At 43.8% G+C, this 72,089-nt stretch overlaps 1 protein-coding gene, 2 long non-coding RNA genes and 2 pseudogenes across 4 annotated transcripts; 2 read left to right on the forward strand and 3 right to left on the reverse strand.

Annotated features, from left to right (window-relative positions):
* Positions 1-7,319: 7,319 nt before the first annotated feature.
* Positions 7,320-10,352, reverse strand: LOC100588514 (annotated as a pseudogene).
* A 13,880-nt stretch (positions 10,353-24,232) lies between these two features.
* LOC101177098 lies at positions 24,233-53,637 on the forward strand. 2 transcript variants are annotated; one of them, XR_004033009.1, is made up of 3 exons: positions 24,233-24,417; positions 35,696-35,778; positions 52,872-53,637. It is a non-coding gene; the product is annotated as a putative uncharacterized protein C20orf78 (long non-coding RNA). The 2 variants fall into 2 exon arrangements; XR_004033010.1 differs by having other exon boundaries at positions 24,233-24,393.
* SCP2D1 (SCP2 sterol binding domain containing 1) lies at positions 48,621-49,281 on the reverse strand. The gene has a single exon (XM_003268232.3). It carries the CDS (start codon positions 49,195-49,197, stop codon positions 48,727-48,729), a length of 471 nt encoding a protein of 156 aa, XP_003268280.1. The 5' UTR covers positions 49,198-49,281; the 3' UTR covers positions 48,621-48,726.
* A 5,636-nt stretch (positions 53,638-59,273) lies between the features above and the next one.
* Positions 59,274-62,518, reverse strand: LOC115837942. The gene is made up of 2 exons (XR_004032967.1): positions 61,229-62,518; positions 59,274-60,803 (listed from the first exon to the last, which is right to left on the reverse strand). It is a non-coding gene; the product is annotated as an uncharacterized LOC115837942 (long non-coding RNA).
* A 9,183-nt stretch (positions 62,519-71,701) lies between these two features.
* Positions 71,702-72,089, forward strand: part of LOC100604122 — a 1,167-nt pseudogene continuing 779 nt past the window's right edge.

Below are 72,089 nucleotides of genomic sequence, written 5' to 3' on the forward strand. Positions count from 1 at the left end.
AACTTCCACAGACTTAAATGTCCCTGTCTGACTGACAGCTTTGAAGAGAGTAGTGGTTCTCCCAGCATGCAGCTGGAGATCTGAGAACAGTCAGACTGCCTCCTAAAGTGGGTCCCTCACCCCTGAGCAGCCTAACTGGGAGGCACCCCCCCAGTAGGGACAGACTGACACCTCATTCAACCCGGTACTTCTCTGAGACAAAACTTTCAGAGGAACTATCAGACAGCTGAATTTGTGGTCTCACGAAAATCCGCTGTTCTGCAGCCACCGCTGCTGACACCCAGCCAAACAGGGTCTGGAGTGCACCTCTAGTAAACTCCAACAGACCTGCAGCTGAGGGTCCTGTCTGGTAGAAGGAAAACTAACAAACAGAAAGGACATCCACACCAAAAACCCATCTGTACATCACCATCATCAAAGACAAAAAGTAGATAAAACCACAAAGATGGGGAAAAAACAGACCAAAAAAACTGGAAACTCTAAAAAACAGAGCACCTCTCCTCCTCCAAAGGAACGCAGTTCCTCACCAGCAACGGAACAAAGCTGGATGGAGGATGACTTTGATGAGTGAGAGAAGAAGGCTTCAGACGATCAAACTACTCTGAGCTACGAGAGGAAATTCAAAACAACAGGCAAAGAAGTTAAAAACTTTGAAAAAAAATTAGAAGAATGGATAACTAGAATAACCAATGGAGAGAAGGGCTTCAAGGAGCGATGGAGCTGAAAGCAAGTTTCGAGAACTACGCGAAGATTGCAGAAGCCTCAGTAGCAGATGCGATCAACTGGAAGAAAGGGTATCGCTGATGGAAGATGAAATGAATGAAATGAAGAGAGAAGGGAAGTTTAGAGAAAAAAGGATAAAAAGAAATGAACAAAGCCTCCAAGAAATTTGGGACTATGTGAAAAGACCAAACCTACGTCTGATTGGTGTACCTGAAAATGATGGGGAGAATGGAACCAAGTTGGAAAACACTCTGCAAGATATTATCCAGGAGAACTTCCCCAATCTAACGAGGCAGGCCAGCATTCAGATTCAGGAAATACAGAGAACGCCACAAAGATACTCCTCGAGAAGGGCAACTCCAAGACACATTATTGTCAGATTCACCAAAGTTGAAATGAAGGAAAAAATGTTAAGGGCAGCCAGAGAGAAAGGTCGGGTTACCCACAAAGGGAAGCCCATCAGACTAACAGCTGATCTCTCAGCAGAAACTCTACAAGCCAGAAGAGAGTGGGGGCCGATATTCAACATTCTTAAAGAAAAGAATTTTCAACCCAGAATCTCCTATCCCGCCAAACTAAGCTTCATAAGTGAAGGAGAAATAAAACACTTTACAGACAAGCAAACGCTGAGTGATTTTGTCACCACCAGGCCTGCCCTAAAAGAGCTCCTGAAGGAAGCACTAAACATGGAAAGGAACAACCGGTACCAGCCACTGCAAAAACATGCCAAATTGTAAAGACCATCGAGACTAGGAAGAAACTATAGCAACTAACGAGCAAAATAACCAACTAACATCATAATGACAGGATCAGATTCACACATAACAATATTAACGTTAAATGTAAATGGGCTAAATGCTCCAATCAAAAGACACAGACTGGCAAACTGGATAAGGAGTCAGGACCCATCAGTGTGCTGTATTCAGGAAACCCATCTCACGTGCAGAGACACACATAGACTCAAAATAAAGGGATGGAGGAAGATCTATCAAGCAACTGGAAAACAAAAAAAGGCAGGGGTTGCAATCCTAGTCTCTGATAAAATAGACTTTAAACCAACAAAGATCAAAAGAGACAAAGAAGGCCATTACATAATGGTAAAGGGATCAATTCATCAAGAAGAGCTAACTATCCTAAATATATATGCACCCAACACAGGAGCACCCAGATTCATAAAGCAAGTCCTGAGTGACCTACTAAGGGACTTAAACTCCCACACAATAATAATGGGAGATTTTAACACCCCACTGTCAGCATTAGACAGATCAACGAGACAGAAAGTTAACAAGGATATCCAGGAATTGAACTCAGCTCTACATAAAGTGGACCTAATAGACATCTACAGAACTCTCCACCCCAAGTCAACAGAATATACATTTTTTTCAGCACCACACCACACCTATTCCAAAATTGACCACATAGTTGGAAGTAAAGCTCTCCTCAGCAAATGTAAAAGAACAGAAATTATAACAAACTGTCTCTCAGACCACAGTGCAATCAAACTAGAACTCAGGATTAAGAAACTCACTCAAAACCGCTCTACTACATGGAAACTGAACAACCTGCTCCTGAATGACTATTGGGTACATAATGAAATGAAGGCAGAAATAAAGATGTTCTTTGAAACCAACGAGAACAAAGACACAACATACCAGAATCTCTGGGACACATTCAAAGCAGTGTGTAGAGGGAAATTTATAGCACTAAATGCCCACAAGAGAAAGCAGGAAAGATCCAAAATTGACTCCCTAACATCACAATTAAAAGAACTAGAAAAGCAAGAGCAAACACATTCAAAAGCTAGCAGAAGGCTAGAAATAACTAAAATCAGAGCAGAACTGAAGGAAATAGAGACACAAAAAACCCTTCAAAAAATTAATGAATCCAGGAGCTGGTTTTTTGAAAAGATCAACAAAATTGATGGACCGCTAGCAAGACTAATAAAGAAGAAAAGAGAGAAGAATCAAATAGATGCAATAAAAAACGAAAAAGGGGATATCACCACCGACCCCACAGAAATACAATCTACCATCAGAGAATACTACAAACACCTCTATGCAAATAAACTAGAAAATCTAGAAGAAATGGATAAATTCCTCGACAAATACACCCTCCCAAGACTAAACCAGGAAGAAGTTGAATCTCTGAATAGACCAATAACAGGTTCTGAAATTGTGGCAATAATCAATAGCTTACCAACCAAAAAGAGTCCAGGACCTGATGGATTCACAGCGAATTCTACCAGAGGTACAAGGAGGAACTGGTACCATTCCTTCTGAAACTATTCCAATCGATAGAAAAAGAGGGAATCCTCCCTAACACATTTTATGAAGCCAGCATCGTCCTGATACCAAAACCTGGCAGAGACATAACCAAAAAAGAGAATTTCCGACCAATATCCTTGATGAACATTGATGCAAAAATCCTCAATAAAATACTGGCAAACCGAATCCAGCAACACATCAAAAAGCTTATCCACCATGATCAAGTGGGCTTCATCCCTGGGATGCAAGGCTGGTTCAACATACGCAAATCAATAAATGTAATCCAACCTATAAACAGAACCAAAGACAAAAACCACATGATTATCTCAATAGATGCAGAAAAGGCCTTTGACAAAATTCAACAACCCTTCATGCTAAAAACTCTCAATAAATTAGGTATTGATGGGACATATCTCAAAATAATAAGAGCTATCTACGACAAACCCACAGCCAATATCATACTGAATGGGCAAAAACTGGAAGCATTCCCTCTGAAAACTGGCACAAGACAGGGATGCCCTCTCTCACCGCTCCTGTTCAACATAGTGCTGGAAGTTCTGGCCAGAGCAATCAGGCAGGAGAAGGAAATAAAAGGTATTCAATTAGGAAAAGAGGAAGTCAAATTGTCCCTGTTTGCAGATGACATGATTGTATATCTAGAAAACCCCATTGTCTCAGCCCAAAATCTCCTTAAGCTGATTAGCAACTTCAGCGAAGTCTCAGGATACAAAATTAATGTACAAAAATCACAAGCATTCTTGTACACCAATCACAGACAAACAGAGAGCCAAATCATGAGTGAACTCCCATTCACAATTGCTTCAAAGAGAATAAAATACCTAGGAATCCAACTTACAAGGGATGTGAAGGACCTCTTCAAGGAGAACTACAAACCACTGCTCAATGAAATAAAAGAGGATACAAACAAATGGAAGAACATTCCATGCTCATGGGTTGGAAGAATCAATATCGTGAAAATGGCCATACTGCCCAAGGTAATTTATAGATTCAATGCCATCCCCATCAAGCTACCAATGACTTTCTTCACAGAATTGGAAAAAACTACTTTAAAGTTCATATGGAACCAAAAAAGAGCCCGCATCGCCAAGTCAATCCTAAGCCAAAAGAACAAAGCTGGAGGCATCACGCTACCTGACTTTAAACTATACTACAAGGCTACAGTAACCAAAACAGCATGGTACTGGTACCACAACAGAGACATAGATCAATGGAACAGAACAGAGCCCTCAGAAATGATGCCGCATAGCTACAACTATCTGATCTTTGACAAACCTGACAAAAACAAGAAATGGGGAAAGGATTCCCTATTTAATAAATGGTGCTGGGAAAACTGGCTAGCCATATGTAGAAAGCTGCAACTGGATCCCTTCCTTACACCTTATACAAAAATTAATTCAAGATGGATTAAAGACTTATATGTTAGACCTAAAACCATTAAAATCCTACAAGAAAACCTAGGCAATACCATTCAGGACATAGGCGTGGGCAAGGACTTCATGTCTAAAACACCAAAAGCAATGGCAACAAAAGCCAAAATCGACAAATGGGATCTCATTAAACTAAAGAGCTTCTGCACAGCAAAAGAAACTATCATCAGAATGAACAGGCAACCTACAGAATGGGAGAAAATTTTTGCAACCTACTCATCTGACAAAGGGCTAATATCCAGAATCTATAATGAACTCAAACAAATTTACAAGAAAAAACAAACAACCCCATCAAAAAGTGGGCAGAGGACATGAACAGACACTTCTCAAAAGAAGACATTTATGCAGCCAAAAAACACATGAAGAAATGCTCATCATCACTGGCCATCAGAGAAATGCAAATCAAAACCACAGTGAGATACCATCTCACACCAGTTAGAATGGCCATCATTAAAAAATCAGGAAACAACAGGTGCTGGAGAGGATGTGGAGAAATAGGAACACTTTTACACTGTTGGTGGGACTGTAAACTAGTTCAACCATTGTGGAAGTCAGTGTGGCGATTCCTCAGGGATCTCGAACTAGAAATACCATTTGACCCAGCCATCCCATTACTGGGTATATACCCAAAGGACTATAAATCATGCTGCTATAAAGACACATGCACACGTATGTTTATTGTAGCACTATTCACAATAGCAAAGAGTTGGAACCAACCCAAATGTCCAACAACGATAGACTGGATTAAGAAAATGTGGCACATATACACCATGGAATACTATGCAGCCATAAAAAATGATGAGTTCGTGTCCTTTGTAGGGACATGGATGAAACTGGAAACCATCATTCTCAGTAAACTATCACAAGGACAAAAAACCAAACACCGCATGTTCTCACTCATAGGTGGGAATTGAACAATGAGAACTCATGGACACAGGAAGGGGAACATCACACTCCGGGGACTGTTGTGGGGTGGGGGGAGGGGGGAGGGACAGCATTAGGAGATACACCTAATGCTAAATGACAAAAAAAAAAAAAAAAAAAAAAAAAAAAAAAGAAAAGATGCTAAAACATCCCAGCAAATATTTATAAATGTTTTTAGCTCAACTCTCCATAAATCAGTGTGCTTTCTCATGTTTCTCATAAGATTTACACCTGAACAATTTTCAAGAGATGAGCTCACTGTGATTAAATAGTTAATTCAGTATGGGTACTTAACAGCTTGCTATTCCTGAGGTATAATGACCCTAACATGCTAAGCACAGGATCAAAGATGCTATTACTAAACTAAGAAAAAACAATAAAGTCATAGATTAGGAGAAAAAAATATAAAATCAAACCAAACCAAAACAAACAAAAAACTACAGGCAAGTGGAAAGTCACAGTTTGTAAAAAAGACAACCCTAGAAGAGTGTAAAAAGCCACAGACGGATCCTTTGAAGAGTTGTATAAAATATTTCATCCAATTATTTTTGAGACTTTTGAGGTACAGCTTTAGTGTTATAATTCTTTTTTTATAAAATATAGACTGTTTTATCAAAAATATTTATACATTCTGTTACAACATATTGCTTTTGCCCTCAATAACTGCCAATATAAAATCCGGATCCAGTGGCCTAAAATGTACAAATGCACTTAAGGTAAATGCTGGAGTTTGAGGTGTCTGCTTGGCCACTGTACAAAAGTGATGAAGTGGTAAAATTAAATATTAAGCCTACAACATAGAATACATTAAAATTTGCACATATACATGTTTACAGCATGTATACAATGATAATCCCTATGGTTTAACCAAGTTATAGTTCCCTTCTACAGTAGACACAAAACCAAGGTGAACTAGGTTGGCAGATGTAGAGTGAATATCAAAAAAGGGGCAATCGGTTCACTGATTCTGGAAGATACGACTGAACATACTGAGCATCTAGACTTTGGGAATGCATACAGGTAACAATATCTTGGTTCAGCTGATTAAAAGTCCTCATTCTTAACATCTTAAGTAAATGCTGATCTTGTTTGTTTCAGCACTGTTTAATAAACAAAAAAATTGTTTGGCAAGCAGTGCTGTTGGAAAGCTATAAGCCTCTATTACATGGTTGATAAAAAAAGGCAATATAAAGTTTTCTCCTAATAAATACAGAACATTTATAAAATAAGACATCAATTCATTCTGTTTTTTAAAAAAAATCAAGCCCCAAATTGTATACAAACTGCCATGTTTTTTGATATTATGGTAATGTCTTTTAAAAAAAAAAAAAGGAGCATTTGCCTTATTCAAACAGAATCGTACTTTATGTGAACAGTAATAGCATTCCAAGCCCTTTTTTTCTTTTTGTAAAACATAGTTAAGTGATTAATTTTCCTTCCAGTTAATGCGGGCATATGGCAAAGCTAGGGACTATAAAAAAGTGGGTTTTTTTCTTTCTTTTTTAAAATAGACTATTGATCCAAAAGTATTTGTGATGGATTTTCATGGCCAATGTTCACTCAACTTAAACTCCATGAAACTGTTTCCAGTGCTCATATTTACGCTGAAGTACAATGAGAAGCCACTTTTGAAGAAGTATTAGAATGGTACTTTTAAACAAATCTTCACGTGTTTCAATTAAAAAAAAAAAACTCAGAAGCTATTGGTGGCACAGAGAGCAAATTAAGGGTTGCTTTTTTTTTTTTTTTTTTTTTGAGATGGAGTCTCGCTCTGTCGCCCAGGCTGGAGTGCAGTGGCGCGATCTCGGCTCACTGCAAGCTCTGCCTCCCGGGTTCACACCATTCTCCTGCCTCAGCCTCTCCAAGTAGCTAGGACTACAGGTGCCCGCCACCACGCCTGGCTAATTTTTTTGTATTTTTAGTAGAGATGGGGTTTCACCGTGGTCTCGATCTCCTGACCTCGTGATCCGCCCGCCGCGGCCTCCCAAAGTGCTAGGATTACAAGCGTGAGCCACCGCGCCCGGCCGAAGGGTTGCTATTTTTAAGAGGTCTTCTTGTGAGTCAGTCAGCTTGGTTTCGCAGTGTCTAGCAGCTTAACACCAATCAGCAATGTAGTCAAAATCTCTGAACATTTCCTGCTCCTCTTCCGAAAGTATCCTTTGTTCTCGAGGTGGAGTCAGAATATGTGCTTCTGAGGTAAATTCATCATCGAAATTACTAACATCTTCTTGTCCTCTTATGGTAGGTATAAATGGTGGCTTTACTTTTTTGTCTATCAGAGCGCTCCAATCAATTAGCCAGAAAAATGGGTGCTTTTTTACATCCTCTGCATCTTTCTCGCTAGCCCCAAGGTGCCACTCAGGATTTCTTCTTAACAGCCTTCTCATTATAGAAATGGCTTTTGTAGATAAGAACCTTGGATACCTTACTTCATCATTTACAATACTGTCAAAAACTTCGTCTTCATCATCACCAGGAAAGGGACACTCACCAACAAGCATTACATATATAAGCATGCCAAGGCCCCACCAATCTACAGCCCTTGTATAAGAAGTTTCTGTTCATACTTCTGGGGCAAGAAAATCAGGATTGCCACAAAATGTGCTTGTTCTATCTCCATATCCCATTCCTTCTTTGCAAAGACCAAAATCAGCAATTTTCACAAAGCCCTCTGTATCTAGCAATGTTATCCAATTTCAAATCTCTATGAACAATTTTGTGTTCATGTAAATACCGCAACCCAAGAACTACAAAAGCAGCATAAAATACAGCTCTTGGTTCAGAAAAGACATCAGTATGAGTGTGCATCATTAGGACCCCACCGGCAGCATATTCCATTACAAAGCAAACATGCTCTTTGGTTTGGAAACATGCAAAAAGTTTCACCAAAAAGGGATGCCTTACACTATTCACAGTTTCAGAAATTCTTTTTTCACACATCAGTCTGTCTACTTCATCTTGAGCCACAATATCCCCTTTCTTTAAGGCTTTTATAGCAAACATCTCATTTGTATGTTGATATTCAGATAAAAGCACCTTTCCAAAATGTCCTCTTCCCAAGACAGCACAACACCTGAAATCTTGCAGATTAAACTGAAACCTTTGCTGAGATCTTCTATCCTCAAGTTCTTGAATACCACTATATTCTAGGCCTGACTGAGGAGTATCAGGCTTGTATTCAGATTGAGATTTTGGAAGTATACTCTTTCTGTCATTCTCAATATCAAAAGCAGTCTCTGAATCCTGTCCTGGTGTATCCAAAACTCTTAATTCAGAAGATTCATCTATTTCTCCAAGGGAAGAAGCTCGTGATGGGGCTGGGGAGGTTCAGGCTCAAGATCAAAGTCCAATTTGGTTACTGTAGAATCACTAGCTGGAGGTGCTAGTTCAGGAATGCGTACATCAACCACTGGCACTGTAGTAGGCACAGGAGCTTGAGGGCTGAAGGTGCCAGAATGATTTACTGTAGGAATAGCTCTTCTTACTAGCCTTCCCCAAGTGGCAATATTAATATTCATTTGAGGAGCTCTGAGAAATGTTTTGCCTTGTTGCTTTGAAAAAAATTTTCTTTTGTCTTTGAAGTTTTGGTCTTCTTTCAATAACTGGATTAAAAAAGGTAACCTCTGCAAATAAAGTACCCTGTGGTTCCAGATAGAGACACATGCCATGCCATTGGTTGTCTAAAAAATCTTCTAACCTCAGAAATTTTACAGCACACGGAGACCGCCAATCACGCCAATAAACTGAAATTTCCAGTTCACATGACCTGTCCAGTTCCAGTGTAAACTTCTGGTCCCATGACTGATTGGAAATGGGTTTCCAGTTAGTTTGGCCAACCACAGTATTATCGAGCTTCAAAACAGCACAGACGTCATTTTTACTCCTTCTGCTCATGAAAGATGATCTGGTTTCACTTGGACTCCAACCAGGCAGTGCAACTGATGTTGCTTTTGACCGTCCAGGGACATTCTTTAGGATATCTTGGCAGCCCATGAGATGCACTTCCAAAGTCCCTGTTAATGCTGCTGGTTTGGATAGTGTACTATATTGATTTTGTGTAGATATCATACTTTGACGTGGACCTGGTGATGCAGCAACAAGTGAAAGGTCTTCAATAATAATACTGCTTTTGGGATGATTCTTGGGGAGTTCATTTAATCTTTGCTCTAATGAATACTTTAAAAGGTCCAACTTCTGACTTGTTTCATTAAATCTTGCTTGAGCTTCTGAAAGTGCTTTTCTGTCTGTTACTTTTCCTGAGCCAAGGAATTTCATTACATTCTTTGCACCTTCTGCTACTGCAAATTCTATCCTAAAATGATGCCTTAATTCTTCCATCCGACGTTCAAGAGGACTTATCACAGGTTTTGCATTATCAAAAGCCAATTCATTAAGTCTGGACTGCCTGAAGAATCTGCATTCGTATGACTTCTATTTTTGTCTTGCTGTCCTGGAGCAATTGCTGAGCTGTACCATGGAGTTTCCGATCCTTTGAAGATCCATTTGAATAAATCTGTATGATATTCTCTGCACCTTGTTTTACTTTAAGTTCTATGTCCAATTGTTTTTGTAGAGCCTTCAATCTATTGTTGCTAGTAGAACAATGAGGGTCACTATTTGGAGTATCTGGAGTCCTTGGGTAATCTGTAATATCTTTTGGTTCTGATACAACAATATGTGCATTTAATTCCTGCAGCTTGTGATATAGTTCTTCTAATTTTTTATTTGATTTTTTCAAAATGTTGTCTATATAAGCCAAACTTTTTTTATCTGTTGTGAGTTTCCTCAGATTTTCAGCTCCTTCTTTGATTTTCAGTTCTTTCCTTATTTCTCTCTTAATCCGATCCTTGATATCATGCAATTTCTGCTGCACCATTGTATCTGAAAAGTCTAATTTTTGAACAGCACTCACATTCTCAGAAAACGGAAGACTTCGGGAATCCCCCTGCAGTTCTATGAGCAGAATCTGCCCCCGTTCGGGGTTGGATGCCATTGCGCTCCAGTATGGAGGGTCCGCACCTGGACGCGGCTGCCACTGGCGAAGAGAGTAGGTGGGACGGGGCTCAGAGTGGGTGTGAGGAGAGGGGAGAGAAAGAAAAACAAAAACAACTAGGGGTTCATGGAGGCGCAGCCCCTGCTGGAGGCGCGGCTTATTCTGTCAGGTTCATCGAGAGCCGCGGGGAGCGAGGGCACTCGTAGCAGGCTTCCTCTCACCGCCCGCCGGCTGCCACCACCGCCCACACCGGAATGTTGGTCTAGTCGCTCCCTGGGCAACGCCAGAATCCGTCTCAAGCTTCTACGTTCTGGGCGCTGCGGCGGCGGCTGCAGCTCCTCCTGTAGCACCATTTGGCTCTAGAATTCATTTTCTGAAAGGCGTCTGAAGTGACCCTGTGGTAGGCTGAATAATGAACTCCCAGTATGTCCATATTTTAATCCCTGGAACCTGTGAATGTTACCTTCCATGGGAAAGGGACTTCGCAGGTATGATTAAGTTAAGGACCCTGAGATGGTGATGTGGTTTGGATGTTGTCCCCTCTAAGTCTCATGTTGAATTGTAATCCCCAATGTTGGAAGTGGGACCTGGTAGGAGGAGTTTGGGTCATGGGGGCAGATCCCTCATGGTTCAGTGCTGTCTCGTGATAATGAGTTCTCATGAGGTCTGTTGTTTAAAGAGTGCAGCACCTCCTCCACTCTCTCTTTTGCTCTTACTGTCCCCATGTGACATGCCTACCCCACTTTGCCTTCTGCCATTATTGAAAGTTCCCTGAGGCCTCCCCAGAAGCTGAACAGATGCCAGTGCCATCCTTCCTGTACAGCCTGCAGAACTATGAGCCAATTAAACCTCTTTTCTTTACAAATTACCCCGTCTCAAGTACTTCTTTATAACAACACAAGAATGAACTAACACAGATGGGGAGATTATCTTGGGTTATCTGGGTGGATTCAGATGTAATCATAGGGTCTGTAAAGGAAGTCTATAAGGTGTTGCTTTTAGCCACTAAGGCTGTGATGATTTGCCAGAGAAAGGTGTCTTTTAACTATCTCATGATGAAGTGATTTGCTTTCAAAGCAGGAACCTGTTCCCAGGGCATGATTCTGTTTTCATTTATACCCCAGTCATGGTGATAAGTTATCACCACCCCTTTTCCCCCTCATGAAGTAATGGGGACACCGTGACACATCCAAGCAATTGGTAGCAAACTTTCTGCAGAGCAAGTCAAACAGGCATGTTGCTCCTCAGGCCTGCAGGCCAGCAACAAACTATGATATTGCTTGAATTTCCTTCAATAGCCAATCCAATATCTATGCTTGTGGCTGCTGTGCTCTGGCACTGAAAAGCGAAGAAAGGAGAGACAGGAAGATCTTTGTGACTATCATATCTCTTTAGAAAACCATTCAGACCATCCTTTTCCTAGAAAATGAAGTCATTCTTGTTCCAGGAAATTAATTACTGTTCTCAGAACTAGCAGAGATCCATGGATATGCAAATTGTCCATTGAAATTCCCATCAATCTCCTATGTAACTGATGCCCAATCAGCATCTCTTCCAAAGGTAACATGTTTTCAGCCCCTCTTTCTCTCAGGAATAATGCACATCCTAATGGAAACATGTTGATTTATCTTCACTTCTCTCCTGTTCCTGTTTCCTCTCTGGAAAGAGATATACTATTTGGCCAAGGATCTAGCTAGTCAACTTTTGCTCACCCAGAAGCTGGTCTCTAGTATTATGAGCTGCCAAGAGGCAACTTTCACTGCACAGAGAGATGTCAATCCTCAGTCCTTAGAGGAGGGAGAGTCAGTCTTCCGTAGGGTGGGATAACAAAATATTCCAGCTGGCCTGGGGAAAACCCCAGTTTATGCCTATAGCCCTTGTGTAATTATAAATGATGTCCTTTTCACTCTCAAAAGTGTCCTGGCTGGATGATAAATGTATGATCATCCTGCCTGGAGCTTTTCCTGAGGTCTTTGTCTGGGGAAATGGTCTGGGAAGGCAGCATGTTGTCAGTTAATAGCTGGATATCCACCCGGCCCCTAGCCCAGGGGATGCTCTGCCTCCATGCTGCACAGAGTTTAATTTCATTCAAGATGCCAGCCGTGCATGGGGACAAACTTTTCCTGATGTCTACCCAGGAGGTTTGGAACTGTGGCCCCATCAAGGCATCTAAATACCATTTTCTAAAAATAAGTTAGGTCTGTACCTTAGAGTGAACCCCAAAATAAATTTTGGATGCCTGAATGAGTTAGTCATAAGAGATAAAATGACAACAGAATTAGCAGAGACCCATATAATCTGGGTTGGAGAAGCATTTCCTATGCACTAAAAGGAGGAAACTTTGAAAGAAAAGATTGATCTCATTACAACAAATTTGTTTTCTGAATGGCAAAAACACACCTATCCACTCAAACTTAAAAGTAAAATTCAATCTAGAAAAAAAAGTGTGCCACATAGGAAAGACAATTGCTTGATAAACTTAATAATTAGGTGGAATTCACCTAACCAGAGTTTCCTATTATATTGGACTAGGAAATGTGGCAATGCCAATTAGATGTAGCCTGAAGTATAAAAATAATAGCTCATACATATTGAACTTCCAAAAATCAATTTTTAAAACTTCAAAAGAAAAAAACAAATAATTTAAGCAATTTACAAAAGAAATACAAATATCAAATTAAGCATATTTATTCTCTCTCTCTCTCTCTGGTAATAAAGCAACACAAATCAATATGGCATATTTTTTACCTACCATTTCCATGACAACTCCTGGTGCTGATGAAGAGATGGGTCAATGAGCACTCTCACACACGCCTCAATGTCAAGTCAACCTTTCTGGAGAACAGTTTGAGTATACATCAAAAGCCTTATGTATTTACAAACCCCTTGATTGCTCATTTGAGTCATGAGAGCAAAGTCAGATGGTCATCCCAAAGTCAATCAGACAAACCTCCAGGTTTCCAGGCCTCCCCTCAAAGTTACCATTAGCATATCAGTAATTGCCTCTTGGGAATCTAATTCTGTCTTTGAAAAGTCATTCAATTCAGGACTCCCCAAATACAGAAGCTCACCAAAAAGATAATTCCTCACAGTCTGGCTTCCAATTCCAGTGTTTTCTGGCTGTAGACACCCCTCTTCCTCTCTTGGGGTTAACCTTAAACTGCTAGTCACCAGTTTAATAGACAATAAGGGCTGAGAAACACTAACCTAAGTTATTCCCCTGCCCTTGAATTCACACTAAGAATACCCTGTAGAGGCCAGGAGCAGTGGTTCACACCTGTAATCCCAGCACTTAGGGAGGCCGAGGTGGGTGGATCACGAGGTCAGAAGCTGGAGACCAGCCTGGCCAATATGGTGAAACCCCATCTCTGCTAAAAATATAAAAATTAGCTGGGCATGGTGGCAGGCACCTGTAATCCCAGCTGCTCGGGAGGGTGAGGCAGGAGAATTGCTTGAACCTGGGAGGCAGGGGTTGCAGTGAGCCGAGATCGTGCCACTGCACTCCAGCCTGGGTGACAGAGCAAGACTCCGTCTCAAAAAAAAAAATAAAAAAAGTACCCTGTAGATCCAGGACATGGAATCCAAGAGCAGTCAAGTCCGCAGGAAAGGAGGTGAGGCCTGCATTTGCGCTATCTTTTTATTGAGAAACACATGAGTCTGGGTACCCCAGCCTGCAGGGCACAGATGTGCTCACCCCACCCTGTGGCTGGGGACATGATGCAAGGACGCCAATGGCAAGCAAAATCAGCTTCCAGGCTGGAGGAGAGGAATGGAGTGGGAAGGAATGTGAGACAGGGCTCTGGGTGCCGCCAGGGCGTTCTCATTTCCCTCCATTCATCACCCGCCATTGTTCCTGATTACAGTTTTTGCTCCCGTCCATCTTACATCCTTACATTAATCCTTCCAATTCGGGGCAATTTTACCATATTGTGTTTGCTAATTTCCCATTTAGAGCAACATGCAGGCAGGTTCCCACTGCTTCCTGAATGGCTCAGAAGCCAGCTGAACAGTCAAGACACGAGAATTCTTTGCTCTGGAGTCTGCCTTTGTGAAACAGGATTAGCTTCGAAACACAGACATACCAAAAGCAGGGGAGCAGCTGCTTCCATAGAAAAACAAGGGAGTCAGGACAGGGAAAGCGGAGTAGTAGGTGGCAAACCACTAATTTCAGCTCTCAGCTCAGAGATTGACACTGAAGGCAGAAGTAACTGCTTTGCTTCTTTTCTCTTTCCCTCATCAGGCTCAGTAACAAAGGAGTTTTTCTTTGTTCCCTCCCTGGATAAATGAAGTTAGCGATAGGGGAGTGTGAACAGCCTGGCATTACCAAAATGCCCACCCACCCACATGCCCTTGGAAGATATCTCTGAGTCACCAGGAAATGGGGGTTATAGCCTAGGCCACCCAACAGACAGAATAATAATTGTGTATAGCTCTGTAACACGTTTGTCTAAAACAATTTCTTTAGCTTGCAATTTTGTGAATCAGAACTTTAGGCTGGGCTCAGCTGGCGATTCTACTGGTCTCAGCTGGCTGCCCCCATATATATGCAGCTGCAAATTGGCTTTGTTGGTCTTGTCTGGGCTTTCTCACATGTATGGGCCTCAACTGGGACTAGTTGGCTCTGGAGCATTAGCTCCCTGGTCCCCCAGCAGGTTACTCTGGATTATTTTCATAGTAGAGGCAGGGGTTCAAAGAAAACAAGCAGAAACATGCAAGCCCTCTTGAAGCACAGTCCCAGAATTGGCCTGCCTTCTCTTCTACTACATTCTACTAGTTAAAGCCAGGAAAAAAGCCAGATTCAGGGGGCATACAAATAGACTCCCTTCTCAACGGGAGGAGCTACAAAGTCACATTGCAAGACAGATGCATACAGCAAGGAAAGAACAAGTGTGGCCATTTTTGCAACCTTCTGCAGCCAGCCACAGGGATTCTTTGCCCAGTCATCTACTGTCCCTTAGCTATGAAGACAGACCGACTCAAAAGATCTTTTATAATGCAATTTTGCTCAAAGAACACCCAAGGTCTATCCCCTCCAAAATTCAAGGAACTCCTTCATCATGACACGTCAATCTCAACACCAACAACTGCAGAAGCAGCAACATTACAAAACCCAAGTCTTGGCAGAGAAGGATTCTAGGGGTTCAGCAAAAACAGAAAATGACCTTGGGTAGTTTTAGAAAGAAATTTATTAAAATGGAAAGTATTGTCAGTCACAGTGGCTCGCACCTGTAAGTCTCAGCATTTTGGGAGGATGAAGTGGGAGGATCACTTGAACCTAGGTGTTCAAACTAGCCTGGGCAGCATAGTGAGACGCCATCACTACAAAAATAAACAAAATTAGCCAGGCATGGTGGTGTGCACCTGCAGTCCCAGCTGCTTGGGAGGCCTAGGTGGGAGGATCACTTGAGCCCAGGAGATCAAGGCTGCATTGAGCAGAGATCACACCACCACACTCCAACCTGGACAACAAAGTGAGACCCTGTCTCAAAAATAATAATAATAAAATGGAAAGGATTAAAAGATCAAAAAGAGAGGATGCTGATGCACCCAAAGACTAGAAATGGCCAATCATGAGATCTTTAAATTTGGAAAATCTTTCTTTCTTTCTTTTTCTTTTGAGACGAAATCCTGCTCTGTCACCCAGGCTGGAGTGCAGTGGTGTGATCATAGATCACTAGAGCCTTAAATCCTGGGCTCAAGTGATTATCCTGCCTTATAAAGGGTTATAGCCTGTGAGGTGGCCATCCTGACAGGTTGGGAAGCATAGCCTCCCATAAAGACCTTTAGCAGGCACTTTGAAGGAGGAAGGGGTAAGATAGGAATTTTTACTGAGCGGGTTGGCCAAGTATAAATATTCAACAGGTTATAGGATGCTCCATGAATATTCATGACAGGGGAATCTTAACACATGCATACTGAATAAACATGCACGTTACATATGACCCGTGTTCACCTTGGGGTGGAGACTTAACATGAACCGTATTGCAATTAGGCCCTATACGTCAAAAGGTGAAGCAGGGATACAAAGGCACTTAAGTGTGCAGCCTCTGTAAAACCAGCCACAGCCGGTCCGTTAATCAGGAGTTAAGTTATAGAAATCAGTCTCTTGTTCAATCAAAGCTATAGAGATGACTTGTGGAACAGTAGATGGAGGTCAGCATCTGGTGGCAGGTGAGCTGCAACTGTTTCAATATTGCTTATCTCAAGACCAGTACTTGTTTAGCTGATAGAGAAAAAGATAAGCCTTGTGGCAGGTAGAACACAGTTTATTCTTTGAGTGTAGTTCTTTACTTGCATGACTTAACCCTTGCCTGGCACAGCCTTAGGTCCTATTTTGGTATCTTATTGCCACAGAGAGCCTGTACTATCAGTGGTATGGTCTCTATTTTAACATTAATGCTGCTAGTTCTGTCTAAACTGCAAAAGGGCGGGGGTAATAAGGTGTGTATGACCTCCCATCCTGTCATGGCCAGCAACTCAGTTTTTTAGGTTTCTCTGGGGTCCCCTTAGTCAAGAGGGAGTCCATTCAGTCGGTTGCAGGGCTTAGGATTTTATTTTTAATCCTCAGAATTCATTAACATACCTAGGTCTGAGCTGGAATCCAGTGAGTGCTAGAGCCTTGAGGGGTCAAGTGGGGGGTGGAGGGCAGGGACCAGACAGGAGCTACAGTCCTGGAAAGACACAGCCACTTCCATTTTCGCAGTTGGTAACTGAAACCATGGATAAGGAGAACTACCATATTGAGTGTTGTATGCCCAGACCTATTTAAGTTGTTGCCTAACCATATTAAGCTTTCACAACAACCCTATGTAATGGACCCTATCACTACTTCCCTTTCACAGATGAGAAACTGAGGCTCAGAGACGTTAGGCAACTCACCCATGGTCATAAAGCTGGTGAATGGCAGAGCCAGGATTTGAACCCAGGCAGTACATAAACTCCTGCCCAAAATGCTTTACTGCCAATGGCAAAGCGTGGTCCCAGCAGATTTCCTGGGACTCTGCAGGATTCCAAAGTGTCTTACATGTCACTCTATTTGCTTCAATTACATTTACCTGATGATAATCTGTTTTGAAAACTGGTCATTGATGTGTGCTAAAAACAAAAAAATAGCCAGATTCTTGTCCAGATTTTTATCAGACAAGGTTTGTTATTTACAATCTAGATTACCACCTGTGTAGAATTTTAACATTCACCACATTTCTTAAGCACTTACCCTCTGGGTGCTGAGATAAAGACCTTGTATGTATCATCTCTATGAATCTTCATGATAACATAAGGAGGTACCTGTAGATCATCACCATCGCCATCATTAACATCATCCCATTTTATAGAAGAAGCTCACAAGAACCTTTCAAGTGCATTATTTTGTGCTCTATAGCCAAAGTACATGGGAGCAGCCCACGGAGGCCCTCTGAGGCCTTAACCAATCTCTATCAGCTGTAGCTTTCTCCCCACTTCCACATCTTCCTGCCATCCTGGTTGCTGCTGTCTCATTGCTTCTCTCTTCTCAATCTTTCTCTCTCTCTCACTTCCCTGTCCTGCTCTCTCCTTTGTCCACATCACGGACCACTCAGCTGCTTCCCAGACATTGTTAGCCCTAAGGGTGATATCTACGATCTCATTTCCAAGGGAACAGTTCCTACCAGGAGCACCCCAAACGTTCCTCAACACCAGCGACAGGTACAAGAAATGTTTCCTTTTGGGAAATATCCATCTTGAACATTCGATAAATTCAGACATAGGGACATGGAGAAGCTATAATACTTATTTCAAACCATTAACAGAATCAGGAATCACATTTAAGTTATCTTTAATTATCTAAGCTGACAGAGGCAAAAATCAGCATGTACAATCCAAATACATAGGCAAAGGAGAGAGATTGTGGCTGGGCATGATATTCAAATGCTATGTTGTGGCCATTCTGACAAGCACATTTTGTTCATATTTCATCAGCCTGAAATCAAGGCTATTATTAATGGTGTCTTCATAATTGCTGTTGGATGGGCAGCAACAGCACTACAGTTATCTTTGCCATCATCTCAGTCATGGTGCATTATGTCATCGCTTCAGTTGTGCGTTGCAGGTGCTGTGGCTGTTGGGTTTAATTTCCATTTAAAATACAAACCAAGGCACATAAAAGGGCAATTTAGCCTTGTCCCTTTACTCCATCAGGGTCTTTCCAGACTAATCTGGTTTAGAGAGTAAAGCCTGTGGTGTGTGGCTCATGAATGTTCTTAATCATGGAACACCTACTGGACACTTCCTTGGACTGTGGCAATGATTGTTTCCAAAGACAAGGCCAAATTTTGACTTTGTGCATGTTTTCACAAATTTGTTAAAGGGAAGTCAGAAAGAGGAATATAAGAAAGGGCTACTCCACAGTCGTGTAACACCAGGAGGCTCCCAGTCTACAAATTGCTGCTGTTAAAGTTCACATTCTTTGCAAGCCTACTTGGCCATGGGGTTACAGAGTGAATAAATCCAAGTGCTGACCTAGTGTCTTTTCTAGAGATGACTAGGGCACCTCTGATCAGACCTCCCTCCCTCACAGAATCAAACCTCAGAGCATCACTCCATAAACAAGCCTATGACATGGCTTTTAACATTTTGTTCAAAAAAGAATACTAGCAAACTTTTTGACAGTAACTACTGAAGTGGACCACAGATGGACTCCAAGGCACAGCAATTCCAATTCTAGGTACATGCCCAATAGAAACATGTACTGACATTTACCAGAAGACATGTACTAGAATCTTTGACTTTTATTAATAGCCCCAACTAGAAACAAATGATGATTGTCAGTAGCACAATGAATATATAAATTGTATTTTATTCATATAATCACATACTATAAAGCAAAAAGAATAAACAGTCTATGACTACATGCAACAACATGGAGACTCTCACAGACATAACGTGGAATGTCAGGAAAGTATACCTACTGGATGACACCATTTGTATAAAGTATACTCTAGCTATCCCTTGCTGTGCAACAAATGACCCGAAAAGTTAGTGGCTTTAAACAGCAGCAACATTTTTTTATAAGTCTGCATTTGGGCAAGGCTTGGTAGACGACAACTCATCTCTACTCCACTCTGAGGTACCTGGGAAGATGGGAATGCAGGGGGGTGGAATCATCTGAAAGCTTCTCCTCCTATAGGTAGTAGCCAATGCTGGCTGTCAGCTGAGACCTCAACTGGAGCTGTGGTTGGAACACATCAACTTGGCCTTGCATGTGGCTGGATTCCAAGGGTGATCACCCCAAAAGGATCAGGGAGTCATTGTCTTTTATAACTAAGCCCCAGAAGTCACATGCTATTACTTCTGCTATAGTCCCAGGACCACACATACTCAAAGAGAGGAAACAGAGATGGAAGAATGTCGGCAGCACATTCTCAGGAAAGGAACGACGGAATACATTAGTGCAGAGGTCTTTGGAAAATACACCTGCCATAATGTACACAGCAGGCAACACTAATCTGTGGTTTTAAAAGGCGAGGTAATGGTTACCCTTAGGAAGAGAGTAGTGATTAGAAGGGAGCGTGAGAGGGGCTCGGGGGTGTTCATAATATTCTGTTTTTTGACCCAGTGCTAGTTCACTTTGTGAAAATTCATCAAGATGCACATTATGACTTGTGCACTCTATTTATGTATGCTATAACCCAATAAAGACTTTTTAAAGAATGGTAGCAATGATATTTTGGCAAAGCTTGGTGGATTCAGTAGGCCCAATAGAAAATTTTCTCAACAATAGCCACAAGTCACGTCCTCTGGGACATGATTTGAGTTGGATGCTAGCTCTCTCCTTGGTAACTGATAACTTGCTGATATGGAGCCAATGGGTTTCTTTTTGTAGAACTAGAGAAAGATTAAAGCCAACTGTGATGGTTAGTTTCATGTGTCAAATTGGCTGGGCCACAGTGCCCAGATACATGCTCAAACATTTTGATGTTTCTGTGAGGGTGGTTTTGAATGAGACGAACATTTAAATTGGTGAACTAAAGCATCATCCTGCATAATGTGAGCCTCATCCAGTCAGTTGAAGACTTGAAATAGAACAAAATACTGACCTCCCTTGAGCAAGAAGCAATCAGCCATGAGAAGGCCTTCAGACTGGTTCTACAGCATTGGCTCTTCCTGGCTCCATGGCAGACTACCTTCAGGCTCAAACTGCAACAAGGACTCTTCCCTGGGTCTCCAGCTTGCCAGCCCACCCTGCAGAATTTGGACTTGTCAGCCTCCATAATCATTTGAGCCAATTCTTTTAAAACATAAATAAAATATATATATATATACATATGCATAAATACACACACACACAAATCCTATTGGTTTTGTTTCTCTGGAAAACTTTGACTAATGGACCTGAATTCTTGGTGTCTGTCTTGTATCTTTTCTTATTTAAGCTGAATATCCACTGAATGGTCTATGGCTCTCAGAGAGCCAGTAAAACTTAGCCCAGCCCCAATTTCCATGGTCTTATGAGGCTCTAAAGCTGTCCCTACAGCCTCTCTCCATCTGGAACTTTCTTCCAAACGCTTCCTACTCCTTCAATACGGCCTTACAATTCACACACAATCCCTCACTGGTTCCCATTTTTAAAACATCGTTTATCCCAAGCATTTCATGATTTATTGACTTTATTAATGATTTGAGAGAATAAGAAAGAGTTCTGTATTAGTCAGCTATTGCCACAATGTGCTGCATAACAAATAATCCCAAAGCACAGTATTACACAACAATGAGAATTTATTCTCTGACCACATATCTGTGGGTTGGCTGGGGTTTGGCTAATAGTCTGGACTTGGGTGGACTTTGCACAAGCTGTGGGTTGGGCTTAGGTCTGTTCCATGTGTTTCTTCTTGCCCCTGGTCCTACAAATAGCCAAGGCATGTTCTTGCTATGGTAAAAGTCAGGAGTGCAACAGAGCAAAATCCCCACCCAAGAGCCTTTCAAGCCTCTACCCATGTGATATCTGCTAACACCCCACTGACCAAAACAAGTCACACAGCCAAAGCTAAAGTCAGAGGAAAACACCTCATCACCTTCTCCCACGTCTGGGGCCATGGCAGGGGTGTGGGAGAATTAAGATTAATGATCTGAGCTCCCACAGTGGGGTCTCTTGCCAGTCCCCAGCCTCCCTCTCCCTTCTCTCTTCCGCTTTGCCTCTCTCCAGAACATCAAGAAAAGCATTCCCTGGCCTCTGCAGAACGGTGTCTCTTTCATCAGGCCTGAAGCATTGTTTTATTCTACAAAGCTCAGGGCATCTTCTCAATGAAAGTGAGTCTCTCCCCAGGAAGCTGGCTGAGAAAAGTAATCTGTTCAAAACCTCATGTAGAACAGACAGAGTCCCCTCACAGAGTCTGTGGCCATTATCATGCTGAACCAAAAGAAAAGTAAGCCATCCCCTTTAAGCCCCCAAATCCTTTCTCGGCAAGCTCTGAAGTGGAAGAAGATTAATATTGCATCTCCAGGCTCCTGAGCCACTAAAAATAGAGAATGAACCTCCTCTGGGGAGTTGCCTGGGCCTTTTTCTGAATGCACCTCTGGCCAAAAAACAAATAAAACAAACTCTTTCTAGGGATCTCAGGGACAGCACTTTAATGGAGGAGCAACGAAGAACAAAGCCTCCCATCTGCCAGCACTAAAGATGATCCCCGGGCAAACTGGGGAAAACAGAGCAGAAAATTAAGCCTTTGCTTGGTCTCCTCTCCCAGGCTCAGTTCTCACCAGTCCAGACCTGCAGCACACCCTGCAAAGAGGTAAGTGTGATGGAGATCAGGAGCAGAAGCAGAAGAGAGCCTGGACATTAACCCTCCCCAGGGCTGCTTTGATGCTGAGCCATTTTATGCCTAGATAATGAACATAACCCATAGCACTCCTGGGTCTGAATGCTGATATCACTCTCCTCTTGCTCCAGAAAAGCCAATGAATTGTGTTACTTGGTTCAGTTTGGAGGGAAGTGGGGAGTAGAGCAATGTAATCAGTTTACATACAGTCTTTCCAGAAAGATGAAGATAAATCGAGTGTTCAGACACAGGTTACGACTCACGACGAGGCTGCAGGCTTCTGGGAGGCCGTGATTCTGGGGGATGGCGCAGCTGACCAGCAGGCAGGGATGGGGCTGTGATTTTTGCATTGATTCTAGCTTATACTTTTTTCTGTATCTTAGCAGTTCTGAAGTTGGAATGCGTCTTAGTATATATCAAAGCTTCCTTACAATCACTTCCTCTAAGAAGTAGTCATGCCATATAGTTGCCCTTGCCTGTTACATGCATGAATATCAAAAGCACCAGCCTCAAACCCAGCAGAGTGGTATCCGCCATGTGCATGGAAATCCTGGAGCCTCTCCTAATTGGTCTGGGGGTGAGAAGGGAAACTATGCCTTCAGGAGCCCTCCGCAAAGCAGGAATCAGAAGCAGGCTGCAAAACCAGCTTCAGAACCCAGGGCCAATGCTTTTAGTTCGTACATGGATGATAAAAGGCAAACTCATAGAAGGAGAGAGTAGGATGGTGTTTATCAAAGGCTCAGGGATGGGGATGGATGGAGAAAAGAGAGATGTTGATTAAAAAGTACAACATTCAGCCAGGCAGAGGGTCAAAGCTTTAGTGATCTATTGTATAGCATGATGAGTATAATTAATCATAGCATTGTATATTTCAAAATTGCTTAAAGATTGGGTTTTAAATATTCTTATCACAAAAATTGATAAATACATGAGGTGACAGATATGTTAATTTACTTGATTTTATCATTCTACAATGTAAACACATACCAAAACATCACATTATACCCCATAAATATATGCAATCATTATTTGTTAAAGATAAAATTAAAGAACAGAATTACCGTATTACCAAGACTCTTCATGGCACTCGGGATGACATTGCCAGCGGAGTGGAGAGACCACAGGCAACAACAATTTGGGAGTCAAAAGTGAATCAGAAAAATCAGGTCAATGTTAAGAAATTTAGAATATATTAACCAATTTTATTTTGCTTATATTTTTCTTTTTATATTCACCCAAGTACTATATTATAAAAATTTTTACCTAATTAAATGTAAAGCCCATTCAAATAAGTTGAAAATAAAATTCTAAAGAAAGCAGGACGCCATAGTTTTCCATTGCAATGCTAGTTCTTCCTTAGTGAGACATAAAATAAAGGTGCATTTGGGATTAGGCTGAGTTAAAGGTCCCAAATCTAATCTCCTGCTTCAATCCCAGTGCCCGATAAAAGGAGCCAGCGACAGGCAGAATGCGGAGCCCCACTGAGTTTGTAGTCAAAGTCCCCACCTTGCTTTGGGGCACGTTCCTTTTCCTCCCCTTTTCAATGAAAAACCACTTCCCTCAAACATCAAGTGCTGCTGCATTCCTGGCCCAGATCAGTTATCAAGAAGTCTTGTTCTTTTCTTCTCTTTAGGGACAAGTGACATAGGAGGCTCACTTTGGAGAACATGCCTTCTGGGTGGAGGGGGGTGTTGTATTTTCTTTCTTTCTTTTTTATTTTTTTTGAGACGGAGTCTCGCTCTTTCGCCCAGGCTGGAGTGCAGTGGCACGATCTCGGCTCACTGCAAGCTCCGCCTCCCGGGTTCACGCCATTCTCCTGCCTCAGCCTCCGGAGTAGCTGAGACTACAGGCGCCCGCCACCGCGCCCGGCTAATTTTTTGTGTTTTTAGTAGAGACAGGGTTTCACCGTGTTAGCCAGGATGGTCTCGATCTCCTGACCTCGTGATCCGCCCGCCTCAGCCTCCCAAAGTGCTGGGATTACAGGCATGAGCCACCGCGTCTGGCCGGGGTGTTGTATTTTAACAGTGGGAAAGGAAGGGCCCTCCCGAGGTGAGATTTCAGGCACTGGCCGTTGGAACAGACAAAAGAGAGGGTTCTCACCCTCCACTCCTTGAAGTCTGGCCATTTGGATGGGAGAGGCTGGAGCAGCCAGTGAGGACACTCAGCACAGTGTGGGCAACCGGATAGGATGGATTTGAATTTATAAAGAACCTGCCTTCCTTCCTTCATGTTCCAAGCAAATGTTCCAGGTATTTAAGCCACATGCTGGGGAGGTAAGTTAGATAAGCTTCATGCTGGAGAGACAGTAGATGGGACACAAATCTGGAAACTACCCATCAACAGTAGAACAGATAAATAAATTGTGGTATATTCATAAAATAAAATATGATACAACTAAGAGGATGAATGAGCCAAAAGATGTGCAACAAATGCATGAGTGTTACAGAGACAGTGTGTAGCCAAGGAACTCAGACACAAAATCAGAGTGCATGATTTTATGGGAACAGCAAAAACTGGGGAAACTAAACAATGTTATTTTTAAGGCAGAATTGTGGTTCCCCTAGGTTGGGGGACTAAGTAGGGACAAGAAAGAGGAGAAGGGACATCTGGGGTGCTGGAAGGGATTCTGTTTCTGGATCTGGAAGTTGGTTTATGAAAATACGGCTACCTGTATTTTATGAAACTTCATCAAGATGAACACAGGATGCGTGCACCTTCTGCATTATGGGTGTTATTTGTCAAGAAGTTTGTTAAAAGGAAGATCCTTCCTGTGGATCATATGTGGCAATAAAAGGAAGATCCTTCCCTTCAGGTTGCAGAGATGGGGAAGAAACCCAAACAGGCTGGCTACAGGATCTGAGGGAGGAAACTACATTAATTTTTTAGCTTCCACTTTTATCAGCCTGCTCAAAGCAATGCCCCAAACAAATTATATATTCTATGTCCCTGCAACTTCATGAAATAGGGATCTGCACACAAAAAAAGTGTTCCCCTGAGAGCTCCAGGAAATGGGTTTCACACACATCGATCAAGACTGCAAAAGTGAGCCGAGATTGCGCCACTGCACTCCAGCCTGGGTGACAGAGCGAGACTCCGTCTCAAAAAAAAAAAAAAAAAAAAGACTGCAAAAGGGGCTAGGCATGGTGGCTCATGCCTGTAATCCCAGCACTTTGGGAGGCCAAAGCAGGTGGATCACCTGAGGCCAGGAGCTCCAGACCAGCCTGGCCAACATGGTGAAACCCCGTCTCTACTAAAAATACAAAAATTAGCCAGGTGTGATGGCGGGTACCTGTAATCCCAACTCGGGAGACTGAGGCAGGAGAATTGCTTGAACCTGGGAGGCGGAGGTGGCAGTGAGCCAAGATCGTGCCATTGCACTCCAGCCTGGGCAACAGGGCAAAAAAAAAAAAAAAAAAGGTCTCCACTTCCTTATTAAAGGAAGATTTGAAAGCATGCACACACACACACACACACACACACAAACACACACCACACACAAACAGCCTCTAAAGGCCATAATTTGTAGCCTAGGCTGAACCACAGCACTGTGTCAATCATCCCATCTGCCCATTTTTTGGCCTCTGAGCTCTACTCAGCCAGAATTCACCCTATGAGCCCCATTGAGCAGTAAGCGGTTATTTACTCCATCAGTATTGATGAGCACCTGCCACCATCCAGGCCCTGTGCTAGGTGTTTAATCTGGCAGCAATCATAGGAGGCAGGGAACACGATCCCCATTTTTACAGATGAAAAAGCTGAGATTCAGGGACATCGGAGCACTTATCCAAGGTCACAACCGGGTGGCAAGTGGGGGAGCTGCAATTCACCCCTATGCACCATTCCTTGCTAGAAATTGTAGCCTTGATTTTCCAGTTATCTAATACTGCATAATGAGCCACCCCAAAACAGTGGCATAAAACCGGAACAATGATTTGCTCATGGATCTGGGGGTTAACTGGGCTCCATTGGGCAGTTCTTTCTCAGGGATTCCCATGTGCTTGCAGAGACATGCAGTGTCTGTGGCCCTCTCCAGAGATTCCTCGCTGGGAATCCAGGCATCCCTGAGCATCTCCGTCTGGTCTCCCCACATGGGGACCTTGGGGTGTCAGAACTTCACACAAGGGGCAGAAGTGTGCAAGAAACCAGCAGAAGCCTAGAAAGTCATGCAGTATCACCTCTGCCACATTGTGTTCATTGAGGCAGCCACAATGGCCCACCCCAGCTCAGAGGGAGGGGACCTGGATCCCACCTCTTGATGGGAGGAGTAACAAAGAATATGCAAATGTTTAAAACCACCAGAACTGATAAATTTGTCGCAGTGGATATTGACCACGATGACTGTCTTCACATTTCCACTCTCTTCCTTCACTTCTGATGTGCATTTTAATGCCATACTTCCTGCTTCTGAGTTTGGCCATGTCACTTGCTCTGGTCTGTGGGATGTTAGCCCAATGATGTGTTTCCCCTCTGCCATCACCATGGGGAAAATGTGCCCGGACCATGCCACTGGTCTAAAGGGGAGTGTCTCAGTTCATTTTCTGTTGCTTATAACAGAATATCTGAAACAGTAATTTATAAGAAGTGAAATTTATGTCTTACAGTTCTGGAGGCTGGGAAGTCCAAGGTTCAGAGGTCACATCTGGTGAAATCCTTCTTGCCAGTGGGGACTCTCTGAAGAGTCTTGAGACCGTGCAGAACATTACATGGCAAGGGAGCTGAGCATGCTAGCTCAGGCCTCTCTTCCTCTGCTTATAAAGCCACCAGTTCCACTTCTACAATAACCCATCAATTCATTAATTCATTAACCCATGAATGAGTTAATCTATTTGAAAAGAGAAGAGCCTTCATGACCAATTCACCTCTTAAAGGCCCCACCTCTCATACTGCCACATTGGGGATTGAGTATCCAACACATGAAATTTGAGGGACACATTCAAACCACAGCAGGGAGGGAAAGGAGATGAGGGACTGGAGGGGCAGGGCCCAGCCAGCCTTAATTAGCTGATCGTCAGTCAGACCACAGGTCCATGAGTATAATTCAGTGCTGTGCTTAGCACAACTTTTTGCAGAGTTTTGAGATAGCTTGTGACTCAGTGTTGTTGTGGCTCTAAGTAATTTGGACACTGCCACTCAAAAAAGACATTGGAATCCAACTTCAGAGAAAATATTGGGAGATATGAGAAACCTTATAACTAATCATATGTCACAGAGTTGTTCAAGATGAAGAAAATATAAACAGGAGACAATTTTGGATAACAGCCAAGCTGGTCAGTGACATCTCAGAAAGTTTCTCAAGGTTCTGTGCCTGTGCACCCCACCAAGTGGACTTCTCCAAAGAGACTCCCACCAAAGCCATAACCAAGTCCTGCCCAGAGCTGTCTGCCTTGAACAGCTTATTAATTCAGCTCATTGTGATGCTTGATTGACAGGGCATGTTTGATGTGCATGTGTGTGCAAGTGTGTGTCGAGCTTTATGTGTTGTGTGGGTATGAAAATGGGAGAGCATCTTTGAATGATTCTTTGTAATAAAGAAAAATGGAGCCGGGCGCGGTGGCTCACGCCTGTAATCCCAGCACTTTGGGAGGCCGAGGCGGGCAGATCACAAGGTCAGGAGATCGAGACCATCCTGGCTAACACGGTGAAACCCCGTCTCTACTAAAAGTACAAAAAATTAGCCGGGCGTGGTGATGGGCACCTGTAATCCCAGCTACTCTGGAGGCTGAGGCAGGAGAATGGCATGAACCCAGGAGGCGGAGCTTGCAGTGAGCCGAGATCGGGCCACTGCACTCCAGCCTGGGCAACTGAGTGAGACTCTGTCTAAAAAAAAAAAAAAAAAAACAAGAAAAATGGAAATTCATCGTACACTGGTCAGTCATCTTGAACTCCAAAACTGGCTATTTCTTTAAAATAAAAAAGGACAGGGGTGGAGCCAAGATGGCCGAATAGGAACAGCTCCGATCTCCAGCTCCCAGCCTGAGCGACACAGAAGATGGGTGATTTCTGCATTTCTGTTTGAGGTACCGGTTTCATCTCACTAGGGAGTGCCAAACAGTGGGTGCAGGACAGTTGGTGAAGCACACTGTGCGCCAGCCCAAGCAGGGCGAGGCATTGCCTCACTCGGGAAGCGCAAGGGGTCAGGGAGTTCCCTTTCCTAGTCAAAGAAAGGGGTAACAGATGGCACCTGGAATATCAGGTCAGTCCCACCCTAATACTGCGCTTTTCCAACGGTCCTGGAAAACGGCACACTAGGAGATTGTGTCCCGCACCTGGCTCAGAGGGTCCTATGCCCATGGAGTCTCGCTGATTGCTAGCACAGCAATCTGAGATCAAGCTGCAAGGAGGCAGCCAGGCTGGGGGAGGGGCGCCCGCCATTGCCCAGGCTTGCTTAGGTAAACAAAGCAGCCAGGAAACTCGAACTGGGTGGACCCCACCACAGCTCAAGGAGGCCTGCCTGCCTCTGTAGGCTCCACCTCTAGGAGCAGGGCACAGACAAACAAAAAGTCAGCAGGAACCTCCACAGACTTAAATGACCCTGTCTGACTGACAGCTTTGAAGAGAGTAGTGGTTCTCCCAGCACGCAGCTGGAGATCTTAGAACAGACAGACTGCCTCCTAAAGTGGGTCCCTCACCCCTGAGCAGCCTAACTGGGAGGCACCCCCCCAGTAGGGACAGTCTGACACCTCACTCGGCCGGGTACTCCTCTCAGACAAAACTTCCAGAGGAACTATCAGACAGCTGAATTTGTGGTCTCACGAAAATCCGCTGTTCTGCAGCCACCGCTGCTGACACCCAGCCAAACAGGGTCTGGAGTGGACCTCTAGTAAACTCCAACAGACCTGCAGCTGAGGGTCCTGTCTGGTAGAAGGAAAACTAACAAACAGAAAGGACATCCACACCAAAAATCCATCTGTACATCACCATCATCAAAGACCAAAAGTAGATAAAACCACAAAGATGGGGAAAAAACAGACCAAAAAAACTGGAAACTCTAAAAAGCAGAGCACCTCTCCTCCTCCAAAGGAACGCAGTTCCTCACCAGCAATGGAACAAAGCTGGATGGAGGATGACTTTGACGAGTTGAGAGAAGAAGGCTTCAGACGATCAAACTACTCTGAGCTACGGGAGGAAATTCAAAACAATAGCAAAGAAGTCAAAAACCTTGAAAAAAAATTAGAAGAATGGATAACTAGAATAACCAATGGAGAGAAGGGCTTAAAGGAGCTGATGGAGCTGAAAGCCAAGTTTTGAGAACTACGCGAAGACTGCAGAAGCCTCAGCAGCAGATGCGATCAACTGGAAGAAAGGGTATCGCTGATGGAAGATGAAATGAATGAAATGAAGCAAGAAGGGAAGTTTAGAGAAAAAAGAATAAAAAGAAATGAACAAAGCCTCCAAGAAATTTGGGACTATGTGAAAAGACCAAACCTACGTCTGATTGGTGTACCTGAAAATGACAGGGAGAATGGAACCTAGTTGGAAAACACTCTGCAAGATATTATCCAGGAGAACTTCCCCAATCTAGCAAGGCAGGCCAACATTCAGATTCAGGAAATACAGAGAACACCACAAAGATACTCCTCGAGAAGAGAAACTCCAAGACACATAATTGTCAGATTCACCAAAGTTGAAATGAAGGAAAAAATGTTAAGGGCAGCCAGAGAGAAAGGTCAGGTTACCCACAAAGGGAAGCCCATCAGACTAACAGCTGATCTCTCAGCAGAAACTCTACAAGCCAGAAGAGAGTGAGGGCCGATATTCAACATTCTTAAAGAAAAGAATTTTCAACCCAGAATTTCATATCCAGCCAAACTAAGCTTCATAAGTGAAGGAGAAATAAAATACTTTACAGACAAGCAAACACTGAGTGATTTTGTCACCACCAGGCCTGCCCTAAAAGAGCCCCTGAAGGAAGCACTAAACATGGAAAGGAACAACCGGTACAAGCCACTGCAAAAACATGCCAAATTGTAAAGACCATTGAGGCTAGGAAGAAACTGCATCAACTAATGAGCAAAATAACCAACTAACATCATAATGACAGTATCAGATTCACACATAACAATATTAACATTAAATGTAAATGGGCTAAATGCTCCAATTAAAAGACACAGACTGGCAAACTGGATAAGGAGTCAGGACCCATCAGTGTGCTGTATTCAGGAAACCCATCTCACGTGCAGAGACACACATAGACTCAAAATAAAGGGATGAAGGAAGATCTATCAAGCAAATGGAAAACAAAAAAAGGCAGGGGTTGCAATCCTAGTCTCTGATAAAATAGACTTTAAACCAACAAAGATCAAAAGAGACAAAGAAGGCCATTACATAATGGTAAAGGGATCAATTCAACAAGAAGAGCTAACTATCCTAAATATATGTGCACCCAACACAGGAGCACCCAGATTCATAAAGAAAGTCCTGAGTGACCTACAAAGGGACTTAAACTCCCACACAATAATAATGGGAGATTTTAACACCCCACTGTCAACATTAGACAGATCAACGAGACAGAAAGTTAACAAGGATATCCAGGAATTGAACTCAGCTCTGCACAAAGTGGACCTAATAGACATCTACAGAACTCTCCACCCCAAATCAACAGAATATATATTTTTTTCAGCACCACACCACACCTATTCCAAAATTGACCTCATAGTTGGAAGTAAAGCTCTCCTCAACAAATGTAAAAGAACAGAAATTATAACAAACTGTCTTTCAGACCACAGTGCAATCAAACTAGAACTCAGGATTAAGAAACTCACTCAAAACTGCTCAACTACATGGAAACTGAACAACCTGCTCCTGAATGACTATTGGGTACATAATGAAATGAAGGCAGAAATAAAGATGTTCTTTGAAACCAACCAGAACAAAGACACAACATACCAGAATCTCTGGGACACGTTCAAAGCAGTGTGTAGAGGGAAATTTATAGCACTAAATGCCCACAAGAGAAAGCAGGAAAGATCCAAAATTGACACCCTAACATCACAATTAAAAGAACTAGAAAAGCAAAAGCAAACACATTCAAAAGCTAGCAGAAGGCTAGAAATAACTAAAATCAGAGCAGAACTGAAGGAAATAGAGACACAAAAAACCCTTCAAAAAATTAATGAATCCAGCAGCTAGTTTTTTGAAAAGATCAACAAAATTGATAGACCACTAGCAAGACTAATAAAGAAGAAAAGAGAGAAGAATCAAATAGATGCAATAAAAAATGAAAAAGGGGATATCACTACCGTTCCCACAGAAATACAATCTACCATCAGAGAATACTACAAACACCTCTATGCAAATAAACTAGAAAATCTAGAAGAGATGGATAAATTCCTCGACAAATACACCCTCCCAAGACTAAACCAGGAAGAAGTTGAATCTCTGAATAGACCAATAACAGGCTCTGAAATTGTGGCAATAATCAATAGCTTACCAACCAAAAAGTGTCCAGGACCTGATGGATTCACAGCCGAATTCTACCAGAGGCACAAGGAGGAACTGGTACCATTCCTTCTGAAACTATTCCAATTGATAGAAAAAGAGGGAATCCTCCCTAACACACTTTATGAAGCCAGCATCGTCCTGATACCAAAGCCTGGCAGAGACATAACCAAAAAAGAGAATTTCAGACCAATATCCTTGATGAACATTGATGCAAAAATCCTCAATAAAATACTGGCAAACCGAATCCAGCAGCACATCAAAAAGCTTATCCACCATAATCAAGTGGGCTTCATCCCTGGGATGCAAGGCTGGTTCAACATATGCAAATCAATAAATGTAATCCAGCATATAAACAGAACCAAAGACAAAAACCACATGATTATCTCAATAGATGCAGAAAAGGCCTTTGACAAAATTCAACAACCCTTCATGCTAAAAACTCTCAATAAATTAGGTATTGATGGGACGTATCTCAAAATAATAAGAGCTATCTACGACAAACCCACAGCCAATATCATACTGAATGGGCAAAAACTGGAACCATTCCCTCTGAAAACTGGCACAAGACAGGGATGCCCTCTCTCACCGCTCCTATTCAACATAGTGCTGGAAGTTCTGGCCAGAGCAATCGGGCAGGAGAAGGAAATAAAGGGTATTCAATTAGGAAAAGAGGAGGTCAAATTGTCCCTCTTTGCAGATGACAGGATTGTATATCTAGAAAACCCCATTGTCTCAGCCCAAAATCTCCTTGAGCTGATTAGCAACTTCAGCAAAGTCTCAGGATACAAAATCAACGTACAAAAATCACAAGCATTCTTGAACACCAATCACAGACAAACAGAGAGCCAAATCATGAGTGAACTCCCATTCACAATTGCTTCAAAGAGAATAAAATACCTAGGAATCCAACTTACAAGGGATGTGAAGGACCTCTTCAATGAGAACTACAAACCACTGCTCAATGAAATAAAAGAGGATACAAACAAATGGAAGAACATTGCATGCTCATGGGTTGGAAGAATCAATATCGTGAAAATGGCCATACTGCCCAAGGTAATTTATAGATTCAATGCCATCCCCATCAAGCTACCAATGACTTTCTTCACAGAATTGGAAAAAACTACTTTAAAGTTCATATGGAACCAAAAAAGAGCCCGCATCGCCAAGTCAATCCTAAGCCAAAAGAACAAAGCTGGAGGCATCACGCTACCTGACTTCAAACTATACTACAAGGCTACAGTAACCAAAACAGCATGGTACTGGTACCACAACAGAGACACAGATCAATGGAACAGAACAGAGCCCTCAGAAATGATGCCGCATATCTACAACTATGTGATCTTCGACAAACCTGACAAAAACAAGAAATGGGGAAAGGATTCCCTATTTAATAAATGGTGCTGGGAAAACTGGGTAGCCATATGTAGAAAGCTGAAACTGGATCCCTTCCTTACATCTTATACAAAAATTAATTCAAGATGGATTAAAGACTTAAATGTTAGACCTAAAACCATTAAAATCCTACAAGAAAACCTAGGCAATACCATTCAGGACATAGGCGTGGGCAAGGACTTCATGTCTAAAACACCAAAAGCAATGGCAACAAAAGCCAAAATTGACAAATGGGATCTAATTAAACTAAAGAGCTTCTGCACAGCAAAAGAAACTACCATCAGAGTGAACAGGCAACCTACAGAATGGGAGAACATTTTTGCAACCTACTCATCTGACAAAGGGCTAATAGCCAGAATCTACAATGAACTCAAACAAATTTACAAGAAAAAAACAACCCCATCAAAAAGTGGGCAAAGGACACGAACAGACACTTCTCAAAAGAAGACATTTATGCAGCCAAAAAACACATGAAAAAATGCTCATCATCACTGGCCATCAGAGAAATGCAAATCAAAACCACAGTGAGATACCATCTCACACCAGTTAGAATGGCCATCATTAAAAAGTCAGGAAACAACAGGTGCTGGAGAGGATGTGGAGAAATAGGAACACTTTTACACTGTTGGTGGGACTGTAAACTAGTTCAACCATTGTGGAAGTCAGTGTGGCGATTCCTCAGGGATCTAGAACTAGAAATACCATTTGACCCAGCCATCCCATTACTGGGTATATTCCCAAAGGACTATAAATCATGCTGCTATAAAGACACATGCACACGTATGTTTATTGCGGCACTATTCACAATAGCAAAGACTTGGAACCAACCCAAATGTCCAACAACGATAGGCTGGATTAAGAAAATGTGGCACATATACACCATGGAATACTATGCAGCCATAAAAAATGATGAGTTCATGTCCTTTCTAGGGACATGGATGAAACTGGAAAACATCATTCTCAGTAAACTATCGCAAGGACAAAAAACCAAACACCACATGTTCTCACTCATAGGTGGGAATTGAACAATGACAACTCATGGACACAGGAAAGGGAACATCACACTCCGGGGACTGTTGTGGGGTTGGGGGAGGGGGGAGGGACAGCATTAGGAGATATACCTAATGCTAAATGATGAGTTAATGGGTGCAGGAAATCAACATGGCACATGGATACATATGTAACAAACCTGCACATTGTGCACATGTACCCTAAAACCTAAAGTATAATAAAAATAAATAAATAAATAAATAAATAAAATTTTTTTTAAAAAAAAAAGGAAAGAAATTTTATTTTCTCTTTACCAAATAAATTTTCCTTGGAAAAATTATTGCATCTACATTCTTGGTTCATTTATGCCACCCCATTTCTTATGGGGCCTCCCCTTACCACCACCCCAGTTTTATCCCCAAGAGACAATGGCAAGTAACTCTATCAATGAGAAGAGGCTGGAATCAGAGATAGAGAGCTCTCAAGCTTGAAGGAATGGGAGAGTACACGTAATCCAACCCACCTGATTCCCTGAGAGGCGGGGCTTGAACCAAGAGAGGGCAAGTAGCCTCCTGGTGACCACACAGTGAGGCTAAGAACCAGCTTGAAGTAGAGCTCAGCCTCTTTCAAGAGCTTCCCTGGAAAACTGGTGAAGCCAACCAAAGCACAGTAACCATGGTTTTGCGTCATTCAGTTTTTCTTCTCTCGATTTGAGTTCATTCATCTCTAAAACACATGCCCTAGATTAAATGAGTTTCAAAGCCCTGTCTAGCTCTTTGATTTTTTTTTTTTTTTTTTTTTAGTAATTTAAAGAGGAGGTCGGGAACAGTAGATCTCTCTCAACAAGACACCTGGAACCAAGCAGACCCATTTCCAAACCTCAGCTCCACCATGACCTTCTGCTGTTATGCAAGTCACTTAACTTCTCTTCCCCTAAGTGACCCAGTAGGCAGAGAAAGTACCTACTGTGGCCACACACAATTCAAAGGCACTGAGGGATTTTTTTTCCAACATAATTTGCTATATGGAAGTTTTATTTATTAGAGAGATACTTTCCTGAAGACCTCATGTAAATCCCAGCTCACTGAAGTCCAGACCAACCTTTCCATAGTAACAACACAAAACATGATGGGTTTCCATTTTGCCAGCTGAGAGCAGCCCCGTCTTGGACAAGTTTCAACAAAGCTCACAAACCAGTCTATCTTAAGGCCCTTGAAATTATGAGATTCCCAACTCTCTTCAATCTCTTGGTATTCTATTTCATATTTGGGTTGTAAAGTGAGACTTTATTTTTATTTTATATTAAACTATTTCAGAATCATATAATTCAAATTTACATAAAAATAACCACACTTATGTACAATAATGTTTCAAAATACACATCAAACTAGTCATTGTGGAGAAACACCCAGAGCTTGGTTAATGTATCTTGCACTTGATTTATGGTTTAGCATAGTTTTATTTTTTAGATTTTTAATTACATGGGTTGGAAGTAGGGGGAAGCACCACCACCTTTCTAAGGCCAAAACCTCAGCAAGTTTTCACCCTCCCAGTGGAAATGGAGCTAATTTCAGAAGTAGTGGTGACAAGAAATAAGATGATACATGTTAAGCCCTGAATGCAATGCCAGGAACATAGACAAATGTGCCCAAAACACCACTTTTTATTGTTATCAATGAACTAACTTTCCTTTTCTTCATTAACTTTTAAATACCGATCTGTTTTTAGGATTATAAATATCCAAGGGAAACAGAGACCATCTGGAGTCATCCCTTCATTGTGGAGGGGTCCCACAAAAGCCCATTGGAGAGGTAAGGATGGCATTGTGGATCTGGGCACCACGTTCTCTCATCCTCCAAACCACTTCCCATGGCGCCACACCACCAGCCCACCCAAGCACACCATCCCCTGTCCACATATGTGTGGCCTTGGGATAACTTTAGACTTGGAATAAAAGGCGGTGCCACTGGGAAATGCAAGTGGTGGCTTTCCTTCTTCCCTGGGCCGTTTCTCCCTCTGAGTCTGTTTAAGGACCTATTAGGCTGTGGCTTGGACAGACACTGAGATGAAGTCCTCAATTTCATGGAGCTGGGTTTGGGTTTAGGTCCTTGTTCACTGTCCCTTCATTGATGTCATAGAGCCATCTCCATCTTGATGGTCGCCATCAGGGCTTGGAGGAGTCTGGGTTTACACACTTCAAGATAGGGAGAAAACCTAAATCTTTCTGGCAACTCCAGCCTTAAGGGTGCCATTGCCCACCCCAACTTTCTTTTCCAGAATAAAATAAGGCCAGCATGGAGTCCACACCACAGCAGGTGGTTCCGGGTCTCAGATCATGTAAGGATGACCACCAGAGTTCTGGCTTCAGTCTACAAAGCCGGGCCCCAGGCTCCAGCCTTCTGCCACTGACCCCCTTTCTCCATCTTCACTGGTCTTGTTCTGTTCCTGGAACTCATCATGCTCTGTGAGCCACAGGGCATTTGCACATGCTGTTTCCTCTGCCTGGAACGGTCTCATCTCTGCCCTATCTCAGGGACCTCTCACTCATTCCTCTGATCTTGTTCCTCAGGAAGTCTGTCCTAAGCCCCTACCAAGTCTATGAAGAGCCCCTCAGCTTTCCCTCCTGAGCCCTCACTGTGTGTGTAGCCAGGCACCACACTGGGAGTTCCCTGAGGATCGGAGGTGTATTACTCCACTCTTACGCTGCTAGAAAGAACTGCCTGGGACAGAGTAATTTAAAAAGGAAAGAGGTTTAATTGACTCACAGTTTCACAGGGCTGGCAAGGCCTCAGGAAGCAAAACAATGGCAGAAGGGACAGTAAACACGTCCTTCTTCACATGGCAGCACGAAGGAGAAGAATGAGAGCCAAGTGAAGGAGGAAGCCCCTTATAAAACCATCAGATCTCATGAGAACTTACTCACTATCATGAGGATAGCATGGGCGAACCCACCCTCATGATTCAGTTACCTCTCACAAGGTCCCTCCCACCACACATGGGGATTATGGGAACTACAATTCAAGATGAGATTTGGTTGGGGACACAGCCAAACCATATCAGGAAGTGTCCATTTTGCTCAGCCTTGCATCCCATACTCTCAGCACAGGGCCGAGAAGGTATATTAGGTAGTAGTTGCTTGGTAATTATCACAGAATGAATGAATAAAGGAACGCTTATGGGCTCAAAACATCAATGGGTTTTCCCTTTTCCTCATGCAAAGAGCAGAATTCCAAAAAAAGAGGATGGCCAAAACGGGACGTACTGTCCCTGGACTGCCTTCCCAACTCCAGACTTCTCGAGCTCCCCGGAGGCCCTTCTGAATCCCACCCCTAACTGCACTCTGGAGGCACCCCTGTAAAGGCCTGATGTTTTTATGGCATCTCAAGGCTTCAGAGGAGACCCCACACCAGGCCCTGCCCGCAATAGGCTCCAGTCCTGCTTTGCAGGCCTTGGGGGGCTCCAGTGAGAAACTTGCCCAGCTGAAAAGCTATGGAGCCCCTTTGCCTAAAAACTATGCTTAGTACCTGGGGACGGGATCAGTCGTCCACAAGCCTCAGCATCATGCAATATGCCCAGGTAACAAAACTGCACATCTGAATCTAAAATAAAAGTCGAATTTTTTTTTTTCCAAAAAAGAAAAAACTCGCTTCAGCTTTGCTGTTTTCTTTATTGATGAGGAGTAAGAGAAAGCACGGACTCCACTCCCTGCCGGCTGAGATCCCCACTAATACAAGCAGTTCTCCAGGAACAAGCATGAAACCCTCCAGAAAAACCCACCATTACCCCACTTCATCTCCTCAGGCTACAAAACAACAGCAAAGGCCCTTTGAGACAGAGCACTTTCTGATTAGTCCTTTAAGAGAAAACCTTTCCTCAGCAGGAAATGACGTTCCAGAGGCTGCTGCACAGAAATATAGAAACAACTAGAATCCAGCTGCCCCTGAGTGAGCCACGCAGTCCCTCAACACAGCATGTTCCTCAGTTCCTCAGGCCGCCCCAGTCTCTGTGGCCACTCCAGGATCCCCCACCAAGAGCCTGCGGGAACACCTCCCAGGGCCCCTTTCCAGCCCATTCCAGGGCAGCCTGCAGATCTCATCCTGGGCTTTGGGAGCCTTCAGCTGTTTCCAAGAGTTAACTAAACATCAATTTAATTACACTGCTGGGCTATATAAATATTATGCTCTACAAAATGGTACCAAGCAGATATTTTTAGGAGGTCACAGATGTTTCTTGTGATTAGCCTAGTTACAGGTCTGGAAGAATTTTTTTTCCTTCAAAGAAAAGTCAATGAGGATTCTCAGCTGTCATCTGGGGGTAGTTCCCAACACGGTTAAGCGCTGCGCATGTTAACGGCACACCTGGGAGACTTCCTTTTTGTCTCCGCTGCCCCTGTGGCTGTCAGTTTCCCTCTGAAACCCAGCAAGTGGGGCCCAAAGTCTAGGGTCATGGAGGAGGTCAGAGGCCCAGTGACCCAGACGCCAAATCCCAGCAAGACCTGTTTCTCTACCTCTGGACTTGCCCTGCCTCTCGATTCAGGCCACAAACATTTATAAAGCACCAGCTGTGTGCAAAATACCACACTGTAGCTGCCACTGCAAACTGGGATAAGACACTAACTAATATTAAGTGGCAAAATGAGACTTCCTGTTCCCATAGGTATACAAGAGGGCTCACAGCAACGCTATTTAAAATCACCCTAAACTGGAAACAATCAAATACAATGGAACACCACTCAGCAATAAAACAAATGAGCAGTAACTGTGCACAACAGTGTGGATGGATCTCAGACACAGAATTCTGAATGGAAGGCGCCAGACACAGCGGAGTGTGCAGTGCATGGTCCCATTTATATAAAGCACAAAAGTAGGCAAAACTAAAGTCTATGGCATTAGAGTCAAAATAGTGGTTATCCCGGAGGCAACAGTAACTAGAAGGGGCTGTGAGTGAGGATTCCTGGGGCGTCAGTCATGCCTTATTTATTGAGCCAGATGTTGTGTTGGTTACACGAGTGTTTTCCATTTGGGGAAGTTTGTTAGCTGCACACTTAGAATGTGTAGCCTTCTTCCTATGTAAGTTATTCTTCAATTTTAAAAATGCATTAAAAATAAGTAAATAGGCTGGGTGCAGTGGCTGATGCCTGTAATCCCAGCACTTTGGGAGGTGAGGCAGGTGGATCACCTGAGGTCAGGAGTTCGGGACCACCCTGGACAACATGGCAAAACCAGTCTCTACTAAAAATACAAAAATTATCTGGGTGTGGTGGTGCACACCTGTAGTCCTTTAGAAGGCTAAGGCAGGAGAATCACTTGAACCCGGGAGGCAGAAGTGGCAGTGAGTAGAGATTATGCCACTGCAGTCCAGCCTGGGTGACAGAGCAAGACTCCATCTCAAAATAAAATAAAAAATAAATAAAACAATAAAGTAAATAAAAGCAACTTGGCCAGTGGGGCAAGATCCAGCCCAAGGCAGTCTGCTTCCAGAGTTCGAGTTCTAACTGCCATGTCCTGGTGCCCCTTCAAATGCAAGCGCTGCTGGAGATCGCCAGGACTCTGATTCTTCCCGGACCTCATATCAGAGTCTGCTGCACCTGACTTCCAACTGCTGGAGGGCTTTCTCTCAAATGCTCAGACCCAGGGAATCAAAAACCCCTGTCCCAGGAGCAGCCCTGTATTAGTCAGGGTTCTCTTAGAGGGACAGAACTAATAGGATATATATATATATTTAGGAGTTTACTAAGTATTAACTTACATGATTACAAGGTCCCACAATAGGCTGTCTGCAAGCTGCAAAGCAAGGAGAGCCAGTCTCAGTCCCAAAACTGAAGAACTTGGAGTCTGATGTTCGAGGGCAGGAAGCATCCAACACGGGAGAAAGATGTAGCCTGGGAGGCTAGGCCCGTCCCTCCTTTTCACGTTTTTCTGTCTGCTTTATATTCGCTGGAAGCTAATTAGATTATGCTCACCAGGTGAAGAGTGGATCTGCCTTCCCCAGCCCACTGACTCAAATGTTAATCGGCCGGGTGCGGTGGCTCACGCTTGTAATCCCAGCACTTTGGGAGGCCGAGGCGGGCGGATCACGAGGTCAGGATATCGAGACCACAGTGAAACCCCGTCTCTACTAAAAATACAAAAAAATTAGCCAGGCGTGGTGGCGGGCGCCTGTAGTCCCAGCTACTCGGAGAGGCTGAGGCAGGAGAATGGCGTGAACCCGGGAGGCAGAGCTTGCAGTGAGCCGAGATTGCACCACTGCACTCCAGCCTGGGTGACAGAGCAAGACTCCGTCTCAAAAAAAAAAAAAAAAAAAAAAAAAAAGTTAATCTCTTTTAGCAACACCCACACAGACACACCCAGGATTAATACTTGGTATCCCTCAATCCAATCAAGTTGACACTCAGTATTTACCATCACAAGCCCTCAACCAAAGACCGATGGGAATTAGTTTAAAAATTCTGCAACTCCCTCTTTCCTTGGGCTGGACAACACTGAGGGCTGTTCTACCCTGTCTCCCTGAACTGCTCTGTGGGGTTGAGCCCCTCAACAATGACCTGCTCAATAATATGCCCTGTATCACCTTCCTTCCCTCCCTGTCCCACTGCCCCACTCCCCAAGGGATATTTCCTGGAATCACCACACAAATCCACAGCTGACAGTTGCATCTTTGCCCCAGGGCCTGCCACTAGAGTGTGAGGTTCAGGAAGCCCCTTCTCAGAGAGGCCTTCCCTGGCCACCCAGGTCCCCTTAGCCACATTCCCTTCCTTTCTCAAGTGTCTTCTCTGGTTATTCGTTTGCTGTCTATTGCTTGTCTCCCCACAACCCACCCACAACCCCTATCTGGAAATACAAGCTCCAGGAGAAAAGAAACCTCAGCTCGCTTGCCACCAGCTCCTCAAACCAGGAGTAATTTCCAGAATGTTTCATAACCGTATGGCAAAGGAAAAAAAACCATCAGAACAGGTCACTGAAAGCCAGAATGGTGTTTGATCAACCGGAACCAATTCTGGCCTCATATATCCCAGCTTACTATCAGCCCTGCCAAAAGTAATTAACTCCTAAGACATCACAAGTGCTCAAAAAATACTTTTTACGCAAATAGATTAATTGCTCAGTCAGTTAGTGAACAGAAGAAACTGGCAATTTACAGCTAAATATCCAAGATCTTCCCTAACTTAAAACCTCCAGAATAAAAACCTTGCCCTCTTTGGTGGTGCTGTCCTGGAACTTGTGCCAAAACACATGTGAACAGATCCACCCATGGGAGCTGAGACAGTCCTACTTCCCTGTTTCTTGTTTGGAGAATGGAAAAAATCATCTGCAAAATCGTGAGGTCCCTAAGAGTTGCCCTAGGATCCAGAATCTCATTCTGTTCTCCAGGCAGCCAGTCACACCTCACTGAGACTCCCACAGGGGCCATGAGCCATTTGCTCCATCCTTCCTAGGGCACAGTGCACATCTAATCCTGTTCAGAGACAAAAGAGGTGGGATCTCTGGGGGAGCTCTTTTAGCCCAAACTCTGCAGTAACCCCTTCTAGCAGCCTTGCCTAGATGTGCCTTTAATCTCTGAGCCTCAGATTCCTGCTGTCAGGATTATCTTCCAATGGTCATCTCCTTGGGTGGAAGGAAGGGGCTCCATTCACCATTGCATCCCAATGCTTAGCACAGAGCCTGGCACATAGAAGACGCACAATCAACAGCTAAATGAATGAACTGTTCAACCAACGAAATGGTAACATTTCAGTTCTAGATGGCATTAGGTTCTTATGGTGCCCAGGTCTCGTGCTCAATGAGAGCTTCCCATGTACCATCCACTGACTCAGTGATGCAGGTCCCTTGGAAGGTGTGAAGCAGGTTAGAAACAGAGAATGAAGGGCTACTTTACAAGGATGCCCAGCATATAAGCTGACACACTATCACCTCCAAGCTGTCCCTGGAAGGAGCCCTTCACATCACCACCAGGTGTCCATGGTCATCACTTGGGCCTGATTTCTCTCCTCCCACCCTTTGGCAGAGAAATAGAAAGATAGGTAAGTGTGGGTTTTATGGGTTTTATTAACACCTACATAAAACTGTTGGGGGGTCAGGGGGGTGACAGTTTCCCAGAAAAGGGTTTCCTGAACATCTAACAGAAAAGTGATAAAAATCCTTCTTCAGAATAGGTTTTCTGCCTCCTTCATGCAAATGAATGGAATATTCCTGGTTGTAGATAAACTCAAGATTCTTGTTAGGAAACCTAGGATCCAACTGTGAGCCTTCCACTCTCCTATCCCAATTTCTGATGGTGGCAGAAAGAACTAATTCTGTAGTTCTCTCTGTTGAGTCCCAATTTAGAGCAAGGACTCTGTCCCAGATCAGGCAACTCTTAGGGTCCTAGAGGGAAAGAACCTCATGCCTGGCAAGGTCTGGGGCCCCTCACGTCATAGCACTCTCTGCCTGGCCATGAACAGATAGAAGCCCACAAGGACAGGGGAGTCAGGAGATGTGATGGGCTCAGGCACTCCGACCCCCACCTTCTCCTGTCCCTTCAGTATCTCAGCTTAGCTCCTGGCTCCTGGGATACTGAAGACTGGCAGGACTGCTCGCTCACACAACGAGGAAGAATAAATCCCGCCTCCAAGGAAGAGAGGTTCATGATGCACCCTTCAAATGTAAAGCTGCCCCTTGTGAGATTTTTCCTACAGAGCATGGCCAAATGTGAGAAAAGTTTCAGGTGGGCAAGTCAAGTCAACCTCTGACTCTTCAGGAGGGCATTACTTGAAGGAGAGATCTATGTTCAAAACACAAGGTGGAGAATCACATCTGGGGTTGGCTTCCACCCCTGAGAAAAAATAAAAAACAACAAAGAGAGGTGGGACACGTACAACATGAACAGTGATGCTTGTGTGCACATATCTGCAAGAAAACACAAGAAGCTGGTAGCTGTACGTGCCTTTGGGGGAGAAAATTGGGGAAAGGGGTCAGGAGGAGTATGAATAACTGATTTTTCTCTATATACCCTTTTCTATTATTTTGATTTTTTTCCACATGCATTTTTTCTAATTTCAGGCTTTTGTCTATTCATTCAACAAATATTTTGAGAATCTAGTGTAGGTGCCAGGGATTGAGAGAACGAAACAAAGTGAAAACATGCAAGGGTCCTGACTGATCTCTGCCTTCAAGACTTACAGGTCCTGAGAGGTCAGAGAGAGGCATGTCACCTGTCATCCACCAAACTGCGCCTCTTCTGAAGAAGGAGATTCCACCAACTGAGCATCAAGATTGCAGGGCAAACTGGGAATGTCCCAGATAAGCCAGGGCATTTGTGTGGCCCAAATAGGACCACACCCATACAAAGGCAGAATACAGAGCTGGAAAAAGGAGAGGTATACAAATTGTGGGAGAGAAAGACAGCAGCTCAATCAAGGCAGTTTCCTGGAGGATGACCTTGAGAACATGCATGGAATGCAGATGGTGGAGGTGGGGGAGTTGGTAGGTGGAGGGGGAGTTGGTAGGATCATGCCTGCAAGAAGATCTACACCTCAGTCTTCAGGACTGTGGCTAGGATGAGATATCACACCCATGAATACATTATTTGTCTTAGTGTGGGCTCTATCACAAAGTATCATAGACAGGCAGCTTAAACAACAGACTTTTATTTCTCATCATTGGAAGCTGGTAAGTCCAAGATCAGAGTGCCAGTCTGGTGAAGGCCCTCTTCCTGGTGTACAGATGGTCACCTACTTGCTACATCCTCACTGGCAGAGAGAATAAGAAAGAGAGAGGGGGGAACAGAGAGAGAGAGAGAAAGAGAAAGAGAGACAGAGAACGAGTGCTCTGGTCTCTTCCTCTTATAAAAACACTGATATGGTTTGGTTCTGTGTTCTCACCAACTCTCATGTCAAACTGGAATCCCCAGTGTTGCAGGTGGGGCCAGGTGGGAGGTGATTGGGTCATGGGAGTGGCTCCTTCACGAATGGCTTAGTGCCATCCCCTTGGTGCTGTTCTTTTGATGGAGCTCTCACAAGATCTGGTTGTTTTAAAGTGTGTAGAACCTCCCCTGCCCAATCCTTGCTCCTTCTTTGGCCATGTGAATTGCTACTCCCCCTTTACCTTCTGCCATGACTGTAAGTTTCCTGAGACCTCCTCAGAAGCTGAGCAGATGCCAGCATCATGCTTCCTATACAGCCTGAAGAACCATGAGCCAATTAAACCTCTTCCTTTATAAATTACCCGGCCTCAGGTTTTTCATATAGCAATGTGACAACAGACTAATACAGACACTAATCTTATCATGGGGGAACCACTCTTGTGACCTCATCTAACCCAAATTACTTCCCAAAGGTGCCACCTCCAAATACCATCACATTGAGGTTCAAGGTTTTGACATATGAATCTGGGGTGACACATTCACTCCACAGCATTACCTCACATGGCAGAAGGAATTTTGCAGACATAATTAAGGTTACTAATAAATTCACGTTAAGATAGGGAGCTTACTATGAATTATCTGAGTGGCCCAGTATAATCACATGAGTCCTTTCACGAAGAGGCAGAAGATGAAGACAGAAGAATTCAGAGAGATTCAAAGCCTGAGAAGGGCTCGACACACCGTTGCTGGCTTTGCAGATGGAGGAGCCACGTGGCCAGCCTCAAGTTGCTGAAAGCATTCCCAGCTGATAGGAAACAGTCCTATCACCACAAGAAGGTGAATTCTGCCACAACCTGAATGAGCTTGGAGAAGAGTCTCCCCTCAAGCCCCCAGAGAAGAGCCCAGAGTGGCCAATACCTTCAGGTCAGCCATGGGAGCTGAGACGACAGCCCAGCCTGCCTGGACTTCTGGCTTCCAGAAGCTGTGAGTTAATGAATGGGTGTTGTTTTAAGCCACTTAATGTGTGGTAATCTGTTACACAGCCATAGAACACTGACAGACAAAGAGTAAGACCATGTATGGTAGGGAGCCATGGTCATGAGCACAAATCCCCACAGGGGCCCTGCAAGGCTGGCCCAGCCCAAGGAAACTGCAGCCACCGACACTCAGCCTTGGAGCCAGGGAGGCCAAGCGGGGAGGAGTGGTGCCTGGGTCTGCCTGGAAAGCCCACCCGCTCCACACCCGCAGCCGTTGCCTGGCAGGAATACAGGCTCAGTGTATCCAAATGACCCAATTTTCAAAGAGAATACAGAAATCCAACTTTTTATATACAATGTCCTAATTCAAACTTTACTAACACTGTGTTGGCCCACCTTGCAAAGACCAAACAAAACACAGATGTGTGTTTTGAGCCGCATGTGACCTTCTAGGGCACCAGCCGAGTATAGGAGAAAAAGCAGGAAAGTCCCTAGAGGCAGTGGGGAGCCAGACTAAGTGCCTGCCCTTCCGCTTACCCAGTGGAGAAGGGGACTCACATGCACGGGAAGCCCACTTCCAGCCAGGGGCTCTGTTGGGCCGCCCGAATGAGGGCTCCCCAGCAATCCACTGTCACGAGGGCTCCTGGTCCCGTTTACAGATGAGGAAGCTTGGGCAAGAGGCAATTCAGTACCCACCTGTGGTCAGGCAGGTGTAAAATGGTGATGCTGGGCTCAAAATTCCCCTTCTGATTCCAGAATCTGAGTCCTTCCAGCAGTTTCACGTGGCATCCAGCATTGAACGTTTTCTTGAGATTGAAAGGGGTTTGCGGTCACATTTCTGAGGCCTGGGCTTCCCACTCCTCGCTTTTTGACCACCTTTCTCTCCCTACTCCAGGTTCCTGCCCCTCCATCTCTCCAGCCCCTGCCCCTGCCCCTGCCCCATGGCTGCCCTTCCTCACAGCCCCTTCCTCACTTCCTGCATCTCAGCCTCTCCGATTCCATTCTCACTGCTTGCTTGTAGCTCAGGCTCTCACTTTCCCGGTTCCAAATTCTTGAGAAAGGAATCGAGTTAGCTCAGGTCACTTTTTTTGTCCCAAGTCAGAATAGGTCATAGGTCAGATGCCAGCCCAGGCATGAGCCTGCATAAACCCTCTGCCTACTCTCCTATCTCTAAGCAACTCCCATCTCAGGGCCAAACAATTAACACATGGTATGAGCAGGACTCCCAGGTAGCAGGGGCTTAAGTGAGCCACTTCCCTTAAAAAGGAACGTGGCGCAGCTGAGCACAATGGCTCACACCTGTAATCCCAGCACTTTGGGAGGCTGAGGTGGGCGGATCAGCTGAGGTCAGGAGTTCCAGACCAGCCTGGCCAACATGGTGAAACCCCGTCTCTACTAAAAATACAAAAATTAGCTGGGCATGGTGGCAGGGGCCTGTGATCCCAGCTACTCGGGAGGCTGAGGCAGGAGAATTGCTTGAACCTGGGAGGCAGAGGTTACGGTGAGCGGATATCGTTCCATTGCACTCCAGCCTGGGGGACAAGAGTGAGACTTCGTCACAAAAAAAAAAAAAAAAAAAGAAGAAAAAAGGAATGTGGCACAATGGCACCCCAAACACCCGCCAGCCCCCGGCCTGACACTCAAACATGGTTGAATGGGAGTGGCCTGGGCCAGTGGAGCTGAGTGCTCACAACGGAGCTCAGAATCCACTGGAAGTCTCTGAGACATTCACAGGCTGGGGGCACTGACAGGGACAAGATGCAGATCACCCCTATAATGACGCACCTGAGAGAAGCAGCCAGGATGTGCACTAAGTCCGTGCCCATCCCCTTAGCAATGTCTAACTGTGGAGTAGAGCACTCTCCGGACAAATGCTCTCTTCCTTTCCCGCAGAGAGGATGATATTTCGTAAGCAACAAGTTCTCACTCTGCCTTTCTCTACTATGAAATGGAGGAAGGCCTCTGCAGAGCCATCCAAATAGTCAGGAGCTGAACACTAGACCAAGATGAGGTGAGAGGGCTCATCTCGCTGAGAGAAGGGGAGAGTTGCTGATCCTTCCTCTTCAGGAACACAGCCACACAAAAGCCTTACTTCTAAGGGAGGGTGGCAGGTTCTTAAAAACAACCTGATTAGCTTATAAGACACATAATAAGCTGCACGTGTTTATATGCAGTGCACAGGTGATGTTTTGACTTGGGAAAACATCACCACAATTAAGATAATGAATATACCCACTACCCCCAAGTTTCCTCATGACATTTGTCATAATCCCCCATCCTTCCCCATTTCCCCATGCTCCTGTCTCTTGGCAACCACTGCCTTTTTTTTTTTTCTGTCACTACAGTTTATATTTTCTAGTATTTAATACAAATCAAATCATATAGTATGTGCTCAGTCCTCTCTGGCTTCTTTCACTCAGCATAATTATTTTGCCATTTATCCACATTGTTGTTTGTGTATATGCCAATCATTTCTTCCTTTTCATGGCTAAGTAATATTCCATGGTATGACACGGCACAATTTGTCCACCCATTCACCTATTGATGAACATGTGGCTTGTTTCCAGTTTAGGACTACTCCCAACACAGCTGCCATGAACATTCACATGCATGCGACTGTTTATTTTATGCTTGTACATATGCTTTCTTTTCTCTTAAGAAAATACCCAAGAACAGAATGGCGGGATTATTTGGTAGGCATGTATTTGAGCATGGCAGTTATGATGAAACTTCCACCCAGGTTTCAGAGTGTCCACACTGTGTAGGTGTTTGAGCATGGCAGTTGTGATGAAACTTTCCTCTAGGTTTCAGAGTGTCCACACTGTCTATATTTAGCCCACAAGTTAAAGGTACACACAAACCACATGTGAACCAAGAACACACATACACTCACCCACAAGGAGGTTGCATCAGCTGCATCGGACTTCATCCTATCCTCCCAGACAACATGTGAAGGGAGCTTCTGGAAGGGAAATCTCCCAGGCTGCCCTCTGATTTTGTAAAATGTTCAACGCACAAGCTCCTGACAGCATGGATGCTTTATAAATGGCCCACAGAGGGCTGCGGGGTCTGTCTCTGGGAGATCCTTTAACTAATGGCACCATCTCATTGGCCTAGAATAGAATAGTTGTAGTCAATACTGAGAGCTTTGGCATGAAGTGAAGCAGAGCTGGAATTCTCTAAGGGTGGTGCCATCAGCATCCCCTGGGAACTTGTTAGAAATGTGCATTCTCTCCAGCCCAGATCTCCTGAGTAGAAGCTCTGAGATGGAGCCCAGCAATCCAGACTTTAACCAACCTTTCCGGTGATTCTGATGCATGCTCCAGTTAAGAACCACTGGCCTAGAACACCTCCCAAGCCCTTCAAGTTTCTTGGAATTGAAACCATCAGAAATTATAATACACCAACAGCACCATCCCCTCTATTGCCTGGGTTCCACCCACAGATCTGTGGTGCCCAATTCCCTTAGCACCCCACAGTCTCATAGTAAAGTTTCCTCATGGAATCAAGTTACCATGCAGAATGTACTCTCCGCAATGATGGTTATCACTTCTTTCCCCAAAACATCAAACATTTTTAGAAAAGGAAAAATGTCTCAAGAACACAATCATTGGAGTATTTAATTGCAATGATCATAATCACCCATTTCTCTACACATGGCTCTCACCCTGGCATAAATGGAGCATAAAGGGCATAAATGGAGCTAAAAAAAAAAAAAAAAAAAAGAAAAAGCCAAAGATTCTAACTGATGCACTACAACACTTTTTACTGCTTCAGAACCCTCCCTGAAAATTTACCCATCAGCAGAAAAATCAATTAAACTCGAATAGGAAGAATTTGAATAAAAATATTGGATACTTTTTACTTTAATCTTCAGATTAAGCATGATTTCCACTCGACATTATCATCGAAGAGAAGTTCTTCCTTGGTATTTTTGCATGCTTAAAATTTAGCCCAGTCTTTGAAAACCCTTTCTAGCTTCTGGCTAAGCAGAACCTTGCCACTCACTTTGAACTTGCCAGCAAGGAAAGCCTTCTGCGGGTTCGTTTTGCCCAAAACCAGCTCCATAAAGATGGGCTCCGGGATTGTAAAGACAGTGTCTGCTGGGAGCCTGGCAGGTCCCGGATACATGTCCCCAGAACCATTCTTCAGATCAATGGTCCACCGCAAAATGGTCTTCCCATCTTTGGTGATGTCCAGCTGAAAGATGGCATTGACTTTCTTGACCAGTTGAGCTCCCACTTCCCTGATGTGAAGCCTAATGTCCTCAAACACTGGGAAGCTCTCAAATTCTGACAGCTCTAGAGGATGTGGCATGGCAGGTTCTGGAACTGAACCCAGAACCTCGAACTGGCCCGCCGGAGGTCCATCCTCTGCTTTGATCTTGGGTTGATGGTCACTTCTCTTCCACATCTTCCTATGCTAGTCCCCTGGACCTTGCCATCTGGTCTGTGAGCAGCTGTGACCAGATTAATACCCACAGGTCAGATTGTGACATCAAAGGTAAGGCCAAGTGGGGACTGAAGCTAGTGTGTGTGCTACAGTCTTATTGGCCAAACAAGTGCTAACATGTGACCTCAGATAAGGGCTCAGACAGGCCCTTGTGAGGCAGATCCACACACACACGCCCCTCCCAAACCAATCAGGGATGTTGGTCCTGTAAGCCCAAAAGGTCTGCAGGCTGCAATGGGGATAAGGGAAACTGGCCCCAGAAGCTTCTTTAGTGACATGGGCTCTGTCTTTCCAATGCGACATCTCCTCAGTGAAACCCTACGTGAGACAGAGTTATTCTTATTCCTCTAAAACTGGGTAATACTTAAGTCCCATTAAGTGGGTAATACTTAAGGTAATACTACAGATCCTGGCGCTGAATTTGGCTTTATCTGGCTGCTGGTAGAAAGGGAAATGCTTTTAGGCCAGAGTAATTGATTGGAGAAGAAATCAGTCCAGGGGCCTGCATCAGAAACTTTCCAGAAGCACAGTGAGACACACACAGAGAGATTAAATGTCCCTAAGATCAGAAGATGCTGCCAGTCTCCTCTGATAATTACACATAATAGTATAGCCTTTACTCTGGGCCAAGGTGCAGAGTTCTAGGTACTACACATGTATTAACACATTTAACTCTCATTACAACCCTCTGTGATAGGTACTTTTTTTTTTTTTTTGAGACAAGTTCTTGCTCTGTCACCCAGGCTGGAGTACAGTGGCACGATCTCTGCTCACTGCAGCCTCCGCCTCCTGGGCTCATTTGATCGTCCCACCTCAGTCTCCCAAGTAGCTGGGAATACAGGCGTGTGCCACCACACCTGGCTAATTTTTGTACTTTTTTGTAGAAACGGGGTTTCACCATGTTGCCCAGGTTGGTCTCAAACTCCTGGGCTAAAGTGATCCACCTACCTCGGCCTCCCAGATAGGTACTCTTTTTATCCCCATTTTACAAATAAGGAAACTGAGGGGAGAAATAAAGTAACTTGCCCAATGTCACACAGTTAGTAAGTAGTGTAGCCAGATTTGAAGAGAGGCAGAATGACTCCAAAGTCCACCTGTTTATTTCTTTACCTTTTATTCTGAAATAATTTCAGCCTTATAAAAAGTTTGCAAAAATAATACCTGTTTAACCTGCTCCCAGCTTTCCCCAAAACTAACATCTTATATAACCACAGTACAGTGATATAATCTGAGAAATTCACATTGGTTCATGACTACTAACTAATCTACAGACCATATGAGACCATATCCATTTGGTTTCAGGTCTCCCTAGTGCCTTGCAGTCTGGGGCAGCTCTTCGGTCTTTGTCTATTGTTACCCTGACACTTGAATATGGCCAGTTATTCCCAAAAATGTCCCTCCTTTGAGGACTGCCTGATGCTTTCTCCTGGTTAGGTGGAGGTTATGCATTTGGGACAAGGATACCACAAAGGTGACCTGTGCTCTTCCCACTGCACCATAGCAGGCGTCCATGATGTTATGTCCCATTTCTGCCAATGTTGTCCTTGATCACTTGGTTAAAGCAGCTCCTTCAGGCTTCTGCACTGCAGAGTTACTATTTTTCCCTCTGTGATTAGTATCTTTAGGGGAGGTGCCTTGAGACCTTGCAAATGCCCTGTTGTGCATCATCCTCTGGCCCACTCTTGTTGCATCCATCCGTGGCCCATCCCTGCAGCAATCAGTGTGATGTAGTCCCAGCAGTCATTTTCTATGCTTCTTACTCCCTTGAGATTTAATAACTGGAATTCTGCTCTAAGGAAAAGTGCCCTCTTCTCTCCCATTTCTTTATTTGTTCAATTATTTATTTATCTCAGCATGGACTTGTGGGCATTTGTTTATTCTGTGGGTCATAATCTACTATTATCATTGTTTATTTCCTTGCTAAATTGTCCCAGATTTGGCCATAGGGAGCTTCATCAAGTTGGAGCCTGTATCCTTTCCTACACCAAACTGCTCTTATGTGTAAGCAAAGCTCTGTTATATGGAGTTGCTGGAAACTTCGTTCTTTCTGGAAATGATACAGAAGAATGAAAAAAGCTTCAAAGTACATTTGCAAAGATGGATGAGTTGCTGTTATCAACGTTGAGCAGTTAAACAAAGCCCAGTGTCTTCTAAAACCATGTTCTTGCCATGAGGTCACCAGGTATGGACAACATCAGCACAGAGATTTAAAAATGAGGAGGGCAGGAATTCCCCAGCAAGTTCACTATAAGCAGCCAACAAAGAACTGAGCCCCACCATTGCCCGCATCTCATTTTCCTTAAGGACAGCGTTGTCCCATCTAAATTATTCAGGCAGGTCTCCAATGGGGCTGTCATTCTCCTGCCACAGTGTGCCCCAGGGGAACGCAGTTCCACAGGTCATACATAAGAAATCCAAAACATGCCAGGACTCAAGGGAGTACTTCCCCAATGACATTGTTTACAATTGTCCTCCAATAGAAATAATAAAAGTAGAGACAATGTCTAGTCAGTTTTATTATTTAAATTCTCAACAGACACCGCTGCCTTGTTACCTGCACAGGCTGCTTCTCCTACCTTGACTGCCACCCCATTGGCATCTTAAAAACATGCACCCTGCAACTGGACACAATCTTCCTCAGCCCTGTTGAGATTCTTTCCCCTTCGGTTGCCATTCAGACCCAAGAATCTGGTCCCGGCAGATTTGTAGCTTTTCGTTTCTGAATTCTTCAAATGCTTTAAAGGAATGTGAGAGGCATGGAGATCTGTTCCCTAAAAAATACAATTAAATTAAAATTTAAAAATAAAAAATTGCAAAACCATTTTATTAAATAGGATGCTTTTAGCTTCAAGTAACAACCACTACCATAAAAACTGATAATGGTTCAATTCAGTGGTCCCAAAATGGGGTCCCCAGGCCAGTGGCTTCAACTCCACCAAGGGATTCATTAGAAATGCACATTCTCAGGCCCCATGCCAGATCTGCTGAATCAAAACCTCTGGGGATGGGACCCTGCTGTATTAATCAGGGTTCTCCAAAGAAAAAGAACCAATGTGATATATAGAGAGAGAGATGAAAGGAGTTATTATAGGAACTGGGTCACATGGTTTTGGAGGTCAAGAAGTCCCACCTGCAAACAAGGGACAGAGCCAGGGGGTGTATTCATTCCAGGTCCGAAGGCCTGGACTGGGGGGTGGCGGGGGTTGGTGTAAGTCCTGGACCAGGACCCCAGATGTCCAAAGGCAGGAGAAGATCCACATCTCAGGCCTGGCAGAGAGGCTGAGTTCCACCTTCCCCTGACTTTTTGTCCCATTAAGACCCTCAATAGATGGGATGATGCCTCCCATATTGGGCAGGGCCATCTGCCTTACTCAGTCCACCAATTCAAATGCTGTCCCCTCCTTCTAGAAATGCTTCCATGGACACTCTCTGAAATAATGTTTTACCTCTGGTCTGGGGATCCCATGGCACAGTCAAGTTGACACATAAAGTGAACCATCGTGCCAGCAATCGGGGTTATAACAGGCCCTCCAAGGTCTGAAAATTGGGTTTTTCCACCATGGCTCAGAGAGGTCAGCCAAGACCTCTGTGCTGTGTCCACTGTTGCATTCTACCATTCTACCTTTTGTCCCCAGCTTGTCACTTCACGGCTGCTGGGCTGCCATGGCACTTTCCATCACATCCTCACAACACAGCAGCCCAAGCCAAAGGGACAAAAAAGGCCTCTCCTTGGATCTATTGCTTACCAGAAAGAAAAGGTCCCAAGCCCTCCACTGGTCTCACTGGCAAGGACTTAATCACATGTGCATCAAGATTCACACCCCTGAGCAGGGCTCCCCATCCCTTGGACAGAATTGGAGTTGGGGTAACAGGAAAGAAAAGGGTGTTACACCGTGACAGGTGCCCACCACAGGTACCCACAGCTTCTTCCATTGCTCCTCAGAAGGCAACAAGGAGAAACCCCATCATTTTAGAGAGCTTTGGTGTCACTACATTTCAGTAACAAAAGGTCATTCCCCTTTTTTGCCAACCTCCTCACTGGGAGCAAAATGTGGCTGCGGGCTTTCTTTCTGAAAGTTTACAAATCCATCTCCCACCTGCCAACCCAGCACCTGGGCAGGTGTATTCACTCACAGGTGTTGGGCTGGCAGATGGATCAAACAGAATGGGGGAATGGGATTAAGAAGTGTCACCCACCCCCATCCCCTGAATGGGAACAAATCTATGTCACCAAGTTTACCCTTGCTCTGAGGGCCTCAGACAAGGTGCCTGCACCTGGTTATCAGATGCAGTGAGAGGAGAAGGAAAGGACTTTCACCTTTTACTTTATATATTCTGCTTTGTTTGTAATGAGTGTGCACTCTCTCCATGGTTTTTTAATTGAATACAATTTTTCCAACATCTTATTCTTAAAATTTTTAGGCATATTTTGCAAAGTTGAAAGATTTCTACAGGGAACACTCAAATATTCACCAATATTCTATCATTGCATTATATTACACTTGTTTGAAGCTCTCCATCTTATTTTTATGTTTCAAAGTAAATTACAAGTATCAGTAGCCCCCAAACACTTGAGCATGCAAAGCATTTACTACAGTTTAATATTTCTTTAGTTTTTAATGTAAAATTTACACACAAATGCACAAATCTTAAGTGTACATTTGCTGAGAGTTGACCAATGCTCACACCTGAATATAACACATTTTAGTACTAAGGAGCTGAACGCCACATGGCCCACAGCCCCCAGTTGCCTTGAGCATGGAGCCATCTGCAGTGTGTGCAGAAGCATGAACAAGCAGGAGCTGGGGTTTCTTCTTCAATCGTCAGGTGGAAGGCTGCTTCCTGGCAGCATGGGGCTGTCACCATGAGTCCCCGGAGGAAGGTCTGAAAGTGTCTCTACCAAAGACTGAAAGACCAGAGGCATAAACCAGGATCTCCACATTAAGAAGACATCATACCTTCTGAGCCTTGATACAGATGGGAAATCAACTTTTATGAACACCTCTGAAGGCTAAAATCTTTGTTCTGTGGGCCATCTGGTTTCCAGTAGGACCATCACCCACTTCCCTGGTCCCTGCTGAGTCCAGTCACATTTTTAACAATGCTGAGCCCTGGCCTGGGTCCCAGAAATACTCACAGGATTGATGGTTCAATTGAGGGTTGGTAAGTACCAATCCTGCCCAACATAATGAGCTGGAGCCTGCATGGGGTACAGAGAAGGACAGATACGTGATCCCTGCTCCCAGAAACTCAGAACATGGGCAAGAGAGATGCATACAAGTTTAAAAATCCAACTATGAGAAGAGATTGATAATAACTGCTTAGGGAAGAAGACAATGAGGTAGCACATCAGGATCCCCATTCTGCACACCCAACAGGCAGCAGCCTCTTGTCTGAAACTTACATAATTTCCTGGAATCTTGTTTGTCTGCCCCCAGACAAAGAACCTGAGATATGAATTCAAAGTAGTTTATTTGTGAGATGTAGTTGGGGGAATGGAGAAGTGAGATGGAGAAGGGAAACCAGCCCATAGAGGGTGTGTACTCAAGAGGTTACCCTGGGCTTTGGGAGGCCAAGGCGGGCAGTTCACGAGGTCAGGAGCTTGAGACCATTCTGGCTAACATGGTGAAACCCCGTCTCTACTAAAAATACAAAAAAAAAAAAAAATTAGCTGGGCATGATGGCAGGTGCCCATAGTCCCAGCTACTCGGGAGGCTGAGGCAGGAGAATGGCGTAAACCCAGGAGGCGGAGGTTGCAGTGAGCCGAGATTGCACCACTGCACTCCAGCCTGGGCAAAAGAGCAAGACTCCATCTCAAAAAAAAAAGAAAGAAAGAAGTTACCCTGGGCCACTGGAGTTTAATCTTGCAGGAAAACTCTAGAAAACTCATGTAAGACAAGTTAACCCCACTCCCATGAGGGACAGGGGAGCTGGGACTTACCCACCCACTCCATCAGCCACTGCTCCCAGGACATTAATTCCAGCATGCAGAGATGGGAACAATGCAGGTGTCAATGGCCAGAGAAAGCCCTGGGGCAAGTGCAGCTAGCTGGGAGCCAGGCTGTAGGCACCACTGTGTTGGGGGCAGGGTATGGGTGGGGCATCACTAATGCCTGCCATACCCAGGGATCACCAAAATCTGCTTTGGGATGGCATTTCTCTGGCCCCATTACGTCAGAAAATAAACGGACTCAAACAGCATATAGTAGGAAGACATAAAAGACTACGCACCGTTTGCTTCCATTTATATGAAGTTCTAGAAGAAGCAAACTAATCTATAATGACAGAAGGCAGAAGGCAGATTCATGGTTGCCTGGGACTGAGGGTTAGGGAACTTTCAGGGACTTTCTAGAATAATGGGAATGTCCTGTAACTTGACTGCAGTGGTTACACAGGGTGCACACTTGTTAACCCACCTCCCAACTGTACACTTGAGACCTGTGCATTTTACTGTGTTTAAACTTAAAAATTTAAAAAACAACTCAAATAAATAAGTAAACTGGGTAACTATCTAGTCCTTTCAAGCTTTGGGAAAGGAATTCTGGACTGAGCCTCCACTTGGGAAGCTCTCCAAAATAGTTTTCCAAAGTACCATTTTGTATTCCCACAAGCAAATGCGTGAGGATTCTAGTTGCTCTGTGTCAGGGACTGAATATTTGTGTCCTCCCAATATTCAAATATTAAATCCTAATCCCCAACATCATGATATGAGGAGGTGGGGACTTTAGGAGGCAATTAAATTGGGTAGGCTATGATGGGATTAATGCACTTATAAGAAAAGAGGAGGCCAGGCACAGTGCTTCACACCTATAATACCAGCATTTTGGGAGGCCAAGGTGGGAAGATCACTTGTGTCCAGGAGTCTGAGACCAGCCTGGGCAACATAGTGGAACTTCATCTCTACAAACAAAGAAAAAGAGAGAGAGAGAGAAGAAAGAAGAAAGAAAAAGAAGAAGAAAGAAGAAAGAAGAAGAAAAGAAGAAGAAGAAGAAGAAGAAGAGAAGAAGAAGAAGAAAAGAAGAAGAAGAAGAAGAAGAAGAAGAAGAAGAAGAAGAAGAAGAAGAAGAAGAGAAGGAGAAGAAGAAGAGGAGGAGGAAGGAGGAGGAGGAGGAGGAAGGAGGAGGAGGAGGGGGAGGAGGAGGAGGAGGGGAGGAGGAGGAGGGGAGGAGGAGGAGGAGGGGGAGGAGGAGGAGGAGGGGGAGGAGGGGGAGGAGGAGGGGAGGGGGAGGGAGGAGGAGGGGGAGGAGGAGGAGGGGGAGGAGGAGGAGGGGGAGGAGGAGGAGGGGGAGGAGGAGGGAGAAGAGGAGGGGGAGGAGGAGGGAGAAGAGGAGGAGGAGGAGGAGGAAGAAGAGAGAAGAGAGAAGAAGAGGAAAAGAGCCCCTCTTCCCATCCTGAACATGCTCTAAGCAAGAAGATGGCCATCTACCAGCCAGGAAGCAGGCCTTCAGGAGACACTGAATGTGCAGGCACAGTGATCTTGGACTTCCTGGCCTCCAGAATTGTGAGAAATAAATTTCTGTCATCTAAGCCACCTAGTCTATAATATTTTGTTACAGCAGCTCAACCTAAGACACTCTACACATGTCAGCACTTGGTTGGTTGGTTGGTTGGTCCACAATTCGTCTTCATCTGTTTTGTGTTGCTATGAAAGAATATCTGAGGCTGGGTAATTTATGAAAAAAAAAAAAAAAAAAAGAGGTTTATTTGGCTTATGGTTCTGCAGGCTGTACAAGAAGCATCTGCTTCTGGTGAAGGCCTCAGGCCCCTTCCATTCATGGCAGAAGGCAAAGGGGAACCAGTGTGTACAGAGATCAAATGCAGCCCAAGTCAAGCATGCGGCAGCCTCAGAAAACATTTTACCAAGACTTTGAGGTCTGCGGGAACACCCCACAAACAGCATCTTTCTTCCCCACTTGAATTCCAAAGAAATCAAGACAAAAAGACCAAAAAAGAAAATGGCAGATGGAAACCAAAATTTTGCCTTTATCCCTGACAGAAGTATTGTTGAAAGAAAAGACTCAACGTGAGGGCCCAATGGGCCTGCAACTAAACCCCACAATACAAAGAAGAGTGCCCACCCACCCATCAGTCACCCTCCTTGGGTGGCCTCTGAACATAAGGCTGGCAGTGAGGGGCCCACCCAGGGAAAGTTCCAGACATAGAGGAGCTTAGTTTATACTCCCTAGATTCATCATCCAAAAAGGTCACCCCATCTGAGTGAGTGTGGAGAGAAACTGGAGGAAAATCCTTTGAGGAAACCAGAAAGCAAAGACAGGCTGTCCCCTCTAGTAAATCCTAACTAAAGTGGGGTGGAAGTGGGAGGATAAATACAAGGGAACCTTGTCCAGTGGTACCTGGGCATTTCCTGACTTTGCCCAAAATTCCTTTCCTGTGCCTTGGTTTCTTCTCCTTTTCTCCCCTCAGGTTTTGCTGGGGTTTTCACAACTCAGGCAGGGGGTTTCCTCAGAGGCCATCACTCTCTCCCACAGCCTCACTCTGCCCTGGCAGAATGGATACTCCCTCTGTAAAATAAAAACTCCACTTTAATGGCTAGCTCTGTGACCTGTAAACTAAGAGAACATTCAATGATGTAGGTGTCAAAACAGGCTAGCTTGAGTTTTATATAATAAACTAGGGAACAATAATATTTTTCCTGGGAGGCCCAGAGTGAGGATCTGTCATAAGCAACTGGTCAGCAGAAACTAGAAGTTTAGGCAGAAAAAGATTCTGTAAATAAAAAATGTGAACTAAGCATTGAGACCAACACTGCCGGATAGAATTTTCTGAGGTAACAAAAGTGTTCTGTATCTGTGCTGGCCAAAGCAGTGGCCACTAGCTGTATGTGGCTACTGAGCATTTAACACATGGCTGGTGCAAATGATAAATGGAATTCTTAATTTTATTTAATTATAATTAACTTAAATTTAGTCATATATGATTTCCAATCAGAACTGTAGGAAACAACCCCAACATGGTCATAAACTACTGTAAGGAAGTTACACAGGAATCTGGTGGATGTAGTCTTTAATCACTTAATTACACCAAACAGAAAAACCCATTCCTAAAACCCCCAATAACTATTACACATGTGAAACAGAAACCAGCTCCCACTGGTGGGATGTGATCCATCTGAGGGCACTCCCATTTTGGGGCAAGGCAAAAGGCATAAAGACACACATATATACTTAAAATGGTACTGTTGCACTCATCTTTGAATAAGACATACACATGCATAAGTGGGTGATTACTGAGTAACTTCTGAGTTAAACTGTATAAGGTACAGCTGCCTATAAAGCCAACATATTTAACTCTTACAGCCCTTCCCAAAATGTCCCTAATGCTTAAAAAATGTCTTGGTTATGAATTGCCACAATAATGCTACACAACAAACCTCCCCAGAACTTAGTGGCTTAAAACAATAAGCATTTATTTAGCTCATGAGTTAATGTGTCAGCAATTTAGGCTGGGTTCAGCTGGGTGATTCTTCTGGTCTCCTCTGGGCCCACTTAAATCTGGCAGTTATCTGACTTATCATGAGCTGTAGCAATAGTGGTGCTTGGACCATGTGACACTCATTCTCCCCAGGCTAACCGAGGCACACTGTAATCATGAAAGCAGAGATATGAGCAAACAATCCCAACTCCCCAGTGCTCTTCAAACCTTTGTTTGCATCTACTGGCCAAACATCACATGGGAAATCCTAGTGTCATAGTGAGAGGCCACTACCAGGCTACATGGCAAAGGGTAGGTGTAAAGAGTTGGGACCAATAATGCAATTAATTGACCACACCCACAGGACAGTGTCAAGCCCTGGAAACCTTTCTTTCTTTCAAAAAAAAAAAAAAAAATTCACCGAACTGTACCAAACTCATGTGCGAATATATTTTTTAAATCCCAGTAACTCATTTGAGACTTTTAAACATGTAGAACAAAGATCATGCCCTCCCTTCCTTCCCAGATAGCATCACTGCAGGAATCTGGCCCATATAAAAGCACTCCTATTTTAGGACAAAACTAAACAAAGACCCAAAGACATATGAATATCTAAAATTGAAAACGTTTATTTATCTTTGAATATATCACAAGTATGCTCAACTGGCAACATTTTTTTAAATTAGGTAAAATGTACAAGGTGTATCTTCCCATAAATTAATGAAACTGATTTTGAACAAACAAAATTGACACACAGATACATATTCTAAGTGATGCACTTTTCCAATGATGTTGGCATTACTCAAAACATTTTTTAGAATATAAACATATAATTGATTTTATAATTGCTGTCAGAAACAAAGGCACATTCTTTTACTGTCCCAGAACATTCAAGATGCTTTCAATTACAAGTACCAAAAGCAGCCACAACTCAAATGGCTCAAGCAGTTAAGGGAATTATTCTTTCCCATAAAAGAGGTCCTGAGGTAGGGCTAGAGTGGCTAACTTTCTGCTAAGTATTGAGGGGTTTCCCAGGACACAGGATCAATGCTAAAACTGGCAAAATCCCAATGGACTGATCCCTTCAATGGATAACAGGACCATCTATGGCTGAAAGACTCTGAAGTTCTTAGCTCTTAGCTGTGACAGGACAGAGAACAGACATGTCCCACCTGCAGCCACACCCATCCCCTTATTATTACTAGATCTTATCAAAAGCTGACTTGAAGAGGAAAAAAAGGCCAAAAGACTTCTTCTCTTCACCTAACCGCCAATGCCTTCCTTTTGGTTTCATGGTTCCAACCTGACAGCTACTCTTGGCTACAAAGAGCCCCTTCTTGACAGATGACTGCCGGCTGCAGGCTAGATCAGACTGGTCTCCGGAGATTGCACAGATCGTGAACTTGTGCCCTATGTTTCACTTTTTTGCATTTATAGCCTAATTATAATACATTTAAATGTTAAATCTTCACCCCAGAGTGAACATAGATGGTCCGCTTTTGGATATTCCTCATATGTAAGCCCAGTGCGTGTCTCTAACGAGTTTCCTCCATGAATTTTCATAGGTTTCTCCTGTATGCAACAGAATACATATATCCTACCTCTCCACCTAGCATAAACACCTACCTTTTCTCGTTCAAAGTATGCTTTATGGCCTCAGGTAGAAGCCTGCTTCCTGCCTGCAAGTTGTAACCTCTTAGAAATAAAGTTATATTTTGTTTATTTTCATTCTTTTCAGCTGACACATGCAAACAGGAACGAGTTGGCTACTCGAGGGTTGGTTCCTTGCGCATCTCAGTAAGTCTTGAAAAACCCCAGATCTGTCCTTCCTTCCTGCCGCATGTCATCCTAAGGCCAGCGTCTGTCAGGGAGGCAAGGCAGCAGCAGTACTTTTGGGAAACATCCAGAATAACATAAAAAAGCCCCTTTTTCCCCATACGTGTCTCTTTATCCAGAAGGTCTGTTTTCCACAAGTTCTTCGGTGATTTCTCCCCCGTTTCATTGGCTAGGATTGGCTTTCATGACTCTTAACAGGATTGGCCATGGTTCATCAAGGGTCAACTTGAAAGCTGAACCCTGCCAGCTTTCCCTGAATCTCCTGACTATGGTGGAGGAGTGTGGATCCTGGAACTAAACTGAGGTGATAGGGAGGAAAAGAGAGAAATCAACAGTAAACGCTGCACATCCTCTGTCTGGTAAATGTGCATCACTGATTGTATCCATTCTAGATTCAACCAGAGAGATGGAAGCATTAAGAATAACACAGAATATGGAATTTGCTATAGGGATTTGAGCTTCTACATTTGCGGGAAGGAGCGAGTTGCAACATTTAGGGACTGCTGTTGCTTCCGTGTCTGGTGGGGGGCCTGAGAGTGGCAGGACAAGCAGCCTGGCCCAGAAGTGAAAGAAACCGAAGTTGGAGTCCTGAGAGCTGAATCTGCCGCAGGCCCGCGGGCCGCCCGCGAGTTAGGAAAGTTAGAGGGGCTCCACGCCCACAAGGTGAGCTAGCAGACGGGGACAATTCCCCGGGCTGCCACAGTCCCTAATGTCGAGCACCTACCTTTCAAGCCTACGAGACGACAAAGCTGCCTCACTTCCGCCTCACGAAGCACGCATCAGGTCACGTGGCCTGTGCTCACCCCGGAAACCTACAGGCAAGGGAATTCTGGGAAACGTAGTTCCCGCTTAGCTAGTTTGACATGGTACAAAGCCACATTACCACGCTAAGTGTGGCTTTGATTTTTAGAAACAACCGCCTCATGCTAAGTCTAGGGAATACAGTGGTTGAATGGGGTGAGCGCTGACCTTTAGCTATTCTGGAGGAACATGTCACTTTCACTTATTTTCTTTCATGTTTTCCCACGCAGTACTATGGATTCTGATCGCCCAACCAGAGCAAACCCAGAAGGACAACTCGCCAGGCCTTTCAATCACTCCCACTAACCCGTAGTGTGGACACACTATTGTGAGGCCTACTAAGGATGTACTGCTGATGACCTTTTGAAGGAAAGTCAGATGCAGTTAATCCTAAGAGCTTGGTTAGCCCCCTGCATCTTACTGAACACAGTAAATCAAAAGCTCTGTGCCCATGAGACAAATATGATAAATTCCTTCTGCAGTTTTGAAATATTTGTCAATGCTAAACAAGGTAGGGGGATGTGGGGAGCATGAAAACAAAAAGACAAGGTCTGACAGACACATGAGAGAGATGTCTGTTTCAGAGGCTTAATTCAAGTGGTTACTGTATTTAGGCTATTTAATTTAAAGGTGGTTACTGTATTTATATACACATCAGGGAAGTCCAAAATTTTAAAGTAAAGATCAGTTTGCAAAGATCTTGTCAAATTATTCGTTTTAAAATGAGGACCCTTATAACAACACAGGTACTCGAAAATATTTTGCTAATGAAAGAAGCTGGACACAAAAGATTACACCAGGTACAATTTCATTTATATGAAGTTCTAAAACAGGCAAAACTAATCTATGGTGGGAAAAAATCAGAATAGTGTTCACCTTGGGGGTTGGGGGTAGACTTAACTGGAAAGGGGCCTAAGGACACCTTCAGGGATAATGAGTGTATGCATTTATCAAAATTCACCATAGGGGTGAAGAGTACTGATGTCTGCCACTTATTTGAAAAGCATCAAAAAATAAGATGGATTGATGGATGTATACAAGCGTAGATAGATATGTACAAAAACCAAATACAGCAGAATATTAATTGCAGAATCTATGTGTCGAGTATATAGTTCAGCCCAGGATTGAGTCATAGATAGATGGATGTCATAGATAGATAGTCATAGATAGATACTGAAATACTGATTGGAGAAAAGACAGTAAAGAAGTCATGGCAAAAGGATACAAAAAAGAGAGAAAAGTGGCCGGGCGCAGTGGCTCATGCCTGTAATCCCAGCACTTTGGGAGGCCGAGGTGGGTGGATCACAAGGTCAGGAGAACGAGACCATCCTGGCTAACATGGTGAAACCGTCTCCACTAAAAAAAAAAAAAAAAATGAGCCGGGCATGTTGGCGGGCACCTGTGGTCCTAGCTACTCGGGAGGCTGAGGCAGGAGAATGGTGTGAAGCTGGGAGGCGGAGCTTGCAGTGAGCTGAGATCGTCCCACTGCAATCCAGCCTGGGCGACAGAGCGAGACTCTGTCTCAAAAGAAAACAAGAGAGAAAAGTTATTGTCAATTAATAGGAAGATATCAACAGACAGTCCAGACATTCAGAATACTTAATGCGATTCACTCTAATCTTTAAATTATATGATATACAATCAACCTGTTGAGCTCCATTTCTCTGATAGTTACTAGGTGCTTGCTATGTGACTACCCTAAGCCAAGCACTTTTGTAAGCATTGTCCACAGCACGCTAAGAATCCTCCTCTACTTATTCTACTCTTAATATCCCTATATTTGTCCATTATAACATAATGTGATGCATAACAGACCACCACAAAACTCAGTGGCTCACAATAGTAAACAATTATTTCTTGCTTGCATGTTTTCAGAGTGGCTAGTGGTTGGCCCATGTAGGCTGAGCTCAGCTGGTCCATCCTCCTCAGACCCACAGACTCCCTGGGGCATGTTCTTCTCATGATGATGACTGCAACACAGGAGGGCAAGACATCCTAAACAAGCACATTTCAAGACTTTGCTCACATCATCTCTGCTAAAATTCCATTATCCAAAGGAAGGAACACAACCGGTCCAAATAAGCACAGGCCTCCATATACCCAGACGTAAAAATGGAGTGTTTGCCTCAAGCTCCTTATTTATCACTGCAAGAGATTCTGGGGCTGGCGGCTAGTGACATGAGCTGGAATCCTCTTCCCGAAATTACTATCTTCTTGGATGGGCTCTCCACATCTTCCACCGTGAAGTAAAAACAATTCTTGCGTGTAGACCAATTCAAGTGGACTATTTTGTTTTGCCTCTTTCAGCTTCCCCCAAGGTAGAATCTCAAGGGGACAATTACAAACATCTGGCCAAGAGAAGGAATACAGGCCACTTATTTTTCTGCTTTAGGAGAAGTCAATTAGAGTTTCCATTTCGTCAGTTAAATGTCACCTTTTTACAACATCCTGGAGGGAGAGTTGGCAGCGCTGTCATTAGGGGGAAAAATTCTTTCAGGGAAAGGCTTATTGTCTAAAAAGATACAGAAGGGTCCAGAGATGAAAGGACCTTCTCAGGCTGTCTGAGTTTCCCAGAGCTGTCGGTTTCTATTTTGAGCTGAACATTTGGCTTCCCTGGTATCCTCAAGTGAGCTTTTTCAGCTCAGCCTCCCTGCATCACTTTTCTACCATTTGCAAAAAAAGGATAATAAGACTTGCTGCTGGGTAATGCATATAAAATGCTCTAAGGAGCTCGGAGGGAAGGTGGGCTTCTCAAGGGGAAAGCTGTCAGCATGTTTTATCCTGATCTCCAGATATTTTCAGTGTCTGGTACCCCTCATTAGAGCATCTGGTCCTTTCTCAGAGAAGTTAGATGAAAGCCAAAATAAATGGAGCAGAGAGGATCCCTTCTCCTGCTTCTGCTGCAAAGGAGATATCAAGTTGAGTGATGAACGATTACTCTTCTTCACTTGCTAACACTTTGTACCCTATTTTCAAATTAAGGAGCACATTGTTGGTGCACCCAAAAGGTTAAACACTCCCACTTCTTTGCTGTAGTCACTAATTGGTGCTTTATCACAATTTCTGTGGAGGGAACATCTTGTCTGCAGAATCCTTCCTCCACAGAGCTGGATGAGATTTTGAGAGCATCTCAAGTTTCTAAAGTTAGATCATGAATCATTCTTCTGCTTGTAAGGAGGTATTGCATCTAAAAAGGCCCTGTCTGTTATTAATAATTGTCTGCAACTTATTTTGAACTGTATCAAAAAATAAGATGGATTGATGCATTTTTTAAAATTTTCAAAAATTATTTGAAAAATTCTTCCCTTTTCAATTATAGGGGGACTTATTTTCTCTCTCTGTCTGTCTCTCTCTCTGTGTCTCTCTCTCTCAGTATTTTACTTATCTATAGAACAAGAACTTCTGCCTTTTCAAAATATTGGGAGGCAAGGAGGTGGGCATCTGGAATTCTCATAATGCTGCCAGTGGGAGTACGACACGGTTCCACTTTGGAAAACGGTTTTTACTATCTAAAATTCCTAAGCAGCTTTTGTGCATACATCTCTATAAGTGGAACCTCTGGGTTCTAAAGGATAGTTCTAGGGATATGCCTAACAGAAATACCTGCATATTTTCACAAAAGACACATATCAGAATGTTTTAATCAGTCAAATCTAGAAACTAGACATGGTTTCTAGATGTATTCACAGAGCATTCCACTCTACTGTTGATGCAGTTTACCCATCAACAGTAGAATGGGTAAATTGCAATGTATTCACAGAGTGGAATACTATACAGCAACGAGAATTAACAGGTCACATCTACACACAACATGGGTGAACCTCACAATCATCATTTTGAGCAAAAGAAGTCAGACACAAAAAGAACCCATACAGCTTCTAGGGGGCTGGTAATGCCTCAATTGTTGTTCCGGGTGCTGGTTACACAAGTGTCTTCCATATGTGAAAATGTGCTGAGTTGTCTGCTCATGTTGAGTGCTCTCCTCTGTGTATTTTCCTTCAACAAGAAGTTAACACAATATGCATATAGAAAAATTTCCCCAAAAGTCAAAATAGAAAGTATTTGGAAAAAACTTTCACCTAATTTTTTCATCCTTTTGCTCCTCACTCCTCCCCTGGAAAGGGCAGGGCTGTAGCTTACTGGTGATGAGGTGGGAGAAGGAGCCATACTCACACACAGCCTGGTGGCCCCTTTTCTCCCTGTTCCTGAGCCCTTCCCTGATCCCTCTGTCTTGACTGCCATAATCTAGAAGGTGAGAAGCAACAACTTTCCTTTTTTCTGGCCAGGCCAGTGGACCTGCTCTGCAGACCCAGGCTCCTCTCCCATGGAGCATCCCAAGTCTGTCCTTATGGGAAGAAGCAGGAGCCCTGTCTGGCTGTACCCCAAGCTGCTTTCTCTGGACCAATGCTGTCAGCAATAGAGGTATCATTTTGATGTTTAATTCCCATTGTTTGTATCTGTTTCTCAACTGATTCTAAAGATGGAAGACAAAGGAGTACAATTAATCGTAAGCCCTTAAACCTCAAAAACTTCTTGTTTAGCAGTTAAGAAATGCAGGCAAGAGTAAATGTATTGCTTTTATTTTATAGAACATTAAGACCAAAGATTCTGAACTCCTACAGCTGGGGTTTTAGGGGATGATGACTGCCTCCTTGGAACAAGACCAACTGAATAATTAGAAAAGCAGAATTAATTAATCTTCTTTCTATAATACTTCCCTGTACTAACTAAAGAAGCTGTTTTTATTTATCTATTTTAATTTGTATTTGTATAAATTTATGGGGTACAAGTGTAATTTTGTTACATGCATAGACTGCATAGTGGTGAAGTCAGGGTTGTCAGTGTACCCATCACCCAAATAACATACATTGTACCCACCAAGTAATCTCTAATGTTATGGGTGCCCCCTTAGATGGGGATTTAGAGTGACTGGATGTAATGTCAGAGGTTATCTCTGTGCTGAGTTAGACATCACAGTCGCCAATTGCTATAGAAGGGGAAAATAGAGCAAATCCTTCCATGAAGAAATAGAATCCAGCTCTTCTCTATCTCTTCAATTTAGGCCTAGACGTGTGACTTGCATTTTTTTTCATGTAACAAACAAGCCAAACAGCAGCTTGAAAAATGCTTTCTACTTGGACATACCCTCTTGCTACAGGGAACCCTTCCACCATCATGTGAAGAAGCCTGGTCTAGCCTGCTGGAGGATGAGAAATCACATGGAATGAGGCCACAACCATTCCAGCCAAAGCCCCAGTAACAGAATTAAGATCATCCAAGACCATGGCATCCCGCCTGAGAAGTTCAGATGAGAAAGGCCACCTGAACAACCAACAGAATCTTAAAAAGCAAAAAATGAGTGTTACCACTATGCATCTATTAGAATGGCAGAAATCGAAGATACTGACAACAACAAATGCTGGTGAGGATGTGGAGCAACAGGAACTCTCACTCACTGAAGATGGAAATGCAAAATAGTGCAGCTACTTTGGAAAACAGTTTGGCTGTTTCTTACAACACTAAATATGCTATTATTATATGATCCAGAAATTTTGCTTCTTAGCACTTACCCAAAAAAGTTGAAAACTTATGTACACACAAAAACCACACATGGATATTTATAGCAGTTTTTGATATGGTTTGGCTCTGTGTCCCCACAGAAATCTCATCTTGTATTTGTATAAATTTATGGGGTACAAATGTAATTTTGTTAACATGCATAGACATGCATAGACTGCATATCTCCCATAATTCCCACATGTTGTGGGAGGGACCTGGTGGGAGGTGATTGAATCATAGGGGCAGGTCTTTCCTGTCCTGTTCTTATGATAGTGAGTGGGTCTCACAAGATCTGATGGTTTTAAATAACAGGAATTTATCTGCACAAGCTCTTTTATTTTGCCTGCTGCCATCCACATAAGATGTGACTTGCTCCTCCTTGCCTTCTACCATGATTGTGAGGCCTCCCCAGCCATGTGGAACTGTAAATCCAATTAAATCTCTTTCTTTTGTAAATTGCACAGTCTTGGATATGTCTTTATCAGCAGAGTAAATATGGACTGATACAGTAAATTGGTACCAGTAGAGTGAGGTGTTGCTGAAAATATCCTCAAAAATGTGGAAGTAACTTTGGAACTGGGTAACAGGCAGAGGGTGGAACAGTTTGGAGGGCTCAGAAGAAAACAGGAAAATGTGGGAAAGTTTGGAACTTCCTAGAGACCTGTTGAATGGCTTTGACAAAAATGCTGATAGTGATATGAACAATAAGGACCAGTCTGAGATGGTCTCAGAGGGAGATGAGGAACTTGTTGGGAACTGGAGCAAAGGTAACTCTTATGTTTTAGAAAAGAGACTGGCAGCATTTTGTCCCTGCCCTAGAGACTTGTGGAACTTTAAACTTGAGAGAGATGATTTAGGGTATCTGGCGGAGGAAATTTCTAAGCAGTAATGCATTCACAAGGTGACTTGGGTGCTGTTAAAGGCACTCAGTTTCAAAAGGGAAACAGAGCTTAGAAGTTTGGGAAATTTGCAGTCTGGCAATGCAATAGAAAATAAAATCCCATTTTCTGAAGAGAAATTCAAGCCAGCTGCAGAAATTTGCCTAATAACGAGGAGCCAAATGTTAAGACAATGGAGAAAATGTCTCCAGAGCATGTCAGAGGTCTTCACAGCAGCATCTTCCATCAAAGGCCCAGAGGCCTAGGAGGAAAAAATGGTTTCCAAAGGCCCAGGGTTCCCATTCGGTGTGCAGCCTAGGGACTTGGTGCCCTGCCTCTCAGCCGCTCCAGCCATGGCTTCAGAGGGTGCAAGCCCCAAGCCTTGGCAGCTTCCACATTGTGTTGAACCTGTGAGTGCACAGAAGTCAAGGATTGAGGTTTGGGAACCTCCACCTAGGTTTCAGAGGATGTATGGAAATGCCTGGATGTCCAGTCAGGAGTCTGCTGCAGAGTGGGGCACCCATGGAAAACCTCTGCTAGGCCAGTGTGGAAGGGAAATGTGGGGTGGGGGCCCTCACACAGAGTCCCCACTGGGGCACTGCCTAGTGGAACTGTGAGAAGAAGGCCAGCGTCCTCCAGATTCCAGAATGGTAGATCCACCAACAACTTGCACCATGCACCTGGAAAAGCTGCAGACACTCAACGCCAGCCCATGAAAGCAACCATGAGGGAGGCTGTACCCTGCAAAGCCACAGGAGCAAAGCTACCCAAAACCATGGGAACCCACCTCTTACATCAGCGTGACCTAGATGTGAGAGATGGAGTCAAAGGAGATCATTTTGGAGCTTTAAGATTTCACTGCCCTGCTGGATTTTGGACTTGCGTGGGGCCTGTAGCCCCTTTGTTTTGGCCAATTTCTCCCATTTGGAATGGCTGTATTTACCCAATGCCTGTACCCCCATTGTATCTAGGAAGTAACTAACTTGCTTTTGATTTTACAGGCTCATAGGTGGAAGGTGGAAGGGACTTGCCTTGTCTCACAGGAGACGTTGGACTGTGGACTTTTGAGTTAATGATGAAATGAGTTGAGACTTTGGGGGATTGTTGGGAAGGCATGATTGGTTTTGAAATGTGAAGATATGAGATTTGGGAGGGGTCAGGCGTGGATGGTTTGGCTCTGTGTCCCCACCCAAATCTCATCTTGTAGCTCCCATAATTCTCACATGTGGGAGGGACCTGGTAGGAGATGACTGAATCATGGGGATGGATCTTTCCCATGCTGTTCTCATGATAGTGAATGGGTCTCATGAGATCGGATGGTTTTAAAAATTTAAAAATTGGGGGTTTCTCTGCACAAGCTCTTTTGTTTTGCCTGCTACCATTCACGTAAGATGTGACTTGCTCCTCCTGCCTTCCACCACGATTGTGAGGCCTCCCCAGCCATGTGGAACTGTAAGTCCAATTAAACCTCTTTCTTTTGTAAATTGCCCAGTCTTTGGGTATGTCTTTATCAGCAACATGAAAATGGGCTAATACAGCTTTATTCGTAATTGCCAAAACTGGGAAGCAACCAAGATGTCCTTCAGTAGGTGGATAAATCATGGTACATCCAGATGATGGAATACTCAATGCTTAAAAAAAAGTGAGCTACCAAGCCATGGAAGAAACTTAACTGCATATTACTAAGTGAAAGAAGCCAGTCTGAAAAGGCTACATACTGTAGGATACCAAATACATGATATTCTAGAAAAGGCAAAATTGGGGGACAGTAAAATGATCAGTGGTAATCAGTGGTTATCAGGGCTTAGGAAGAGGGAAGATGAATAGGCAGAGCAGAGGATTTTTAGGGCAGTGAACCAATCTACATGATACTGTAATGGTGAACACAAGTCATTGTACATTTGCCCCAACCACATAGAATATAGGACACCAAGAGTGAACCCTATGGTAAGCTGTAGATTTTGGTTGATCTTGGTGTATCAATGTAGGTTTATCAATCGTAACAAATGTATCACTTTGGTTTGGATGTTAGTCAGGGAGGCTGCATATGTGTTGGGGCAGAGGATGTGTAAGAGCTCTTTTTACTTTCTGCACCATTTTTCCATGAACTTAAAACTTCTCTAAAAAATAAAGTCCATTTAAAAAAAAAACATATGTCATTCTAAGCCACTGACTTTTGGAGTGACTTGTTACATAGCAGAAGCTAACTGATACACTGGGTCAAACCTTGGGTGGGGAGGAGAATCAAAGGGAAATTGAGTCTCTGTCACTTCAGAATTCAGATACACAAATGAGAAAACATCCAATAAAATAACCATCATGGAATTCAGAAATAAGTTATATCCACACCTATAGTTTGGCATATTAGTTAAAACCAGACGAGCCAAGTCTAATATTTTACAAGGACACACTTCACCAGCCCCATTGCATGCTGTTTTAATTCCTTCCTGATTTTTAGGGAAAGGAATTACTTCTACTGAGGCCTGGCAACAAATTTCCTATTTCTAGAAGCTTCAAAATTGGATTACAACAGAGTGAATGCAATTCCTAGGTTTACTTTTAAAGAGGCAGAGGGGATGAGATGTTTCAGCCTGAGGAGTTCAGTAGGTGCTTGTCCTCCTGTCACCACCTGATCTAATACAGTCCCATGCCATCTGCACTAAAGAGGGGAGAAAAGGCAATACTGAAATGGTGGATTATCCAGAATCATTTATTTGGTTCTTTGGAATGCTTGAGCTCACCACCGCTCTGCTGCCTCCCCTTCACCCACCTTGCTCTCGGTCTTCTTCTCACACACCAGTGAGCACAAATTGGGCCCAGTCTCTTATTAAAATACTCTGACACTGATAACAAGGATTTCTCTGGATGTCAGGGATCATGTGCTGAGAACATTGCCTTGGAAGGTAAGACAAGAAAAATTCCGTGTAGATGAAAAATTGAAGTTGGGGGTCCTGAGGTCAGATGCCAGTCCCCAGCAAGTTGGGCCCTGATGGGCATGCAGGCTGAAATCCCTATCTAGCTCTGCAGCAGACTCTGGGAGTCAGAGATAAGGGGGAACAGAGCACAGCTTATTAACAGAGGGAGCTGGCAATGGCTTCAAATCAGCACGATATCCTGAATTGTTAAGAATTCCATCAAGGCCGTTAATTAGTTACTAACCATATGCCTCTTGTCTTTGAATGTGCTTCCTAATCTAACATGAAAATTACACTAAATTACAGACTGATCCTGAAGTTGAACTGCTATACCTGATTCACTTTATTCGTAGTCTCCTTCCCATTCATAGGACAACCCAAGGAGATAAAGTGATTTACCCTGGACCAGTGGTGGGACGGCTCTGCCCACCATGGGCTCACACCCCTGCAGAGAGGACAGGAACAATTAGAGAAGCTATGTCTACACATTTTCAGACATTTCTGTGGTTTCAATGAAACAATATTTCAAGGGGTAGACTTCCCCAAATTCTCCACTTGTGACTATATGGGTCAACAAATGGGAGGTGTTAGGCTGAAATAAGTGTGCTTTTCTTTAATAGTAAAAATAGTGATAGAGGAATAGAAAGGTGTGTTAATATTTTGCCCCACACCCAAAATCACACTATGATATTAGAACATTTATTTTAATTGCATTGTTTCTTTTACCAACATCAATAACATGCTGACAAACAGATGCTGGCAAGAACACAAAGCAGCCCGAACTCTCCTATACTGCTGGTGGGAGTGCAAAATGGCACAGGGCATTTTTTTCCCCAGAGAGCCTATTGTTTAACATTTACAGCTCGGCAGCGGGGGCATGTGTGAATGTGTATATCAGGCAGGGTTCTTAGTTGCAGACAACAGACTCTAGTTTAAGCAGATCGACAAAAGAGGCATTTAGAGAATTTGAGAAGGTGGGTGCTCAGATAGGAAAGGGTTCCTTCAAGTAAGCCTGGGTCTTGCATAAAACTGAGGGCTGAGAGTGAGTGTTGGATCACCATTCACCTCTCCCTGTGGGAACTGGAGACCTGCAAGTGTTGTGTGTTCATCACTGATGCCCCAGGACATTGAGTCTTTACCAAAAACATGATTACGGGGACATTTGGGGCTGTCTATCCTGGCCTGACTGTTGCTTCCATTGATGAATCTGAACCTGTTATCTCCAAGAATGGACAGACCCATGAGCACACCCTTCTGGCTCACGCTGAGTGTGAAACAACTAATTGTTGGTGTTAAGAAAATGGATTCCACTGAGCTACCTTAACGCCAGAAGAGATATGAGGAATTTATTAAGGAAGTCAGCACCTGCATTAAGAAATTGGCTACAGCCCAGACACAGAAGCATTTGTGCCAATTATAAGTGGGAATAGTG

Source organism: Nomascus leucogenys, chromosome 13 (assembly GCF_006542625.1).
Source record: "Nomascus leucogenys isolate Asia chromosome 13, Asia_NLE_v1, whole genome shotgun sequence".
NCBI classification, from domain to species: domain Eukaryota; kingdom Metazoa; phylum Chordata; class Mammalia; order Primates; family Hylobatidae; genus Nomascus; species Nomascus leucogenys.

Excerpts from the sequence above, each read along its gene's own strand:
- SCP2D1 (XM_003268232.3), bottom strand. The coding sequence starts at position 49,197 with ATGTGGAAGAGAAGTGACCATCAACCCAAGATCAAAGCAGAGGATGGA.